Raw genomic sequence first — 72,089 nt, forward strand, 5'->3', positions numbered from 1 at the left:
TGGGACGAGGCCAATCAATTACCGCAGATAGTTTATCAGGGTCCATTTGAAGACCTTGACCGGACACAATGTATCCCAGGAAGGGAAGACTGCTGCATTCGAATAGACATTTCTCAATTTTGTCGTAAAGTTGATTTTGGCATAGTCACTGGAGCACTTGACGGACATGAAGGCGATGTTCCTCAAGGTTGGAGGAAAAAATGAGGATGTCATCAAGATAGACTACCACACAGGAGTACAGCATGTCACGAAAAATCTCATTAGCAAAGTCCTGGAAGACTGCTGGGGAGTTGCATAGACCAAAGGGCATGACTAGGTATTCAAAGTGACCATCTCTGGTATTGAGGGCAGTTTTCCATTCATCACCTGCTCGAATATGGATGAGGTTATAGGCGCCCCTTAGATCAAGTTTGGTGAAAAGACCGCGGTAGTCAATACAGGGGCGTAGAGATCCATCTTTTTTAGCAACGAAGAAAAATCCAGCTCCAGCCGGGGAAGAAGATTTCCGGATAAAACCTCTTTTGAGGTTTTCCTGTATGTACTCTGACATAACTTGTGTTTCCGGGGCAGAAAGTGGGTAAATCCTACCATGGGGCGGTGTGGTACCAGGGAGCAGGTCGATAGGGCAGTCATAGTGTCTATGTGGAGGTAAGACCTCTGCTTTCTTTTTACAAAAGACGTCTGAAAAGTCCTGATAGGCCTTAGGAAGACCTGGCAATGAAGGAGCCATGGAGACCTGGCAGGAAGAAACTTGGTGGAGACATCGCTTGTGGCAAGAAGTTCCCCAACTCTTAATGTCCCCGGTGATCCAGTCGAGGCTAGGCGAATGACGTTGGAGCCAGGGCAAGCCCAGAAGAATTTCAGAAGTGCAGTTCGGTAGCACAAAAAATTCATGATGGTGAACTCCAACACTCATGAGTAGCAGTTGAGTGCGGTAACGCACGGTGCAGACCAGTCTCTCTCCATTGACGGAAGAAATGAAGAGAGGTTTGACAAGACGGGTAACTGGAATATTGAATCTGTTTATTAGGATGGCTTCAATGAAACTTCCTGCTGAACCAGAGTCCAAGAAGGCCACAGCGGAGAAGGATGTAGTATTAGCGGGTATAGCAATCCGCACAGGTATAGTCAGTCGTGGAGAGGTAGAATTCACTCCTAGCAACGACTCTCCTACGTTAACTAGGTGCGAGCGTTTCCCTGACGCGGAGGACGAATGGGACAGTCCTTTAGGAAATGTTCAGTACTAGCACAGTACAGGCACAGGTTTTTGTTCCTACGGCGAGTCCTCTCTCGTTGGGTCAGGCGAGACCGATCCACTTGCATAGCCTCCTCGGCGGAAGGCACAGGAACATATTGCAAAGGACGCTGGAAGAGAGGTGCCAGGGGAGGAAACCGCTTGGTGCGAACAAGATCCTTTTCCTGACGAAGCTCTTGGCGTCTTTCAGTGAAACGCATGTCGATGCAGGTGGCCAAATGGATGAGTTCAGACAGGGTAGCAGGAATTTCTCGTGCGGCCAGAACATCTTTGATGTGACTGGATAAGCCTTTTTTGAAGGTCGTGCAGAGGGCCTCATTATTCCAGGATAGCTCAGAGGCAAGGGTGCGGAACTGAATGGCGTATTCGCCCACTGAAGAACTCCCTTGGACTAGAATCAATAGGGCTGTCTCGGCTGAGGAAGCCCAGGCTGGCTCCTCAAAGACACTGCGTACATCTGAGAAGAAGGACTGGACAGTAGCAGTGGCAGGAGCGTTGCGGTCCCAAAGCGGTGTGGCCCAGGACAAGGCCTTTCCAGACAGCAGGCTGACCATGAACGCCACCTTAGACCGTTCTGTAGGAAATTGGTCTGACATCATCTCCAGGTGTAGGGAACACTGGGACAGGAATCCATGGCACAGTTTAGAGTCCCCATCAAACTTGTCTGGTAGGGACAGGCGGAATCTGGGAGCGGCCACTCGCTGCAGAGGAGATGCAGGAGCTGGCGGAGGAGATGGTTGCTGTTGTTGAGGCAAAAGCTGTTGCAGCATAGCGGTCAACTGAGTCAGCTGTTGTCCTTGTAGCGCGATCTGCTGTGATTGCTGGGCGACCACGGAGGTTAGGTCAGCGATACTGGGCAGCGGGACCTCAGTGGGATCCATGGCCGGATCTACTGTCAGGATCCGGAGTGGTATGCAGGATAGACACAGGTAGTGGATCCTCTATGTCAGTGAGGTGATGACGTGGGCCGTACCAGGGGAACGGAGTCTAAGGGGCTACTGGTTTTCCCCAGAGCCCGCCGCAAAGCGGGATGGACTTGCTGCGGCAGGTAACCCCCAGGTCGTTCCACCCAATAGCGACTCAACCTCACTGACTGCTGAGTCAGGCGCGGTACAGAAGGACTAGGCAAAAGGCAAGGTCAGACAGCAGAAGGTCAGGGCAGACCGCAACAGTTCGCAGTCAAGGGCAACGGCAAGGGTCTGGATACACAGGCAAAGGACACACGGGAACGCTTTCACTTGCACAAGGCAACAAGATCCGGCAGGGACAGGAAGGGGAAGTGGGTTAATATAGTGTAGGGAGGTGATTGCACTGATTGGGCCAGGCACCAATTAGTGAATTTCAGAGAGCCGGCGCGCGTGCCCTAGAGAGCGGGGCCGCGCGCGCTGGGACGGGACAGAAGGAGGACGGGGCAGGTGAGTGACATGAGACGCGATCTGAGAGCGGGCATGTCCCGTGCCTCGGAACGCGTCCCCTCCGGTGACACGGGAGCAGCGCTCGCGGTCAGCGGTGCTGACCGGAGCGCTGCATGCGGAGGCACGCTGCGAGCACTCCGGGGAGGCAGCGGGACCCGGAGCGCTCGGCGTGACAGGAGGCTTTACTGAGTATAAGACAGATGGAATTATCTTCACAGCTAAGGCCAGATTTCCCAGAGAGGTGGCCAGGACCCAGAAGGACCTCGCAGCTTGCTGAACCAATATACTTGTAATTAACTTGACTTGAGATTGGACTTGATTATATGCAGGACTTCACTAATTTCACTGACAGCAGACATAGACTTGAGACTTACTGGAATGACTGTAGCTTTTGGGGTCTTCCAGATGCTGATCACTTGCACTGAGATCTCTGGTGGTTGCTGTCCCAGTAAAGGCTGATGGTACAAGAGAGTGAATTTTAATGGCCGCCCCTTTATATATTGAGGGCGCTGGATTAAAGCCCATTGGTCAAGCTGCGGGTCATAGGTAAAGCTGGTGCTCTCTGGGAGAACATGTGACAACAAATCATGTGACTGCATAACATAACATGTGACAGACTTACACAGGTCCTTTAGACCTCCCATGGGTCCTTTGTACTACCCTTACATAAGGATACTGTCTAGGCATTAAAGTGATATATACAATATTATAAAACAACAGGGGGAGACCTTGCAGGGGTGCCCCCAGGTCACTGAGGGACTCAACCTGACAGGGCCTAAGGGTAGTCCTGTCCTGTACTGGGACATCACAATGGAAATACCCCATATGTTGTACTAAACTGTTGCCTTGAAATATGACAGGGCTCTGGAGTGAGAGAGTGCCATGCGCATTGGAGGCCTAAATTAGGGATTTGCATAGGGGCGAACCCGAATGCAAGTGTTACAACTGCCTCCGCCAACCGAAAATACCCTACGGCAGTGTTTTCAAAACGGGGTGCCTCCAGCTGTTGCAAAACTCCCAGCATGCCTGGACAGTCAATGGCTGTCCAGCAATACTGGGAGTTGTTGTTTTGCAACAGCTGGAGGCTCCATTTTGAAATCAGTGCCGTACGAGCCTTTTTTTTATTTTTATTGGGGGGAGGGGGTACTGTGTAGGGGTATGTAGCGTTTTACTTTTTATTTTGTGTAGTGTAGTGTTACATAGTTACATAGTTACATATAGTTACATAGTTAGTATGGTTGAAAAAAGACATACGTCCATCAAGTCCAACCAGGGGATTGAAGGGAAGGATGTAAGGGGATAAGGGAAAGGGATGTAGTTTTATAATTCTGCATAAGCATTAATGTTATTTTGTTCCAGCAATGTATCTAATCCTGTTTTAAAGCTGTTAATTGTTCCTGCTGTGACCAGTTCCTGAGGTAGACCGTTCCATAAATTCACAGTCCTCACGGTAAAGAAGGCGTGTTGCCCCTTTAGACTAAACTTTTTCTTCTCCAGACGGAGGGAGTGCCCCCTCGTCCTTTGGGGGGGTTTAACCTGGAACAGTTTTTCTCCATATTTTTTGTATGGGCCATTAATATACTTATATACGTTTATCATATCCCCCCTTAAACGTCTCTTCTCAAGACTAAACAATTGTAACTCCTTTAATCGCTCCTCATAGCTAAGATGTTCCATGCCCCATATTAGTTTAGTCACGCGTCTCTGCACCTTCTCCAGCTCCGCAGTGTCCCTTTTATGGACAGGTGCCCAAAACTGAACAGCATATTCCAGGTGAGGCCGTACCAATGCTTTATAAAGGGGGAGTATTATACACTATAGACTGTACCAATACTTTATAAAGGGGGAGTATTATACACTATAGACTGTACCAATGCTTTATAAAGGGGGAGTATTATGTCCCTGTCCCTTGAGTCCAGGCCTCTTTTGATACATGACAATATCCTGCCGGCTTTGGAAGCAGCAGCCTGACATTGTGCTATTCTGTAGTCTGTGATCTACAAGTCACCCAGATCCTTCTCTACCAGTGACTCTGACAGTTTAATCCCCCCTAATGTATAACCAAAATACCTCCTAAAGGGTCTACGGGCACTTTAATCAGAGACAAAAAACCTTGGGGTGCAACTCCCCTCAGGGTAAACCCTGAATAGAGACCCTCTCTGGTCTAAAACGTAACTTTTAATTTTACAAATAATAACTATATTAACGTGCTCAAAATTGCCCACTAGGTGGCAGTGTGTGATTAAAATTACAATCCCGTATTCATTTGTGTTAGTTTTATGGCATATTTATGCTTGGATGTATCCGACCACGGGGCTCTGTATGCAGTGCTCTGCTCAAATGCCGTCTATGGACTTAGCATCTCAGAGCTCCGTGGTCCATCCATATATTACTGCCGGGATTGAGCTAAAATCTGTTCTCCTCTAAATTGACAAATGTTTCACGCCCCTTCTGGGCGTTTCTTCAGACTCTGTGAGTCTGAAGAAACGCCCAGAAGGGGCGTGAAACATTTGTCACTACCTGTCTGCACTGGTCTGGCGTCCCACGCCGATGATCGCACGCCGCACCTGAAATAAAGAAGCTTGCTGTCACCCCGACAAAACCGTGAGTGCCTCCTTATTTCTTTGCTCTTCCTGGATTCTACTTTGTATACTTATAGAGGATTGAGCACCGGGTTGGTACGGACGGCATTACCTCATTACTCCCTGCTTTCCCAGCATTTGGTCGAGTGAAAGCTCATAGAACAATAGGGTGTTGCCGCAGCTGTGCCGGTGCTGTCTCTACGCTGTGAACTATTATTTTTTCAGTATTTCCCTCCTTTGTAATTCTACCCACAGTGATTCCACCTCCTCAGAATCATCACACACTATGGCATCGTTCACACTGACTTTCATACCACTTCTTACATACAGACAGACTCCACCACCTTTTCTGTTCATTCTATCCTTGCGAAACAATGTAAACCCCTGCAGATTGACAGCCCAGTCATGTGAGGAGTCCAGCCATGTCTCAGTGACCCCAACTATATCACCAGCCATGTCTCAGTGACCCCAACTATATCACCAGCCATGTCTCAGTGACCCCAACTATATCACCAGCCATGTCTCAGTGACCCCAACTATATCACCAGCCATATCTCAGTGACCCCAACTATATCACCAGCCATGTCTCAGTGACCCCAACTATATCACCAGCCATGTCTCAGTGACCCCAACTATATCACCAGCCATGTCTCAGTGACCCCAACTATATCACCAGCCATGTCTCAGTGACCCCAACTATATCACCAGCCATGTCTCAGTGACCCCAACTATATCACCAGCCATATCTCAGTGACCCCAACTATATCACCAGCCATGTCTCAGTGACCCCAACTATATCACCAGCCATGTCTCAGTGACCCCAACTATATCACCAGACATGTCTCAGTGACCCCAACTATATCACCAGCCATGTCTCAGTGACCCCAACTATATCACCAGCCATGTCTCAGTGACCCCAACTATATCACCAGCCATGTCTCAGTGACCCCAACTATATCACCAGCCATGTCTCAGTGACCCCAACTATATCACCAGCCGTGTCTCAGTGACCCCAACTATATCAATATGTTTCTCCAGTATCAAGGCCTCCAGCTCCCCCATTTTATTTGCTCGGCTTCTGGCATTTGTGAACATACACTTTACATTTCCATTAAGTTTTACACATATAGTCTCACTAATGGGATTTTCAGAGTTATTGGGGTTAATGTTATTATTTGAGTTATAAGGGCTAATTGTACTATTTAAGTTATTGGGGCTAATGGGATTTTTTGCGTTATTGGGTCTAACGTTGTTATTTAAGTTATTGGGGCTAACGGTATTTTTTGAGTTAATGGGGCTTATTGTAGTTATTTAGTTATTGGGGCTAATGGAATTTTTTGAATTATTGGGATTACAATTTTTCGGGCTACATTTATTTTTACGGCTGGTTTGTAACCCATGGATCTCCTTATCCACTGCTCTTAACCTCCCCCCACAGGACTCCTCTCCACCCACCATTATGTCCTGACTCCTCTCTAACCTATCCATCCCACTGTCTGCTTTCTTTGCTTTATTATCCTCCCCCCACTCACCTAGTTTAAATACTCAGCCACCCCTTCCAGGATTCTCTCCCCCAGCACAGCGGACCCCCTTTCATTCAGGTGCAAATTATCCGTAGAATAGAGTTTGTACCCCAATGAAAAGTCAGCCCAGTGCTCTAAAAACCCAAACCCTTCCCCCTCACACCACGACTTAAGCCATGCATTTAACTCCCTAAGCTCCCGCTGTCTTTCCTGCGATGCGCATGGCACAGGAAGTATTCCAGAGAACACAACCTTAGAGGTCCTTCCCTTCAGCTTGGCACCTAGTTCCTTGTAATTATTCTTCAAGGACCTCCACCTACCATGTATTCTGTCGTTGGTTCCCACATGGACCACGACAGCTGGGTCATCCCCAGCCCCCCCTAGTAATTTGTCCACCCTTTCCACCACATGCCGAACCCTGGCACCAGGGAGACAGCAAACCATTCGGTTGAGGTGGTCTTGGCGACAAATTATTCTATCCGTCTTCCTGATTATAGAATCCCCTACCACAACTAACTGTCTTGGCCTACCTGCGTTACCATCCCCCACACTACTAGTTGAGCTGTTCCCCCGGCTGTTAGGGAGACCAGTATCCACTAGGGTTGCCATCTCTGATTCTGAGGCCCTCGCATCATCGCCCAACTTGGCAATTTTACTTGGGAGATCAGAAGCAGAAGTGACCTTCCTTTTCCTTGCCCCCTTTCCAGTCCCTCTAACTACATTAACCCTACTTGGGCCTCCTGGCTAGTTTCTCCAACCTCCATTTCTACCCCACTAACTGCTCTGTAAAATTGTCAATCGCCCTCAATGTTGCATTTTGCTCCTCTAGATCTCTAATACAAGCTTCCAGGTGGGCGACATGCTGACATTTGTCACAGCGGTATTCACCCTGAAGCTCCAGAGATGTATACATGTGGCACAATGTGCACTGAAGAAAACATCCAATCCTGCTGTCCATATCCTTGGTGACAAACAGCTGATATTAACTATTAAGAAAAACTACTTGTATGAAGGGAGTGTAATACTTACAGTTACAGTGGGTCCTCCTTACAACTCCTGCTTTTTAAACTTCTGCTTATAAAACTTCTCAGATGTAACACTTAATAATACAACACTTTCGAATACAGACCCAGCTTCAGTGAGACTCAGTCAGAGCAGGGCTCACAGAGTTTCCCAGTTAGTTTTATACACCTGAGAGCAGTTAATCAATTAACCCCTCCCCCAGGTGTGCTACAGACAGGAGGGGAAAAAAATAAAAAATGCAAGGGCTATGCAACCGCTGGAGACACCCTGTTTGGAAAACAATGATCCACAGTATACTCAGCACATGAACTTCTGCTTATAAAACTTCTCAGATGTAACACTTAAGAATACAACACTTTAGAATACAGACCCAGCTTCAGTGAGACTTAGTCAGAGCAGTTTTACGGGTACATTCACACGGGCAGGGGTTTACATCGAGTTTTCCGCTGGAAGTTTGAGCTGCGGCAGAAAATTTGCCTCATCTCAAACTTGCAGTGGGAAACTCACTGTAAACCCGACCGTGTGAATGTACCCTGTACATTCACATGGGGGTGGGGGGTGCAAAACTGACCATGCATGCTGGGAGTTATTGTTTTGCAACAGCTGAAGGCACACTGGGTGGGGAACCACTGAGTTACAGACCATAGCTATGTGTTTTCCCACTAGCATGCCTCCATCTGTTGCAAAAAATATAACTCCCAGCATGCACTGACATCCAAAGGGAATGCTGGGAGTTATAGTTATGCAACAGCTGGAGGGCCACAGTTTGGAGATCACGGAATAGTTGTCTCCAAACTGTGGCCCTCCATATATTGCAAAACTACAACTCCCAGCATGCCCAGACTGTCCAGGCATGCTGGGAGTGGTAATTCTGCAACATCTGATGGGCCAGATGTTACAGAACTACAACCCCCAGCATGCTTGGACAGTCTGGGCATGCTGGGAGTTGTAGTTTTGCAACATCTGGGGGCCACACATTCAAGACCACTATACAGTGGTCTCCAAACTGTGGACCTCCAGCTGTTGCATAACTACAACTCCCAGCATGCCCAGAAAGCCCACAGCTGCCTGGAAATGCTGGTAGTTGTACTTTTGTAACATCTTGAAGGCCACAGTTTGCTCTGATCGCCGCCTGCTGTCTGACCTTATTGCCGCCCACCACTGATCGCCGCCGTTCATCACTGCCTCCTCTCCGCTCCATGCCGCCAATCAATCCAGCAGCTGCCGCCAGACCTGAGATGGTTTCCCTCCTCCCCACACACTCTGCCTGGAGCATGGGTGGGCATTACCTTTGTACCCCCACCCCCATCTGCTTTTGGTCGGTCGCTTGTGACCCTGCCACCTCACTCCTATCCTTCAGGATGATCGGTGCTGTCTCTTCAGAAATACGGAGGGTGTACAGGTCTGCCCTCCGTCCTTAAGTATCGGGATGTGAGGGCTCTGCCCTAGATATCTTATCTCCTATCCTAAGGATAGGGGATAAGATGTCTGATCACGGGGGGTCCGCCCATGGGATCCTCGCGGGCCGGCACCTCAGCGTTCTGAACATTCCCATTCAGAATGCCGACTTCAGGCAGCGGTGGTCGGGACATCTCGCCCCATTTCCTCCATTCATGTCTATGGGAGGGGGTATGATGGCTGTCGTCACTCAAGCAGTAAGAGCAGAAATAAGATAATTTTTTTTCTTCAGTTTTCAAGTTACTTTTGAGGTAATTTGTTTTGTTTTTATTTATTTTTTGTATAAAGCTCCTGAGACTGGTGATGGACAGGTCAATGGAACAGACTAAAAACAGAATGTGAGAGCAGGAAAAAGTTCTTCCCCCCCTTAAAAAAGAAAAAAAAAAAGCTGACTGGGAAAGCACAACCCATGGGGGGTCCTACACGATGTACAACAGGGAAAGGCCAACAACTGGGTGAAGATATAAAACCTGAAATAAGAAGAAAACCTATAACGGGTAAATAACTATGTAGAGCTTTGGTTTATATTAAACAATATGAAGTGGATGAGACTAAGTATTATGGGGGACAAAAAACATGACATTTTATCCCATTCCTCTTCTGCTGGACAATCACAGCCGCCAACAGTATAGAGAATGAGGATATTTGTGGCGCATGTGCCTAAAACTATGGAGAAGCCATCTGTGAAAGCTAAAATCTCCGGTGGAGCCGCTGACTACAAACGAGGGATGGAGGAGCTAAGTGTAGAAGATGTGAAACCGAAAAGATTAGAAAACAAGACAAAAAAAAGACAGTGGGTTCTGTGAAGAGAAAAGGCGGCCATACACAGATGTTGGTCACACCAGCTGATTCCAGTGGAACTGCCCAACCAGCTAATGTGGAAGGGACCTCCCATCTCTTGAAAGAAAAGTTGGGCATGTTATATTATAATGGTCCGTCAAGAAAAAAGGGGTACTCCGCTGCCCCAGCGCTCGGAACATTTTGTGCCGAACGCTTGGAGCTGTCAGTGGTGGTCATGACGTTACAGCAACGCCCCCTCATGACATCACAGCCACGCCCCCTCCATGCAAGTCTATGGGGGGACGTGGCAGTCACCACACCCCCTTCCATAAAATTGCATTGAGGGGCCGTGGCCATGACATCACGACCCCCACCACCCGCACCCAGTGTTTTAAATGAACATCAGGTGCTACATAGAAGGCGGGGGAGGTCCCCAGCGGCAGGACCCCCGCAATTAGGCATCTTATCCTCTATCCTTTGGGTAGGAGATAAGATGTCTAGGGGCGGAGTACCCCTTTAACAAACATCTAACCAATAACTTTGTTAAATTCTTGACCAGCTTAAATGTCCTCAATGTACCCAGGAATGCCCCTTTAATGCCCAATATGGCATAGCTGTTATGTGGTTAAAAAGACAGTACAAGGGTACGTTCACATATGCAGATTTGATGCGCAGGATTTTCTGCTGCAGATTTCAATGTAAACTAAATGACGGATTCTAATCGACAGTTACAAATCCTGCGCATCAAATCTGCGCAGCATCCTGTATGTGTGAACACACCCTAGATCTTGTTATACCGGATTTACAGGCTCCCGGTGCTGAATCTGAAGGAGCGTGGGAAAAAAAAGGCGCAAAAGTGACGGATGTCCTGAATCTCCTGCGCTGTCTAGAGAAATACTCGCCTCCACTGACTCACAGTGACAAAGGGTTGATCATCCAGTCATCCTAAAAGTTACTTCTTGTGGACTGCAGGTAACTTCTACGACATTACATTACTACACTATTACTATCTGTGGTGTTTCATACTGCATAGAACTGTTTTGTGTTACAACACGTCAGCTTATAAGCCATAATATCTCTGCCAGCTACCAGTGTAGTTGGGGTCACTCTGCTGGTTATAAAGTTCCTATTAATGGGATATTGTGATGGTGATTTGTACAGTATGGCGGCATTATTTATCTGCACTGGGGCAGTAATGATAAGTCTGGCAGGTGCCTGTGCATCCATTTGTAGTGTGTACATAGCTGCGGCTGTCAGCTCATCACACAGAGGATGGGTAGACATGACATCAGGTCCATAAAATAATACCACATAGAACCATATAGTGTACAAATCAATCTGTGTGTAGCTGGAAATAACGTGATTTTTGTATCGCCACATGAAGATGCCCTGTGGCAGGTCTATAGTGAAATAGAGAATATACACAATGGAGTGAAAATAAGAAGTCAGTAAAATGGATTAAAAACATGATACAGATGCATACACATATGTATACTATATACATGGGGGATAGGCCATAGCAGGGTAAGAAGACCAGCAGGGTGCACGTATCTCAGTTGATATCCATGGGTTTTTTTGTATATGGATTTCTCCTGTGGATTCAGATGTATTCCAATGAGACAATAGATGAGAGAGACGGCACTCACCCAAAGGGTCTTCTTTATTCAAATTCTGCGGTGCATACGGACAAGGGCAGGTAGAACCAAGAGGGCAGGGGTGTCTGGACGGACACCCCTGCCCTCTTGGTTCTACCTGCCCTTGTCCGTATGCACCGCAGAATTTGAATAAAGAAGACCCTTTGGGTGAGTGCCGTCTCTCACATCTATTGTCTCATTGGATTGCACACCGACGTCAGACTGAGCACCACAAGGGTTTGGGCTGCCGGTGCGGTTCAAGAGGCAGCTGTCTACCTGTGCATAGTGTGAACAGTGTGATACACAATACATATATATGATACACTATAAATTATACAGATATGATACGCTATAAATATACATATATGTGATACGCTATAAATTATACAGATATGATACGCTATAAATATACATATATGTGATACGCTATAAATTACACAGATATGTGATGCGCTATAAATTATACATATATGTGATATGCTATAAATTATACATACATGTGATACGCTATAAATTATACAGATATGATACGCTATAAATATACATATATGTGATACGCTATAAATTATACAGATATGTGATGCGCTATAAATTACACAGATATGTGATGCGCTATAAATTACACAGATATGTGATACGCTATAAATTATACAAATATGTGATACGCTATAAATATACATATATGTGATACGCTATAAATTATACAGATATGTGATGCGCTATAAATTACACAGATATATGATGCGCTATAAATTATACATATATGTGATATGCTATAAATTATACATATATGTGATACGCTATAAATTATACAGATATGATACGCTATAAATATACATATATGTGATACGCTATAAATTATACGGATATGTGATGCGCTATAAATTACACAGATATGTGATGCGCTATAAATTATACATATATGTGATACGCTATAAATTATACAGATATGATACGCTTTAAATATACATATATGTGATACGCTATAAATTATACACATATATGATACGCTATAAATTATACAGATATGATACGCTATAAATATACATATATGTGATACGCTATAAATTATACACATATGATACGCTATAAATTATACAGATATGTGATACGCTATAAATTATACAGATATGTGATACGCTATAAATTATACAGATATATGATATGCTATAAATTGTACAGATATATGATACACTATAAATTATATATATAATACACTATTAATTATATATATATATATATATGATACACTATAAATTATACCGATATATGATACACTATAAATTATACATATATGTGATACACTATAAATTATACAGATATATGATACACTATAAATTATATATATCTAATACACTATTAATTATATATATATCATACACTATAAATTATACATATATATAATACACTATAAATTATATATATAATACACTATAAATTATACAGATATGATACACTATAAATTATACAGATATATGATACGCTATAAATTATACAGATATATGATACACTATAAATTATATATATCTAATACACTATTAATTATATATATATCATACACTATAAATTATACATATATATAATACACTATAAATTATATATATAATACACTATTAATTATATATATATCATACACTATAAATTATACATATATATCATACACTATAAATTATATATATGATACACTATTAATTATATATATATCATACACTATAAATTATACATATATATCATACACTATAAATTATACATATATATCATACACTATAAATTATACATATATATCATACACTATAAATTATATATATAATACACTATTAATTATATATATATCATACACTATAAATTATACATATATATCATACACTATAAATTATACATATATATCATACACTATAAATTATACATATATATCATACACTATAAATTATATATATATATGATACACTATAAATTATACATATATATCATACACTATAAATTATATATATATATGATACACTATACATTATACAGATATATGATACGCTATAAATTATACAGATGTACAATGGTTTTTATTTGCACACAAAAGATTTAGTCAAGAAACGAATGGGTGTTTCCTCCCTTTACCTCACTTCTCTTTAAAATGTGGTTAACCTCATTTTATTCATGTAATATACGGCCCGGAAAGTCTCTTACACAGAATTGTGGGCTCAGCCGAGGTCCTCGCTGCCCCTATTCACATGTATTGTTATCTCCTGCACCGGCCTCCACTATTGCAGACTAGGATGACTGGAGGTTCAGGCCGCCGGCTGTAATTTATTGTGTTATTTTTATTGTACCAGGTAACATGGCGAAAACTAATAATAAAGCTACAAAGAATGCCAGGGCTGGTGAGTGTAATCCCACTAATATGGTTTTAGTTTTTTTTTAAGAATGTTTGTGTGAATTCTTCTTTACTTCTTTAGTCGGCTTTACTGATGATGAAGCTTTTACTATGACAAAATAAAGATATTATTTTTTAATTAGGGCTGAAAATCTTTTTCCATATTCTTATTAAGTGTAATATTAGGTTGATGAAACTGATAACAGATGTCACTTTATTAAAGGGGTTTTCTGGTTATTAAAAAGATACTGCCTACCGGCTGGGACCAGGTTCGAGTATAAAACATCCTGTACTCACCCCCCAGTTTGCTTCCTCTTCAGTGCCACCATTACAGTAAATGTGGTAATCACCAGGGAGATGATGAGGATTGTGCCTAATATATTTGTCACTGATGCTTATGTCACATAGCAAAGTAACACTAACCTGATGTTCCTCTGTAGTACTAACCTGTCAGTAATGTCAGGAAAGAGATCTGACACTAGGTTTACGTGAAACAACTTGTAAACTTTACTGAACTCCTTATGCAATTTTAGAGAAATACATTTACCTGTAAAAAACGTTAAATAGTACAGCATAGGATCCAGGAGAATGTAAATTTGGTCACTGTCCCATGAAATAGTGCTTTGATAGCATTTTAGCTGAATATTAGAGAACTTGAAGTGCTCATAGCATCTGTACATGAAAATGTTCTCTGTGAATGTATGTGCAGGGATTTAAAGGGGTACTCGGCCAACGGACATCTTATCCAAAGGATAGGGGATAAGCTGTCTGATTATGGGGGTCCCACCAATCTCTGGGCAGTCCCTGTGCCGCACTCGGCATTCTAAAGATGTCAGACCACGCCCCCCTCGTCCCCTGACAAAATCTGCTGCTTGGGTCCCTTTAACGGTAAGTGCCGGCTGCTGTTACTCACCATCTATAAAGCGAGTTCAGCTCCTGATCTCACTTCATAGTCCGGCCGTGGGAACGTACCCGAAGGGTCCTTTAATACCTTTGCCTAATACAAGAGCTGACTGACTATATACATGTTTCTCAGGGCTCATTAAAAGGACAATTTCCTCAGAGAACAGTAACAAATAATTGTTCTAAAATAGTCTTTCACTGACGTCTTTCAAACATGTCGGCTCGGCCGAGGCCCTCAGTACTCTTGTTGAGATGTTTTTGTAACTCTGACACAGCCACCACTTTTCTATTGCAGACTAGGATGACTGGAGGTCCCAGCGCGGCTGTTATATAATGTGTTGTTTTTATCTTAATAGGTAACAACAAGATAAAAACAGTAAAAAAAAACTACAAAGAAAGCCAAGGCCGGTAAGTGATAGATTAGGTTGTTGGAACTGATAACAGATGTTTATTCTTTATTTAAGGGGTTTTCCAGGATTTTTACAAAACTACCTACTGGCTGGGACCAGGGTCAAAGATAAAAAAAAAGTTGTACTCACCCTCCACCCACCGGTTCACCACCTCTCCTCTGTCACCCACTCCCCTGTCCTCACGCAGAAATGCTGCAGGGTTACGACCCACTGAGGTGGTCGCACATGCTCAGTCTTCATTGTGCATGTAACTAAGGGGGAATGTGGGAAAGTGGGAGCATTGTTGCCTGGCAACTACAAGGTCACAGTTCAGAGAGAAAACCAGGAAGTGATGAGATCGATGGGGGAGAAGAACTCTACAGAGATATAAGTTACTTTATGTAAAATCAGCTCATATTTATTCCTTTACATACGGTTGTAGCCAAAACTTTTGAGACTGACACAAAATATGGCTGACACAATTTTCTGCTTCAGTGTTTTTAGATCTTTTAGATGTTTCTATGGTTACTGAAGTACAATTATAAGGGTTTTAAAAGTTCCTAAACTTTACTGACAAATATATAAAGTTTGTAGGGAGACTCCATATTTTAAGTGTTGACCCTTTTTCTTTTTCTTCATCAGCAGTTGCCCTTGTCATGCTGGATATCAGGCTTCTGGGCCCAATCCTGACCTCTGATATCCCGTTCTTACCTCATTACTGAGCGGAGTTTATCACAATTTTGGGGTTTTTGTTTGTCCTATTGCTTTTTAAGGATTGACCACAGGTTCTCTATGGGAATAAGACCTGAGGGGTTTCCAGGTCATGGACTCAAAATGTCAATGTTTTGTCCAGCGAGTTATCTCTTTTACATTATCACATGGTCTCCATCATGCTGGGAAAAGCCTTACTCATCACCAAATGGCCCCTGGAGGAAACCGAGAACAAACTCCTTGCAGATGGTGTCCTTGGTTGGATCCTAGTCCCAATCCCACCAATCCCTAGTACCTCAATGCAGCAAGACAACAATGCTAACTACTGAGCCACCATGCTGCCCATACAATTCTGCACACAACGATACCAAATATGTATATTTTTCATTCTGTTATTTGGTAAAACATTTTTTTACTTGGTTTTTACTTTTTAAGATTTGTGGGGGATGTCAAACATTCGATCAACCCCGGCAGGCGGGTGTCATCTACACACAGGGAGGAGAATCTTCTTTAGGCGCCTGGTGTCATAATGGCAGAAAAGAAGACACTTCTCTCAAAAAACTAATCCAGGACAGATGATATTCTGCAGAAAGTAGAGGGATTGGACTGCAGAAAGGTTATCTTCTCTGATGAAGCCTTCACACTTATGGACATCTAGAAGAACCATTGTCTGGAGAAGAGAAGATGGCGCCACCATGTGTCCTGTGTCATCCATCTGTGAAGCCTCCTGAGACTATCATGTGTGGGGCGGCTTCTCCTCCAGGTTACTAACCATATCTAACCATCCTCCAAGAGCAACTTCTCCAACCAACCATGATAATATGGTGATGGACAAGGCTTTCTTCAGCATGATGATCTTCATGTCACAGGGCAAAAGGGATAACTAAGGGGATCGGTAAACAGGAAACTTCCCAGAATTATACCCTTGGTATGGGGCAATTTGACTTCCTCTGGATCAACACAGTAGGGTTATTGGATAAACTTGATGGTGCCTTGTTTTTTTTCAATCCTCTATACCATGATACTGTTTCATTCTTCATGTTATTACGATGTGACTTTTAATGGTCAGGTTGTTTTTAATTTTCTATCTCATGTACACAGCTCCTCAAATGGGTGGTGGTAAGGTCAGGGCTGCAAAGCCGAAGAAGAAGAAGGTCGGAGCAGGAAAAATTAGGCAACCCACCGGGGGTCCTACAGGACGTATGGCAGGGAAAGGACAACATCCAGGTAAAGATCTAAAACCTCAAATAGGAAGAAAGACGACAACTAGTAAACAGCTATGTAGAGCATCGGGTGGTATTAAACAGTATGAAAAAAATGATGCAGCCAGATAGAAATGTCGGATCACTGTAAAACTTGGCAGTTAATTATGTCTCAGACAGATATGTAAATAATTACAGGTGCATCCTGATTAGCAATTGGATACTACCACTAGAGGGCATACGAGAACTGCTGTGGACTGGAACCATATCGTCTTTAGTGTTGAATCCAATATGGCGCAGGTTGCCATACAGAGCCTGTATCCTCCATGTATCCCAGCCGTATCTGTCACGATGCCGGCTGGCAGGTAGTGGATCCTCTGTGCCAGAGAGGGATTGGCGTGGACCGTGCTAGTGGATCGGTTCTAAGTCACTACTGGTTTTCACCAGAGCCCGCCGCAAAGCGGGATGGTCTTGCTGCGGCGGTAGTGACCAGGTCGTATCCACTAGCAACGGCTCAACCTCTCTGACTGCTGAAGATAGGCGCGGTACAAGGGAGTAGACAGAAGCAAGGTCGGACGTAGCAGAAGGTCGGGGCAGGCAGCAAGGATCGTAGTCGGGGGCAACGGCAGGAGGTCTGGAACACAGGCTAGGAACACACAAGGAAACGCTTTCACTGGCACAATGGCAACAAGATCCGGCGAGGGAGTGAAGGGGAAGTGAGGTATAAATAGGGAGTGCACAGGTGAACACACTAATTGGAACCACTGCGCCAATCAGCGGCGCAGTGGCCCTTTAAATCGCAGAGACCCGGCGCGCGCGCGCCCTAGGGAGCGGGGCCGCGCGCGCCGGGACAGGACAGACGGAGAGCGAGTCAGGTACGGGAGCCGGGATGCGCATCGCGAGCGGGCGCTACCCGCATCGCGAATCGCATCCCGGCTGGAGACGGTATCGCAGCGCACCGGGTCAGTGGAGCTGCCCGGAGCGCTGCGGTAGCGAGAGAGAAGCGAGCGCTCCGGGGAGGAGCGGGGACCCGGAGCGCTCGGCGTAACAGTACCCCCCCCTTGGGTCTCCCCCTCTTCTTAGAGCCTGAGAACCTGAGGAGCAGACTTTTGTCTAGGATGTTGTCCTCAGGTTCCCAGGATCTCTCTTCAGGTCCACAGCCCTCCCAATCCACCAAAAAGAACCTTTTTCCTCTGACCGTCTTGGAGGCCAGTATCTCTTTCACTGAGAAGACGTCAGAAGAACCGGAGACAGGAGTGGGAGAAACTAATTTGGGAGAGAAACGGTTGATGATGAGTGGTTTAAGAAGAGAGACATGAAAGGCATTAGGAATACGGAGAGAAGGAGGAAGAAGAAGTTTGTAAGAGACGGGATTAATTTGGCACAAGACTTTGAAAGGACCAAGATAGCGTGGACCCAGTTTGTAACTGGGGACACGAAAGCGGACATATTTAGCGGAGAGCCATACCTTGTCTCCGGGAGCAAAAATGGGGGGAGCTCTTCTTTTCTTATCGGCAAACTTTTTCATGCGAGATGAAGCCTGTAAAAGAGAATCTTGGGTCTCTTTCCATATGGTGGAAAGATCACGAGTCACTTCATCTACAGCGGGCAAACCAGAGGGCAAGGGAGTAGGGAGGGGGGGAAGAGGGTGACGGCCGTACACCACGAAAAATGGGGATTTGGAGGAAGATTCAGAGACTCTAAAGTTATACGAGAATTCGGCCCATGGTAGAAGATCTGCCCAATCATCCTGGCGGGAGGAAACAAAATGTCGTAAATAATCACCCAAGACCTGGTTAATTCTTTCTACTTGTCCATTGGATTGAGGATGATATGCAGAAGAAAAGTTTAATTTAATCTTGAGTTGTTTACAGAGAGCCCTCCAGAATTTTGACACGAATTGGACGCCTCTATCCGAGACTATCTGTGTGGGCAACCCGTGAAGACGAAAAATGTGTACAAAAAATTGTTTAGCCAACTGAGGCGCTAAAGGAAGACCAGGAAGAGGGATGAAATGTGCCATCTTGGAGAATCGATCAACGACCACCCAAACAACAGTGTTGCCACGGGATGGGGGTAGGTCTGTAATAAAATCCATACCAATCAGAGACCAAGGCTGTTCAGGGACAGGCAGAGGATGAAGAAAACCAGCGGGCTTCTGGCGAGGAGTCTTATCCCGGGCACAGACAGTGCAGGCTCGCACAAAGTCCACGACATCCGTCTCCAGAGTCGGCCACCAATAGAAGCGAGAGATGAGTTGCACAGATTTCTTGATGCCTGCATGACCTGCGAGATGGGAGGAGTGACCCCATTTGAGGATTCCGAGGCGTTGGCGTGGAGAGACGAAGGTCTTTCCTGGAGGAGTTTGCCTGATGGAGGCTGGAGAAGTGGAAATCAGGCAGTCAGGAGGAATGATGTGTTGCGGAGAGAGTTCAACTTCCGAGGCATCCGAGGAACGAGAGAGAGCATCGGCCCTAATGTTCTTATCGGCAGGCCGAAAGTGAATTTCAAAATTAAATCGGGCAAAGAACAGAGACCACCTGGCCTGGCGAGGATTCAGCCGTTGGGCAGACTGGAGATAGGAGAGGTTCTTGTGATCGGTGTAAATAATAACTGGAAATCTTGATCCCTCCAGCAGATGCCTCCATTCCTCAAGTGCTAATTTAATGGCTAGAAGCTCTCGATCCCCGATGGAGTAGTTCCTCTCCGCCGGAGAGAAGGTCCTAGAAAAAAAAACCACAAGTAACAGCATGCCCGGAAGAATTTTTTTGTAGAAGGACCGCTCCAGCTCCTACAGAGGAGGCATCAACTTCCAATAGGAAGGGTTTAGATGGGTCAGGTCTGGAGAGCACGGGAGCCGAAGAAAAGGCAGACTTGAGCCGTTTAAAGGCGTCTTCCGCTTGAGGAGACCAGGACTTAGGATCGGCATTTGTTTTGGTTAAAGCCACGATAGGGGCCACAACGGTAGAAAAATGTGGAATAAATTGCCTGTAATAATTGGCGAACCCCAAAAAACGTTGGATAGCACGGAGTCCGGAGGGGCGTGGCCAATCTAAGACGGCAGAGAGTTTGTCTGGATCCATTTGTAGTCCCTGGCCAGAGACCAAGTATCCTAGGAAAGGAAGAGATTGGCATTCAAACAGACATTTCTCTATCTTGGCATAAAGTTGATTGTCACAAAGTCTCTGAAGAACCATACGGACATGCTGGCGGTGTTCTTCTAGATTGGCAGAAAAAATCAGGATATCGTCCAGATATACAACAACACAGGAGTATAAGAGATCACGAAAAATTTCATTAACAAAGTCTTGGAAGACGGCAGGGGCGTTGCACAGGCCAAAGGGCATGACCAGATACTCAAAGTGTCCATCTCTAGTGTTAAATGCCGTTTTCCATTCATCCCCCTCTCTGATGCGGATGAGATTATAAGCCCCTCTTAAGTCCAGTTTGGTAAAGATGTGGGCACCTTGGAGGCGATCAAAGAGTTCAGAGATGAGGGGTAGGGGGTAGCGGTTCTTTACCGTGATTTTATTAAGACCGCGGTAGTCAATGCAAGGACGTAGAGAGCCATCTTTTTTGGACACAAAGAAAAATCCGGCTCCGGCAGGAGAGGAGGATTTACGGATAAAGCCTTTTTTTAAATTTTCCTGGATGTACTCCGACATAGCAAGAGTCTCTGGGGCGGACAGAGGATAGATTCTGCCCCGGGGTGGAGTAGTGCCCGGGAGGAGGTCAATAGGACAATCATAAGGCCTGTGAGGAGGTAGAGTTTCAGCTTGTTTTTTGCAAAAAACATCCGCAAAGTCCATATAGGCCTTAGGGAGACCGGTTACAGGGGGAACCACAGAGTCACGGCAAGGGGTACTGGGAACCGGTTTTAGGCAGTCCTTGAAACAAGAGGGCCCCCAACTCTTGATCTCCCCAGTGGACCAATCCAGGGTTGGGGAATGGAGTTGAAGCCAGGGTAGTCCAAGGAGGATTTCGGAAGTGCAATTGGGGAGGACCAAAAATTCAATCTTCTCGTGATGAGGTCCGATGCACATTAGAAGGGGCTCCGTGCGGAAACGTATGGTACAGTCCAATCTTTCATTGTTTACACAATTGATGTAGAGGGGTCTGGCGAGACTGGTCACTGGGATGTTGAACCTGTTGACGAGAGAGGCCAAAATAAAATTTCCTGCAGATCCGGAATCCAAGAAGGCCATAGTAGAGAAGGAGAAGGCAGAGGCAGATATCCGCACAGGCACAGTAAGACGTGGAGAAGCAGAGTAGACATCAAGGACTGTCTCCTCTTTGTGCGGAGTCAGCGTACGTCTTTCCAGGCGGGGAGGACGGATAGGACAATCCTTCAGGAAGTGTTCGGTACTGGCACAGTACAGGCAGAGATTCTCCATGCGGCGTCGTGTCCTCTCTTGAGGTGTCAGGCGAGACCGGTCGACCTGCATAGCCTCCACGGCGGGAGGCACAGGAACGGATTGCAGGGGACCAGAGGAGAGAGGAGCCGGGGAGAAAAAACGCCTTGTGCGAACAAAGTCCATATCCTGGCGGAGCTCCTGACGCCTTTCGGAAAAACGCATGTCAATGCGAGTGGCAAGATGGATGAGTTCATGTAGGTTAGCAGGGATTTCTCGTGCGGCCAGAACATCTTTAATGTTGCTGGATAGGCCTTTTTTAAAGGTCGCGCAGAGGGCCTCATTATTCCAGGATAATTCTGAAGCAAGAGTACGGAATTGTACGGCGTACTCGCCAACGGAAGAATTACCCTGGACCAGGTTCAACAGGGCAGTCTCAGCAGAAGAGGCTCGGGCAGGTTCCTCAAAGACACTTCGAATTTCCGAGAAGAAGGAGTGTATAGAGGCAGTGACGGGGTCATTGCGGTCCCAGAGCGGTGTGGCCCATGACAGAGCTTTTCCAGACAGAAGGCTGACTACGAAAGCCACCTTAGACCTTTCAGTAGGGAACTGGTCCGACATCATCTCCAAGTGCAGGGAACATTGGGAAAGAAAGCCTCGGCAGAATTTAGAGTCCCCATCAAATTTATCCGGCAAGGATAGTCGTAGGCCTGAAGCGGCCACTCGCTGCGGAGGAGGTGCAGGAGCTGGCGGAGGAGATGATTGCTGAAGCTGTGGTAGTAGCTGCTGAAGCATCAAGGTCAGTTGAGACAGCTGGTGGCCTTGTTGCGCTATCTGTTGTGACTGCTGGGCGACCACCGTGGTGAGGTCGGCGACAACTGGCAGAGGAACTTCAGCGGGATCCATGGCCGGATCTACTGTCACGATGCCGGCTGGCAGGTAGTGGATCCTCTGTGCCAGAGAGGGATTGGCGTGGACCGTGCTAGTGGATCGGTTCTAAGTCACTACTGGTTTTCACCAGAGCCCGCCGCAAAGCGGGATGGTCTTGCTGCGGCGGTAGTGACCAGGTCGTATCCACTAGCAACGGCTCAACCTCTCTGACTGCTGAAGATAGGCGCGGTACAAGGGAGTAGACAGAAGCAAGGTCGGACGTAGCAGAAGGTCGGGGCAGGCAGCAAGGATCGTAGTCGGGGGCAACGGCAGGAGGTCTGGAACACAGGCTAGGAACACACAAGGAAACGCTTTCACTGGCACAATGGCAACAAGATCCGGCGAGGGAGTGAAGGGGAAGTGAGGTATAAATAGGGAGTGCACAGGTGAACACACTAATTGGAACCACTGCGCCAATCAGCGGCGCAGTGGCCCTTTAAATCGCAGAGACCCGGCGCGCGCGCGCCCTAGGGAGCGGGGCCGCGCGCGCCGGGACAGGACAGACGGAGAGCGAGTCAGGTACGGGAGCCGGGATGCGCATCGCGAGCGGGCGCTACCCGCATCGCGAATCGCATCCCGGCTGGAGACGGTATCGCAGCGCACCGGGTCAGTGGAGCTGCCCGGAGCGCTGCGGTAGCGAGAGAGAAGCGAGCGCTCCGGGGAGGAGCGGGGACCCGGAGCGCTCGGCGTAACAGTATCTTATCTTGTATCTGGGCTACTAAGAGCTACTTTTTATTGTACAGCACTGAGCACTGGGACCCTGACCAATTTTAAAGGGGTTATCCAGTATTAGAAAAACAGAACTAATTTCTTCCAAAAAGACCACCACGCCTGACCGCAGGTTATGTGTGGTATTACAACTTGGCTCAATTCGCTTCAATAGAACTGAGCAGCATGAGGAGACCATATAGTGGCTGAATGGCACAGCGTGGAGGTGTTGGCAGCGTGAGGACACCATATAGTGGCTGAATGACACAGAATGGAGGTGTTGGCAGCATGAGGAGACCATATAGTGGCTGAATGACACAGAATGGAGGTGTTGGCAGCATGAGGAGACCATATAGTGGCTGAATGGCACAGTGTGGAGGTGTTGGCAGCATGAGGAGACCATATAGTGGCTTAATGGCACAGCTTGGATGAAGCTGATGTCACGATTCGGCTGGCAGGAGGTGGATCCTCTGTGCCAGAGAGGGATTGGCGTGGACCGTGTTGGTGGACCGGTTCTAAGTTGCTACTGGTATTCACCAGAGCCCGCCACAAAGCGGGATGGTCTTGCAGCGGCGGTAGCAACCAGGTCGTATCCACCGGCAACGGCTCAACCTCTCTGACTCCTGAGATAAGCGCGGTACAAGGGAGTAGACAAGAGCAAGGTCGGACGTAGCAGAAGGTCAGGGCAGGCAGCAAGGATCATAGTCAGGGGCAACGGCAGGAGGTCTGGAACACAGGCTAGGAACACACAAGGAAACGCTTTCACTGGCACAATGGCAACAAGATCCGGCGAGGGAGTGCAGGGGAAGTGAGGTATAAGTAGGGAGTGCACAGGTGAGGATACTGATTAGGCCTGCTGCGCCAATCAGTGGCGCAGTGGTCCTTTAAATCGTAGAGACCCGGCAAGCGCGCGCCCTAAGGAGCGGGGCCGCGCGCGCCAGGACAACACAGACGGGGAACGGGTCAGGTACGGGAGCCGGGATGCGCATTGCGAGCGGGCGCGTCCCGTGTCGCGAATCGCATCCCGGCTGGGAGTAATATCGCAGCGCGCCCGGTCAGCAGGTCCGACCGGGGCGATGCGAATGAGAGGACGCTGCGAGCGCTCCGGGGAGGAGCGGGGACCCGGAGCGCTAGGCGTAACAGCTGAAGCATGAGGACACCATAAAGTGGCTGAATGACACAACGTGGAGGTGTTGGCAGCATGAGGAGACCATTTAGTGGCTGAATGACACAGCGTGGAGGTGTTGGCAGCATGAGGAGACCATATAGTGGCTGAAATGCACAGCATGGAGGTGTTGGCAGCATGAGGAGACCATTTAGTGGCTGAATGACACAGCATGGAGGTGTTGGCAGCATGAGGAGACCATTTAGTGGCTGAATAACACAGTGTGGAGGTGTTGGCAGCATGAGGAGACCATATAGTGGCTGAATGGCACAGTGTGGAGGTGTTGGCAGTATGAGGAGACCATATAGTGGCTGAATGGCACAGTGTGGAGGTGTTGGCAGCATGAGGAGACCATATAGTGGCTGAATGACACAGTGTGGAGGTGTTGGCAGCATGAGGAGACCATTTAGTGGCTGAATGACACAGCGTGGAGGTGTTGGCAGCATGAGGAGACCATATAGTGGCTGAATGACACAGCTTGGATGAGGCTGAAGCATGAGGACACCATATAGTGGCTGAATGACACAGCATGGAGGTGTTGGCAGCATGAGGAGACCATTTAGTGGCTGAATGACACAGCGTGGAGGTGTTGGCAGCATGAGGAGACCATATAGTGGATGAATGACACAGCCTGGAGTTGCCAGCAGCATGAGTAGGCACTAGGCCTTCACAATCCCTAAGATTAAAAGATGAATTAAGAAATTTAAACCAAAGATTTTGGATAGCGGGTGCTACCTATGAGAAAATTTGAAATTACCAGACCCAGGCCCCACAGCGGCATCAGTAACCCATATATTGCCTGAATGACACAGCCTGGAGTTGGCTGATGCAAGAGTTCACACCAGGGTTTCACAATTCCCCCCAAAAAACACCACAATTTTAGAAATTTTTGAAAAAGATTTTGGATAGCGGGTGCTACCCATGAGAAAATGTGAAATTCCCAGACCCAGGCTCAGCAGCGCCATCATTTTTTGATTTGAAATTTAAAACAACCTTTGCGTGTCCCGGACCCCAGCGTGTGGGTACGAAGGACCAAATCCAACAAGCCCCCACAGGGCTCATGTGGCCGTGAGATTTAGGCGAAACGTCTCCATTGCCCTGACCGGCCATTGTTTCCAACACTTCTCGCCAAGGCAAACCATGTGAAGAACAGCGTGACACCGCCGTGACCTGCACACATGGTATGCTGAAGGGCCACTGAGACTTGTCCGGGCAGTGGAGGCTTAAGACACAGTGGAGGATGTGAAGGCGGAGTAGCACACTGTCACAGGACCAACGGGCTAACAGAGTGGAGCAGGAAGCAGCATTGAGTACACACCAGGGCTTCACAATCCCAAAGAAAAAACAACCATTTTTAAAATAATTTTAAGAATATTTAGGACAGCGGGTGGTACCTATACATTGCCTGAATGACACAGCCTGGAGTTGGCTGATGCATGAGTACACACTAGGGCTTCACAATCCCTCCAAAAAAACACAACAATTGTAGAAATTTATGAAGAAGACTTATGGATAGCGGGTGCTACCTAGGAGAAAATTTGACATTCCCAGACCCAGGCCCAGCAGCGCCATCCGTAAACCATATATTGCCTGAATGGCACAGGCTGGAGTTGGCTGATGCATGAGTACAACTGAGGTTCAACTGCACAAGGGCCCAGCAAGTAAGGGGGCCCACCGCCTGTGGCATAGCTATAGAGGTATCTGTACGCTGGGCCCGGGCCTTGGGAGGGAGGCCCCCCCGTTAGTGTAACTGTCGCTTTAAGAGCAGAGGGGCTGGTGGGAGTAGACGTGCCCCGCACAGGCAGGGAGTCCGCTCCAAGCCCTCTGACCTGTCCCTGCATCAGGCCGGGCTTCATCCCCCGATAACTTCATGAGGAACAACTGCCTCAGCTCCTCTTCATCCCCGCCATCATGTGGCCCCTGTCTCGGATTACACTGCACCCCCGGTGAGTTGGGGGCCGTGGGCTGTGGAAACAGTAGGTAACTTTATAAAGATGAGCGGGTTAGGGCTTTGCAAGTTTGCAGTGTTTCTCAACAAAAGTGCCTACATGTTGCAAGACTACAACTCCCAGCATGCCAGGACAGCCTTTGACTGTCCAGGCATGCTGGGAGTTGTAGTTTTGCAACAGCTGGAGACACACTGGTTGGTAAACACTGTGATATATAGACAGATGGATAGACTGGGCATAGATCAGTGTTTCCCTACCATGGTGCCTCCAGCTGTTATAATTTATAATTTATTTATTTATTTATATAGCGCCTACAGATTCCACAGCTGTTGCAAAACTACAGTCCAGACATGCTGGGAGTTGTAGTTTTGCAACAGCTGGAGACACCCTGGTTGGAAAACACTGATCTATGTCCTATCTATCTATCTATTTATCTATCCCATATCTATCTATCTCATATCTATCTATCTATCTATCTATCTATCTATCTATCTATCTCATATCTATCTCATATCTATCTATCTCATATCTATCTATCTATCTATCTCATATCTATCTATCTCATATCTATCTCATATCTATCTATCTCATATCTATCTATCTCATATCTATCTATCTATTTATCTATCCCATATCTATCTATCTATCTATCTATCTCATATCTATCTATCTATCTATCTATCTATCTCATATCTATCTCATATCTATCTCATATCTATCCCATATCTATCTATCTCATATCTACCTATCTATCTATCTATCTCATATGTATCTATCTCATATCTATCTATCTATTTATCTATCCCATATCTATCTATCTATCTCATATCTATCTCATATCTATCTATCTATCTATCTATCTCATATCTATCTCATATCTATCTATCTATCTATCTATCTATCTCATATGTATCTATCTATTTATCTATCCCATATCTATCTATCTATCTATCTATCTATCTCATATCTATCTCATATCTATCTATCTCATATGTATCTATCTATCTCATATCTATCTATCTATTTATCTATCCCATATCTATCTATCTATCTATCTCATATCTATCTCATATCTATCTATCTCATATGTATCTATCTATCTCATATCTATCTATCTATTTATCTATCTATCCCATATCTATCTATCTATCTCATATCTATCTATCTATCTATCTATCTATCTATCTCATATCTTTCTCATATCCATCTATCTATCTCATATCCATCTATCTATCTCATATCTATCTATCTCATATCTATCTATCTATCTCATATCTATCTATCTATCTATCTATCTATCTATCTCTCTCATATCTATCTATCTCATATCTATCTATCTCATATCTATCTCATATCTATCTATCTATCTCATATCTATCTATCTATCTATCTACCTAAATTATAGGAGCAGGGGGTTAATGGAAGCAGGGGGGGGGGGTTAATGGAAATGGATGTGTGTGTGTGTAATGGAAGCGCAGGGGGAGAGAATGGAAAGAGGGGCAGGATGGGGTGAATGGAACGAGAGGGGGGGGGGGGGGGTTAATGGAAGCAGGGGGTTAAGGGAAGTGGGGGGTGTATGTGTAATGGAAGCATGGGGAGGGGGTTAATAAAAGCAGGGGGAGGGGGTTACTGGAAGCAGGGAGGGTAATGGAATGAGGGCAAGATGGGGTGAATGAAAGAAGCAGGGGGGGTTAATGGAAGCGCAGGGGGGGGGAAGAGGGGCAGGATGGGGTGAATGGAAGGAGCAGGAGGGGTTAATGGGTGCAGGGGGTAGTGGAAGCATGGTGGTGAATGGAAGGAGGGGCAGGATGGGGAGAATGGAAGGAGCAGGAGGTAATGGAAATAATGGAAGTGGGGGGTGAATGGAAGGAGGGGCAGGAGGGGTGAATGGAAGAAAGAGCAGGGAGGTCAATGGAAGCAGTGAGGGGGGAAATGAGAGCGGGGGGGGGGGGGGGGGGGGGTCCTGAACAATAGACATATGGGGGGTGGGGCAGGCACATTCTTTGCACAGGGGCCCTCTGCTGTCTGTGTCCACCCCTGAGGCAATTGCAGTACCAAAGAGGGTTTCATAACCAACCATAATTGGGAAATGTTGGTGTGGCACCATGGTCAATCTACTCTGAGGCATCAGGCATTGGTGCTGGAAATCCTGGCTGATCCATCCCTGATTCATCTTGACAAACGTCAGTCTCTCCACATTTTTGGTGGACGGACAAGTTTGCCTTGGGGTGACTATGGCCCCGGCCGCACTAAACACCCGCTCTGATGGCACACTACTGGCCGGGCCGGACAGCTTTTCCAGGGCAAACTCTGCTAGTTGTGGCCATAAATCAAGTTTGGCTGCCCAGAAGTCCAGCGGATCTTCAATGGTTGTTGGCATGGCCATGTCAAGGTATGCCACCACCTGTACACCAGTATGCCACACCAGTATGCGCCGTTGGATGAGTGGGCGGATACTGTTGTCTCTTGGACATGGCTTTGCCGATGGATTGTTGGCGGAATGGCTGACTAAAAGCGGGAGAAGCAGGAGCGACAGAAGGAGGGTTTGACACAATGCTCCCTTTGGCTGAGGTGGTGGAGCCTTGGCTGGATGAAGGAGGGAGCGGATGGCCACTGGGTGATGCGGCAGGCTGGACCACTACATCGGAGCCACGGTTCTCCCAGGCCGCTTTATGGTGGCGAAGCATGTGTTGACGCAGGGCTGTGGTGCCGACATTGGGACCCTGGCCACGCTTCACCTTCTGCCGACAGATCTTGCATGTGGCTACGTGAACCTCCTCCGGATGCCTTATGAAAAACGTCCACACCGCCGAGTAGCTGATTTTCCCACCCGCAGTCCGCACTAATTGACTGCTACTGGTGCCGTCTCCAGGAACCCCTGTTCCACTACCTCCTGGAAAGGTAGGCTGCCACGAAGCAGGTGGTCTCCCCTGGGCACTTTGGCTCCTGAATTTCCACTCCTGCCACCACGCTGACTGCCAACCGTGCTACCGCCTTGCTGCCTCAAGGGCAACCTGCAACTCTCTTCTCCTGATGATGATGAAGCCCCTTCTGCACCCGGCTCCCAATTGCAATCGGCTTCATCATCATCAACAGTTGTGTGCACGTCACTGATGTCCTCCTCAGGTTTCCCAGCAGTGTCTGCTTCAGGACCCTCAACACTTGCAACACCGACTCCCACGTCACTCTCCTCATCACTACTTGGCCGCCTAGCGGAGCAAACGGTGCATGTCTCCTCTCCTTCTTGGCTGTCCAGTAGCCGCTGACTGTCCTCTATTAGATCGTCCTCAGTAAATAGTGGAGCTGAACCCACAGCATAAGATACTTCTCTAGGAGAGGGAACAGCATAGGACAAAGGCAATGGGAGGACAGGGACTACTCCCGGGCCATGCCAACTGAGGGTTGTGTCTGAGGAACCCACCGACTGTTGGCTGGGGGTGTCAGATGTCACTTGTGATGATGTGGTTGAGCATGATAACCTATCGATGGCGGCAGATGGGTTGCTGGTGGAGACACGACCGCTGGCTGATAACGGAAGCACAGGCCTCTCGCTGCGACTCCTGCTGCCACTCGCCCCTAGTCTGCTGCCAACTCTGCCTGAAGTATTTAGGCCTCTGCCACTCCTCTGTGCACGTCCTGGCACTTCTCTGCCTGACATACTTAGTGTGTTTATGAGGGTATTACAATACGCTTCACTACTCTTATACAGTATTTGTCTAGAGCAGCAGCAGGTGATTACTTACGGCTGTCCTTTCACAGTATGTAGGCCCTGGACAGATTAACAGGTACAAGATGGTACAATACTTGGATGTACATATGCGGTATGTACTGATGAGGGCAGTAAGATGCCTAACTATACGCAGAAAAAACTCTGTATTTTTGTAAAACACCAGCCGGTGGATACTATTGTTTGGACTCTGACGGTATGGAGCACCTTGACAGCTTAACAGGTACTAAATGGTACAATACTTGGATGTACCTATGCGGTATGCACTGATGAGGGCAGTTATATATGCATAACTATATGCAGAAAAAACTCTTTATTTTTTTATTTTTAACAGCCGGTGAATAGTATTATTTGGACTTGCACAGTATGTAGCCCCTTGTAAGATTAACAGGTACAAAATGGTACAAATGCACTACAGTCCACTGAAGAATCACGTATTTCTGAACAGCAGCAGGACCCAACAGTGCAGCACCACAATAAACAAATCCAGGGATTAACCCCTAAATTGCACTCTGTCACACAATTCTGAGCAGCAGAAGATTTGTGGAGAAAAAAAAACCTCAATTGTGCTGAAGAATGAGGAGATAAGATGGATGATAAAGTTGAGGCAGCTTGGAGATCTGTATGAGGCAGCTGACAGCTATCTGCCCCTCTCTGCTGCAATGCTCAATAACGTGAATAGGAGGTTTAGCAATCAATGATCCTTCTCAGAGTAACAGCACAGCACTCTGCACTCCTGCCTTTCCCTAATGCTGATGTGATTAGCAGTTGCAGTGTAACGCTGTGGTATGAGCTATTCACACACACACAGTCCCGTCCTCTCCATCTGAGTGCATACATGAAATGAAGAGAGACAAGATGGCCGCCGATTATATAGGGGCTGTGACATCACAGGGGTCAGTGAACACTGATAGGCTGCATCTCACATGTGGTTCAGGGTCATCCCGCCTACCTTCATTCCCGCCCTCCCATAATCCCCTGCCCCATGTACTCACATGTGGATCCGCCATCTTAGGTGCCCAATAGCCTGGAACACTGTAAAATGGAGTTTAATGAAGCGATTCGCGCAATAGAATCGCAGCGATATTCGTATTCGTTGCGAATCGAATTTTTCATGAAATTCGTAACGAATTCGGGTTCGTCAACTTCGATTCGCTCATCTCTAGTGATGAGCACAATCCATGGTCTATAAAGGTCTAAGATCATCTCTGGTTCCTTCTAATTAACATTAACAAGAATACCTAGCACCTTGTGATGCAGGTTATGGGTCACTGGTTAGAAGTCCAAAGTTATCTATGTGTGCACAGTCCTTACAGGTGAATGGATGAGGTCAGGCTGGAGTTGCTCAGAAGTAAGTGTTTGGCTATAAATTCACACTATGTATTTTGTTGCAATTTTTGGGATGTAAAACAAAACTCCCCAAATTCTGTTGAATTCAGTGGGAAAATGTCCCTTAGTTCACACTCAGTTTGGAAACGTTGCATGTAAGGGACATATTTTTGGCACTTGCCAAAATACATCTAAATTTCAGCACTTATTTTTGGACATAATGGTCTCAAAAAGTTCCAGTTACAAAGTTACTTTTTTTTGGGCTACTTTTACTCCAACCCAAAAATGGCTCAAAATAAATAAATAAAAGCCAAAAACGACTTGCAAAATGCAAAAAAACTGCAAAAGATAAGTGGGTACTTAGCCTTTGAGTAGAAGACTGAACTTTGGTTACAAGAAACTAAGGCGACCATCGATAAAGTGGACAAGTTAGTTGGTATAAATTGTTGGTTTCTACATGTTATTGTGATATGATGTTTAATGGGAAAAATTTTAAATTTTTTTTTTGTTATTGTTTTTTATGTCTTTATTATTTCATGTACACAGCTCCTCATGCAGGTTTTGGACAGACCAGTGTTGCACCCCAGAAGGAGAATGTTGGAGCAGGAAAAAGTTCTAAACCCACAAAAAGCCAACAGCCTGGTAAAGATGTCAAACCAAAAAAAGGTAGAAAACCTACGTAGAGTACGACTGGTATTGATCATTATGAAGTAGCATTGAATAGGACTGATTATAGTGACTGAGAGGTTAATGGTTGCAGTAAAAATTATTTTCAGTGAATAAGGCACTGCTCTCTGTCCACCAGAACGCTGATGTGACTAGGAGGTGAAACGCTGCTGGTCAAAGTTTTTCTGTGTAACACACAGCGCTGTCCTATCTCTCTGCAGTGAAAAGATGAAGTGATTAGCTGAAATATGAATGCCGAATATAAAGGGCTGTGACATCACAAGGGTGACTGGCTGCTGATAGGCTGCATCCTGCATATGATTCAGGGTCATCCCGCCTACCCTTGTTCCTGCCTTCCCAGGATTCCTTGCCCCATGACCTCACATGTGGATCCACCATTTTAGATGCCCTGAAGCCTGGACCGCACTAAATGGAGCTTAATGAAGCGATTCACAAGATAGATTCGCGGCTATATTCACATTCATTGCGAATCAAATTTTTCATGAAATTCGTAACAAATTTTGATTCGTCAGATTTGATTTGCTCATCTCTATCGGTAACCATGACAAGTGGGCATTCTCTACGTCTAGAGGAAAGAAGGTTTCACCATCATCAATGACAGAGATTCTTTACTGTAAGAGCAGTGAGACTATGGAACTCTCTGCCGCATCATGTTGTGATGTCTGACTCGATACAAGTTCAAGGGGGGCCTGGTTGTGTTTTTGGAAAAAAAACATATTACAAGTTATGGATACAGATTTATGCAAACAGAACATCGATCCAGGGATTTATTCTGATCGCCATATTGGGGTCGGGAAGGAATTTTTCCTGTCATGTGGTTTTGCCTTCCTCTGGATCAACACAGTAGGGTTTTAGGTTGAACTTGATGGTGTCTTTGCTTCTTGTCTTTTTTTTTCTTGTCTTTGTGTCTTGTCTTTTTCTAATCTTATATACTATGTAACTATTTTTTTCTTCATGTAACTATTTTGTTCTTCATGTTATTACGATGTGACTTTTAATGGTCAAGTTGTTTTTTATGTTTTTTATCTCATGTACAAAGCTCCTCGAACGTGTGGTGGTAAAGTCAGGGCTGCAAAGCCGAAGAAGAAGGATAAAGCAGGAAAAAGTCCAAAGCCCTTAAAAAAGCCGACTGTGAATGCGCAACCCACCGGGGGTCCTACAGGATGTACAGCAGGGAAAGGACAACATCCAGGTAAAGATATAAAACCTCAAATAGAAAGAAAGCCGACAACTAGTAAATGGCTATGTAGAGCATTGGGTGGTATTAAACAGTATGAAGTACACTCAATGACAAAATAAAATGTATCCAGGCTAAAGGTGACCAACAGGGTCCTAGAACCTCCATGTATCCAAACTGTATCTCATCTTGTATCTCTGGTTAGAAGTCCAAAGTTATCTATGTGTGCACAGTCCTTACAGGTGAATGGATGAGGTCAGGCTGGAGTTGGTCAGAAGAAAGTGTTTGGCTATATATTCACACTATGTATTTTGTTGCAATTTTTCAGATGCAAAGCAGCCCATGAACGGCCTTTCACGTCTTTAAAACAAACTCCACAAATTCTGTTGAATTCAGTGAGAAAATGTCCCTTAGTCCACACTCAATTTGGAGACATTGCATGTAAGAGACCTATTTTTGGCACTTGCCAAAATACATCTAAATTTCAGCACTTATTTTGGGACATAATGGTCCCAAAAAGTTACAGTTACAAAGTGACGTTTTTTTTTTTGGCTACTTTTACTCCAACCCAAAAATGGTTGAAAAATCATCAGACTGGCAAAAATGACTTGCAAAATGCAAAAAAAAGCTAAGATAAATGGGTACTTAGCCTTTAGGTAGAAGACTGAACTTTGGTTACAAGAAACTAAGGCAACAGTTGATAAAGTGGACACGTTAGAGTTGGTATAAATTGTTGGTTTCTTCATGTTATTGTGATATGACGTTTAATGGGCAAATTTGTTTCATTTTTTTTTGTTATTGTTTTTTGTCTTTATTATTTCATGTACACAGCTCCTCATGCAGGTTTTGGACAGACCAGTGTTGCACCCCTTAAGGAGAACGTTGGAGCAGGAAAAAGTCCTAAACCCACAAAAAGCCAACAGCCTGGTAAAGATGTCAAACCAAAAAAAGGTAGAAAACCCAAAAACTGGTGAACACCTACGTAGAGTGTGTCTGGTATTGATCATTATGAAGTAGCATTGAATAGGACTCATTATAATTGGGTAACATTCACATTATGGACATTTTGATTTTGTTCCTAATCTAAATAAGTGTCCATAAGATTTAACCTCTTCTGGTGGATCACGTCACGTTCACCCAACTGTACTGAGAATAACAATGTTATCATAGAACACATGAACTAGGTTACACCGACTGTATGTCTCTACAGTGTCTCAACCTACGAAGAAGTCAACTGTGAAAGAGCAAACCGGTGAAACTGCGGCCCGCAAACGAAAGAGAGAGGAGCAAAATGGCGGAAGTGTAAAACCAAAAAGAACAAAACAGCAACCAACAGGTAAATGAACGTCAGGCTTTTGAGAGATTTTTTATCCCTCTGTGCATTTTTGCACCTGTCCTTATATCGAAAGAGTTTCATGCCAGGTTAATATTTGAGATTTGTGTGTTTTTTAGCCACATAATGGGACAATCAAAAAGACACATAAATACGACACAGTCCGAAGTGTTCTTAGACTCTGTTCACACCACTGTATGACTTCCATTAACCCCTATAGGACACAAGGTGTAAATGTATGAAGTCTACAAAGCACTCTTAGAACATGAGCATGCTTCATACCCGATGGGTCCCAGCTACTATCAGCAGCCAGGACCCATGACTAAGGCTGGACATTGCCCATGTCTTGCATAAACCCTTTAGATGCCACAATCAAAGTTTATTGCAGCATGTAAAAGTGCTAAAAATAGTTGATGGTTAGCTCAGAGAGCTGAGTAGGACCACCTCAACTAAATCGCAGGGTCCCAATCAGCTTAACGCACAGATAGAGGTCTATTACCTGCTTTCCATCTGTATTATCGGCGCACCAACAGTGCAGGAATCCACAGCAGCCTGTACTAATGGAGCGCTGATAACACTGATCAATGCTGTTCTATGGCAGGTTCCTATGGCACAGCATTGTTCAGTGTATACAGTCTAAAGAATGCAGGTAATAGTCTCCTATGGGGACTACAAAATAGTAAATAGAGAGTAAAAAAAAATGGTGAATAAGCCCCTTCCCTAATAAAAGTTTAAATCACCCCCCTTTTCCAATGTCCAAAATATTAAAGATATAATGTTAATTAAACCACACGTAAATGTGGTAAATATTAAAAAACAACAATGTCCAGAAATGCAGATTTTTGGTCATTTTATATAACATAAAAAAGCTAATAAAAGTGATAAAAAAATCACATCAAAATAAATAATAATAAAATAATAATAATAATAATAATAATAATAAAAAATACAGATTACAGTGGAAAAAATTAACCCATACACATTCCCGGATATGGAAAAATAAAAAAGTGAAAGGAGTCAGAAGAGGACAATTTTAAGCATAGATTTTTTTGAAAGTAGTAAAATAAAATAAAACCTACATAAATTGGGTATCCTTGTAATCGTATGGAGCTACAGAATAAATATAATGTCAAATTTTTACAGAAAAGTGCACTGCGTGGACGCAAAAGCCCCAAAAAGTTACAAAATGGGTGGGCTTTTGTTTGCCCCACAAATATTTTTTTTGTTTTTCTGTAAGTTGATGTCATTACAAAGTACAATTGGTGATGCAAAAAACAACAAACCTCATATGGGTCTGTAGGCAGAAAAATTACAAGTGTTATGGCTCTTAGAATGTGAGTGAAAGTGAAAAAATGAAAAATCGCTATGTCCTTAAGGGGTTAAAGTGGAAACCATGACGATACTGCTGGGCCCACTGATTAACAAACAACTTTGCCTGATGGACACCTCTGACTTATTTAGGGGTCTGTCAGATTCCATCATGGCGCCATTCATTTTGAGTATACCTCCGCTTGCTGCGCTTTTTCTTTCCATCAGTTCTGACAAAACAACCAGTGGGGGCTCCGAACGAAGCCGCTGATGGTGATTGCCCAATTGTGGTTTGTATTCAGTGAACCGTGAAATCTGACAGAATATGTTCTTGGAGATCTCACTGGGGCCTCCTATGCAAATGTGAACAGAGGCTTAGCCAGGTATTTTCTGGACAGAATTTTTGGTACTATGTGAGAACTTGATGGGTCTACTGGAAAAGTATTATTGAAATAGTATTGATGACTCCTGTAACCCTATGACCTAGCCCAGCAAGCAGTGAACAATGCACTCCAACACAGTACACTGCAACTCCATACTCTGCAACACAGTAAACTGCAACTCCATACTCTGCAACACAGTACACTGCAACTCCATACTCTGCAACACAGTACACTGCAACTCCATACTCTGCAACACAGTACACTGCAACTCCATATTCTGCAACACAGTACACTGCAACTCCATACTCTGCAACACAGTACACTGCAACTCCATATTCTGCAAAACAGTACACTGCAACTCCATACTCTGCAACACAGTACACTGCAACTCCATACTCTGCAACACAGTACACTGCAACTCCATACTCTGCAACACAGTACACTGCAACTCCATACTCTGCAACACAGTACACTGCAACTCCATACTCTGCAACACAGTACACTGCAACTCCATACTCTGCAACACAGTACACTGCAACTCCATACTCTGCAAAACAGTACACTGCAACTCCATACTCTGCAACACAGTACACTGCAACTCCATACTCTGCAAAACAGTACACGGCAACTCCATACTCTGCAACACAGTACACTGCAACTCCATACTCTGCAACACAGTACACTGCAACTCCATACTCTGCAACACAGTACACTGCAACTTCATACTCTGCAAAACAGTACACTGCAACTCCATACTCTGCAACACAGTACACTGCAAAACAGTACACTGCAACACAGTACACTGCAACTCAATACACTGCAACTCAATACACTGCAACTCAATACACTCCAACACAGTACACTGCAACTCCATACTCTGCAACACAGTACACTGCAACTCCATACTCTGCAACACAGTACACTGCAACTTCATACTCTGCAAAACAGTACACTGCAACTCCATACTCTGCAACACAGTACACTGCAAAACAGTACACTGCAACACAGTACACTGCAACTCAACACTGCAACTCAATACACTGCAACTCAATACACTCCAACACAGTACACTGCAACTCCATGCTCTGCAACACAGTACACTGCAACTCCATACTCTGCAACACAGTACACTGCAACTTCATACTCTGCAAAACAGTACACTGCAACTCCATACTCTGCAACACAGTACACTGCAACTCCATACTCTGCAAAACAGTACACTGCAACTCCATACTCTGCAACACAGTACACTGCAACTCCATACTCTGCAACACAGTACACTGCAAAACAGTACACTGCAACACAGTACACTGCAACTCAATACACTGCAACTCAATACACTCCAACACAGTACACTGCAACTCAATACACTCCAACACAGTACACTGCAACTCAATACTCTGCAAAACAGTACACTGCAACTCCATACTCTGCAACACAGTACACTGCAAAACAGTACACTGCAACACAGTACACTGCAACTCAATACACTGCAACTCAATACACTCCAACACAGTACACTGCAACTCAATACTCTGCAAAACAGTACACTGCAACTCAATACACTGCAACTCAATACACTCCAACACAGTACACTGCAACTCAATACACTCCAACACAGTACACTGCAACTCAATACTCTGCAAAACAGTACACTGCAACTCAATACTCTGCAAAACAGTACACTGCAACACAGTACACTGCAACACAGTACACTGCAACTCAATACACTGCAACTCAATACACTGCAACTCAATACACTACAACACAGTACACTGCTACACAGTACACTGCAACTCAATACACTGCAAAACAGTACACTGCAACACAGTACACTGCAACACAGTACACTGCAAACTCAATACACTGCAAAACCGTACACTGCAACTCAATACACTGCAACACAGTACACTGCAAACTCAATACACTGCAAAACCGTACACTGCAACTCAATACACTGCAAAACAGTACACTGCAACACAGTACACTGCAAACTCAATACACTGTAAAACCGTACACTGCAACTCAATACACTGCAAACTCAATACACTGCACCTCAATACACTGCAACACAGTACACTGCAACACAATACTCTGCAAAACAGTACACTGCAACACAATACTCTGCAAAACAGTACACTGCAACACAATACACTGCAAACTCAATACACTGCAAAACCGTACACTGCAACTCAATACACTGCAACAGAGTACACTGCAACTCAATACACTGCAACACAATACACTGCAAACTCAATACACTGCAAAACCGTACACTGCAACACAATACACAGCAAAACAATACACCAACTCAATACACTGCAACTCAATACACTGCAAAACAGTACACTGCAACTCAATGCACAGCAAAACAATACACCAACTCAATACACAGCAAAACAATAAGCCAACTCAATACACTGCAACTCAATACACTGCAAAACAGTACACTGCAACTCAATGCACAGCAAAACAATACACCAACTCAATACACAGCAAAACAACAAACCAACTCATTACACTGCAACACAGTACACTGCAACTCAATGCACAGCAAAACAATACACCAACTCAATACACTGCAACTCAATAAACTGCAACTCAATACACTGCAACTCAATGCACTGCAACCCAATACACTGCAACCCAATACACTGCAACCCAATACACAGCAACCCAATACACTGCAACTCAATACACTGCAACACAGTACACTGCAACACAGTACACTGCAACTCAATACATTGCAACACAGTACACTGTAAACTGCAATTCAATACACTGCAACACAATACACAGCAACACAATGCACTGCAACTTAATGCACTGCAAAACAATACACCAACTCAACACACTGCAACACAGTACACTGCAACTCAATACTCTGCAAAACAGTACACTGCAACACAGTACACTGCAACTCAATACACTGCAACTCAATACACTGCAACCCAATACACAGCAACCCAATATACTGCAACACTGTACACTGCAACTCAATACACTGCAACTCAATACACTGCAACTCAATACACTGCAACCCAATACACAGCAACCCAATACACAGCAACCCAATACACTGCAACTCAATACACTGCAACTCAATACACTGCAACACAGTACACTGCAACTCAATACTCTACAAAACAGTACACTGCAACACAGTACACTATAACTCAATACACTGCAACTCAATACACTACAACACAGTACACTACAACTCAATACACTGCAACTCAATACACTACAACACAGTACACTGCAACTCAATACACTGCAACTCAATACACTACAACACAGTACACTGCAACTCAATACACTGCAACACAATACTTTAACACAGTACACTGCAACTCAATACACTGCAACTCAATACACTGCAACTCAATACACTGCAACTCAATACACTGCAACCCAATACACTGCAACCCAATACACTGCAACTCAATACACTGCAAAACAGTACACTGCAACACAGTACACTGCAACACAGTACACTGCAACTCAATACACTGCAACTCAATACACTGCAACTCAATACACTACAACACAGTACACTGCAACACAATACACTGCAACTCAATACACTGCAACTCAATACACTACAACACAGTACACTGCAACTCAATACACTGCAACACAATACTTCAACACAGTACACTACAACTCAATACACTGCAACTCAATACACTGCAACTCAATACACTGCAACCCAATACACTGCAACCCAATACACAGCAACCCAATACACTGCAACTCAATACACTGCAACTCAATACACTGCAAAACAGTACACTGCAACACAGTACACTGCAACACTTACACTGCAACTCAATACACTGCAAAACAGTACACTGCAACTCAATACACTGCAAAACAGTACACTGCAACTCAATACACTGCAAAACAATGCACCAACTCAATACACTGAAACACAGTACACTGCAACACAATACACTGCAACACAGTACACTGTAACTCAATACACTTCAACACAGTACACTGCAACTCAATACACTGCAACACAATACACTGTAACGCAATACTCTGCAAAACAGTACATTGCAACTCAATACACTGCAACACAGTACACTGCAACTCAATACACTGCAACACAATACACTGCAACACAGTACACTGCAACTCAATACACTGCAACTCAATACACTACAACACAGTACTGCAACTCAATACACTGCAACACAATACACTGCAACTTAATACACTGCAACACAATACACTGCAACTTAATACACTGCAACTCAATACACTGCAACTCAATACACTGCAAAACAGTACACTGCAACTCAATGCACAGCAAAACAATACACCAACTCAATACACAGCAAAACAATAAACCAACTCAATACACTGCAACACAGTACACTGCAACTCAATACACTGCAAAACAGTACACTGCAACTCAATGCACAGCAAAACAATACACCAACTCAATACACAGCAAAACAATAAACCAACTCATTACACTGCAACACAGTAAACTGCAACTCAATGCACAGCAAAACAATACACCAACTCAATACACTGCAACTCAATAAACTGCAACTCAATACACTGCAACTCAATACACTGCAACTCAATACACTGCAACCCAATACACTGCAACCCAATACACTGCAACCCAATACACTGCAACCCAATACACAGCAACCCAATACACTGCAACTCAATACACTGCAACACAGTACACTGCAACACAGTACACTGAAACTCAATACATTGCAACACAGTACACTGTAAACTGCAATTCAATACACTGCAACACAATACACAGCAACACAATGCACAGCAACTTAATGCACTGCAAAACAATACACCAACTCAACACACTGCAACACAGTACACTGCAACTCAATACTCTGCAAAACAATACACTGCAACACAGTACACTGCAACTCAATACACTGTAACTCAATACACTGCAACCCAATACACAGCAACCCAATACACTGCAACACTGTACACTGCAACTCAATACACTGCAACTCAATACACTGCAACTCAATACACTGCAACCCAATACACAGCAACCCAATACACAGCAACCCAATACACTGCAACTCAATACACTGCAACACAGTACACTGCAACTCAATACTCTACAAAACAGTACACTGCAACACAGTACACTACAACTCAATACACTGCAACTCAATACACTACAACACAGTACACTACAACTCAATACACTGCAACTCAATACACTACAACACAGTACACTGCAACTCAATACACTGCAACTCAATACACTACAACACAGTACACTGCAACTCAATACACTGCAACACAATACTTTAACACAGTACACTGCAACTCAATACATTGCAACTCAATACACTGCAACTCAATACACTGCAACTCAATACACTACAACACAGTACACTGCAACACAATACACTGCAACTCAATACACTGCAACTCAATACACTACAACACAGTACACTGCAACTCAATACACTGCAACACAATACTTCAACACAGTACACTACAACTCAATACACTGCAACTCAATACACTGCAACCCAATACACTGCAACCCAATACACAGCAACCCAATACACTGCAACTCAATACACTGCAACTCAATACACTGCAAAACAGTACACTGCAACACAGTACACTGCAACACTTACACTGCAACTCAATACACTGCAAAACAGTACACTGCAACTCAATACACTGCAAAACAGTACACTGCAACTCAATACACTGCAAAACAATGCACCAACTCAATACACTGAAACACAGTACACTGCAACACAATACACTGCAACACAGTACACTGTAACTCAATACACTTCAACACAGTACACTGCAACTCAATACACTGCAACACAATACACTGTAACGCAATACTCTGCAAAACAGTACATTGCAACTCAATACACTGCAACACAGTACACTGCAACTCAATACACTGCAACACAATACACTGCAACACAGTACACTGCAACTCAATACACTGCAACTCAATACACTACAACACAGTACTGCAACTCAATACACTGCAACACAATACACTGCAACTTAATACACTGCAACACAATACACTGCAACTTAATACACTGCAACTCAATACACTGCAACTCAATACACTGCAAAACAGTACACTGCAACTCAATGCACAGCAAAACAATACACCAACTCAATACACAGCAAAACAATAAACCAACTCAATACACTGCAACACAGTACACTGCAACTCAATACACTGCAAAACAGTACACTGCAACTCAATGCACAGCAAAACAATACACCAACTCAATACACAGCAAAACAATAAACCAACTCATTACACTGCAACACAGTAAACTGCAACTCAATGCACAGCAAAACAATACACCAACTCAATACACTGCAACTCAATAAACTGCAACTCAATACACTGCAACTCAATACACTGCAACCCAATACACTGCAACCCAATACACTGCAACCCAATACACTGCAACCCAATACACAGCAACCCAATACACTGCAACTCAATACACTGCAACACAGTACACTGCAACACAGTACACTGAAACTCAATACATTGCAACACAGTACACTGTAAACTGCAATTCAATACACTGCAACACAATACACAGCAACACAATGCACAGCAACTTAATGCACTGCAAAACAATACACCAACTCAACACACTGCAACACAGTACACTGCAACTCAATACTCTGCAAAACAGTACACTGCAACACAGTACACTGCAACTCAATACACTGTAACTCAATACACTGCAACCCAATACACAGCAACCCAATACACTGCAACACTGTACACTGCAACTCAATACACTGCAACTCAATACACTGCAACCCAATACACAGCAACCCAATACACAGCAACCCAATACACTGCAACTCAATACACTGCAACACAGTACACTGCAACTCAATACTCTACAAAACAGTACACTGCAACACAGTACACTACAACTCAATACACTGCAACTCAATACACTACAACACAGTACACTACAACTCAATACACTGCAACTCAATACACTACAACACAGTACACTGCAACTCAATACACTGCAACTCAATACACTACAACACAGTACACTGCAACTCAATACACTGCAACACAATACTTTAACACAATACACTGCAACTCAATACACTGCAACTCAATACACTGCAACTCAATACACTGCAACCCAATACACTGCAACCCAATACACTGCAACTCAATACACTGCAAAACAGTACACTGCAACACAGAACACTGCAACACAGTACACTGCAACTCAATACACTGCAACTCAATACACTGCAACTCAATACACTACAACACAGTACACTGCAACACAATACACTGCAACTCAATACACTGCAACTCAATACACTACAACACAGTACACTGCAACTCAATACACTGCAACACAATACTTCAACACAGTACACTACAACTCAATACACTGCAACTCAATACACTGCAACTCAATACACTGCAACCCAATACACTGCAACCCAATACACAGCAACCCAATACACTGCAACTCAATACACTGCAACTCAATACACTGCAAAACAGTACACTGCAACACAGTACACTGCAACACTTACACTGCAACTAATACACTGCAAAACAGTACACTGCAACTCAATACACTGCAAAACAGTACACTGCAACTCAATACACTGCAAAACAATGCACCAACTCAATACACTGAAACACAGTACACTGCAACACAATACACTGCAACACAGTACACTGTAACTCAATACACTTCAACACAGTACACTGCAACTCAATACACTGCAACACAATACACTGTAACGCAATACTCTGCAACACAGTACATTGCAACTCAATACACTGCAACACAGTACACTGCAACTCAATACACTGCAACACAATACACTGTAACGCAATACTCTGCAAAACAGTACATTGCAACTCAATACACTGCAACACAGTACACTGCAACTCAATACACTGCAACACAATACACTGCAACACAGTACACTGCAACTCAATACACTGCAACTCAATACACTACAACACAGTACTGCAACTCAATACACTGCAACACAATACACTGCAACTTAATACACTGCAACACAATACACTGCAACCTAATACACTGCAACTCAATACACTGCAACTCAATACACTGCAAAACAGTACACTGCAACTCAATGCACAGCAAAACAATACACCAACTCAATACACAGCAAAACAATAAAACAACTCAATACACTGCAACACAGTACACTGCAACTCAATACACTGCAAAACAGTACACTGCAACTCAATGCACAGCAAAACAATACACCAACTCAATACACAGCAAAACAATAAACCAACTCATTACACTGCAACACAGTACACTGCAACTCAATGCACAGCAAAACAATACACCAACTCAATACACTGCAACTCAATAAACTGCAACTCAATACACTGCAACTCAATACACTGCAACCCAATACACAGCAACCCAATACACTGCAACTCAATACACTGCAACACAGTACACTGCAACTCAATACTCTGCAAAACAGTACACTGCAACACAGTACACTGCAACTCAATACACTGCAACTCAATACACTGCAACCCAATACACAGCAACCCAATACACTGCAACACTGTACACTGCAACTCAATACACTGCAACTCAATACACTGCAACTCAATACACTGCAACCCAATACACAGCAATCCAATACACAGCAACCCAATACACTGCAACTCAATACACTTCAACTCAATACACTGCAACACAGTACACTGCAACTCAATACTCTACAAAACAGTACACTGCAACACAGTACACTACAACTCAATACACTGCAACTCAATACACTACAACACAGTACACTGCAACTCAATACACTGCAACTCAATACACCACAACACAGTACACTGCAACTCAATACACTGCAACACAATACTTTAACACAGTACACTGTAACTCAATACACTGCAACTCAATACACTGCAACTCAATACACTGCAACTCAATACACTGCAACCCAATACACTGCAACCCAATACACAGCAACCCAATACACTGCAACACTGTACACTGCAACACAGTACACTGCAACTCAATACACTGCAACTCAATACACTGCAACTCAATACACTACAACACAGTACACTGCAACACAATACACTGCAACTCAATACACTGCAACTCAATACACTACAACACAGTACACTGCAACTCAATACACTGCAACACAATACTTCAACACAGTACACTACAACTCAATACACTGCAACTCAATACACTGCAACTCAATACACTGCAACCCAATACACTGCAACCCAATACACAGCAACCCAATACACTGCAACTCAATACACTGCAACTCAATACACTGCAAAACAGTACACTGCAACACAGTACACTGCAACACTTACACTGCAACTAATACACTGCAAAACAGTACACTGCAACTCAATACACTGCAAAACAGTACACTGCAACTCAATACACTGCAAAACAATGCACCAACTCAATACACTGAAACACAGTACACTGCAACACAATACACTGCAACACAGTACACTGTAACTCAATACACTTCAACACAGTACACTGCAACTCAATACACTGCAACACAATACACTGTAACGCAATACTCTGCAAAACAGTACATTGCAACTCAATACACTGCAACACAGTACACTGCAACTCAATACACTGCAACACAATACACTGCAACACAGTACACTGCAACTCAATACACTACAACACAGTACTGCAACTCAATACACTGCAACACAATACACTGCAACTTAATACACTGCAACTCAATACACTACAACACAGTACACTGCAACTCAATACACTGCAAAACAGTACACTGCAACACAGTACACTGCAACACTTACACTGCAACTCAATACACTGCAAAACAGTACACTGCAAAACAGTACACTGCAACTCAATACACTGCAAAACAATGCACCAACTCAATACACTGAAACACAGTACACTGCAACACAATACACTGCAACACAGTACACTGTAACTCAATACACTTCAACACAGTACACTGCAACTCAATACACTGCAACACAATACACTGTAACGCAATACTTTGCAAAACAGTACATTGCAACTCAATACACTGCAACACAGTACACTGCAACTCAATACACTGCAACACAATACATTGCAACACAGTACACTGCAACTCAATACACTGCAACTCAATACACTGCAACTTAATACACTGCAACACAATACACTGCAACTTAATACACTGCAACTCAATACACTGCAACTCAATACACTACAACACAGTACACTGCAACTCAATACACTGCAAAATGGTACACTGCAACACAATACACTGCAACACAATACACTGCAACTCAATACACTGCAACACAATACTTCAACACAGTACACTGCAACTCAATACACTGCTCACTATGTTCAGACTTCCTGCTGAGCTTGTGCTCATAGTCTAGATCAGTGTTTCCCAACCCAGTCCTCAAGGCAAACCAACAGTCCAGGATTTAAATTTTTCCCTGTTCTATTCCAATGGAGTAACTGAAAAAACCCGGAATGTTGGTGTGCCTTGAGGACTGGGTTGGGAAACACTGGTCTAGATAAGCAGAGTTGCAGCCTAAGGCAGGGGGTTACAGGAGGACACCCACATTATTGTTTTTATAAAGAGTCTCCTGAGAGGTCATTGTCTATCAGTGTTGTGTAGTAGTTGAGATGATACGGAGAAAGTTGCTGTCATGTGGGAAAACAGATTGAATGACATCTGACTGCAAATATTTTCTTATTACAGGATATTTTCCAGAAGCGATACGACCGCCTGTGGTGGCTCCGATTGTTATTGTACATAGTAGGCAGTCAATACCTGGACCATCTCCTATGACTGTGAATCGCGCAGCACCGACAGGACGGGTGATGATGCCTCCTCAGGAGCCTTTTGAGGATAGACATTGTGCAGCACTGTCAGGACAGGGGACGAAGCCCCGTCATTTTGTGGACATCCATGAAGCGGCACTGATACAGCGGGTGACTCTGGTGGATCCGATCCTAGATGATCTGAAGCAGTGGAGGCTGCTGACACAGGAACCATATGACAGAGTGCGCAACTTGAGGCCCTCCCAGGAGCAGATGCGAGAACTCTTCTGTTATGTGAAATCCTGGGGAAAAGAAGGCAAGGATAAGCTCCTGGAATCTCTGAGAAAGCATAACGCTCCGCTCATCGGCGATCTGGAGAAGAGTTAGCTCCTGGGATCAGTGTCTGATATATGGAATGTGTTGTGTATTACACTAAATCAGTTCTCTTTGGCTTATCAATAAAATATGGTTTAATATTCATTGTTCTCTTGATATCTGTATCGTGCACACTAAGGGGGACGTTTACCAGGACCGGCATCTCCTCCACCGGTCTGAATGAATGTTCCTCCAGTGCACAGCCTCGCAGGATTTATGTAGAGGCGTCTGCTGGTTCTGAGCTATAGAAAATAGGTTAATATACTGAATCCCCTGTATTTCTCACTTGGAGTTTACATATTCCAGTCAATTTTGGATTGTACCAGATGGGCGTCCAAGGGGTCCAAACATCTACTTTGCTTTAGACCATACTTTCAAGTTTAAACATAACGATGGACATACTTAGGGGGTAATAGTACAGGTGAGCCTTATTAAAAAGAGGTATAACTCCAGAGATCCAGGCTATATACAGGCACCATTGCTAATCTCCCTGCAACATGGAGGTGGAGCGAGTTGTGGCAGTGTGGCAAGGAAAGGGTGTATTTCCCTTGCTATCTCTGCAGAATGCTCCACCTGTGTCCTGATTAATGAGGTATCAGGAAGGGAAAGTGTGTTTAAAAGCAAAAGAAACAGAATAGTTGGGGCTCTCCCTGGGTAACAGCATGTCGCTGTAGGGGGAGACACACGGACCCTGTTATGTCGCTGTAGGGGGAGACACACAGACCCTGTTATGTCGCTGTAGGGGGAGACACACGGACCCTGTTATGTCGCTGTAGGGGGAGACATACTGACTCTGTTATGTTGCTGCAGGGGGAGACGGGAGACACATGGAACCTGTTATGTCGCTGTAGGGGGAGACACACAGACCCTGTTATGTCGCTGTAGGGGGAGACACACGGACCCTGTTATGTCGCTGTAGGGGGAGACACACAGACCCTGTTATGTCGCTGTAGGGGGAGACACTCGGACCCTGTTATGTCGCTGTAGGGGGAGACACACAGACCCTGTTATGTCGCTGTAGGGGGAGACACACGGACCCTGTTATGTTGCTGTAGGGGGAGACACACGGACCCTGTTATGTGGCTGTAGGGGGAGACACACTGACCCTGTTATGTCGCTGTAGGGGGAGACGGGAGACACACGGAACCTGTTATGTCGCTGTAGGGGGAGACACACAGACCCTGTTATGTCGCTGTAGGGGGAGACACACGGACCCTGTTATGTCGCTGTAGGGGGAGACACATAGACCCTGTTATGTCGCTGTAGGGGGAGACACACGGACCCTGTTATGTCGCTGTAGGGGGAGACACACAGACCCTGTTATGTCGCTGTAGGGGGAGACACACGGACCCTGTTATGTCGCTGTAGGGGGAGACACACAGATCCTGTTATGTCGCTGTAGGGGGAGACACACGGACCCTGTTATGTCGCTGTAGGGGGAGACACACGGACCCTGTTATGTCGCTGTAGGGGGAGACACACGGACCCTGTTATGTTGCTGTAGGGGGAGACACACGGACCCTGTTATGTGGCTGTAGGGGGAGACACACGGACCCTGTTATGTCGCTGTAGGGGGAGACACACAGACCCTGTTATGTCGCTGTAGGGGGAGACACACGGACCCTGTTATGTCGCTGTAGGGCGAGACACACAGACCCTGTTATGTCGCTGTAGGGGGAGACACACGGACCCTGTTATGTTGCTGTAGGGGGAGACACACAGACCCTGTTATGTCGCTGTAGGGGGAGACACACGGACCCTGTTATGTCGCTGTAGGGGGAGACACACAGACCCTGTTATGTCGCTGTAGGGGGAGACACACAGATCCTGTTATGTCGCTGTAGGGGGAGACACACGGACCCTGTTATGTCGCTGTAGGGGGAGACACACGGACCCTGTTATGTCGCTGTAGGGGGAGACACACGGACCCTGTTATGTTGCTGTAGGGGGAGACACACGGACCCTGTTATGTGGCTGTAGGGGGAGACACACGGACCCTGTTATGTCACTGTAGGGGGAGACACACGGACCCTGTTATGTTGCTGTAGGGGGAGACACACGGACCCTGTTATGTCGCTGTAGGGGGAGACACACAGACCCTGTTATGTCGCTGTAGGGGGAGACACACGGACCCTGTTATGTCGCTGTAGGGGGAGACACACAGACCCTGTTATGTCGATGTAGGGGGAGACACACGGACCCTGTTATGTCGCTGTAGGGGGAGACACACGGACCCTGTTGAGGAAACACACAGTGAACTGTGAGTGGTCCAAGAAGTGAAGAGGTGGTGTGAACTGTGAGTAACAGGTTGCAGGGGCACATGTTTTATGCTGGCTGAGGGTAGCTAACCAGATAGTAGTCAGGGCATGCTGATATGTGTAGTCAGTGACCAGACGGTCTAGGACTTTGGTTTGTTCCTGAGTTATGTTTTGTTTTACCTGCAACCTGTCTAAATAAAGCTGGCAAGGTGCCAGGCGTGCATGAATAACCGTTGTCTGCGGGTTTATTGAGTGGAAACGTGTCCCGTGGCCGTGTCCAGGACGATCCCGGAGCTAATCCCCAAGGAGGAATACTTACAATTGGTGGAGGATGCGGGCAAATACGTTGGTAGGAGCAACCAGTGGTCGAGTTGCAGTGAAGTTGTTGCCAAGAGAAAACAATCGTGCATGGTGCAAGGGTGCACTCTTTCTCAGAGAGGAGACAGTGGGACGAGCCCAGCTGTGGCGTACAAGAGCAGGACTGCGTCTGTGGTGAAGTTGTTGCTAGGGGCAACAGATCGCATCAAGCGAGTGGGCACTCTTTCTCAAGTAAGGAGACAGGTGGACGGGCCACCTGCAGAGTGCAGATTACGTTTTGAGACTGTGTATAAAGGCGTTGCAAGGGGCAACGGAAAATTTTGTTGGCAAGCGGCTGACATTTCGGCAGAGGACTATGCTGTGTTTGCAAGGTTTGAAGTGTTGCAAGATGGATGTCCTGATAAGTGCTTTGTTGCAGACGGCTGCAGCGCAAGAGGAAGCAAGCTTTGCAGAGTTGAGATGATTGCTACACATGAGGCGCGGCCCAAGACACGGGGGGAACTTGGTGTTTGGATTCATTGGAGGAGATGCCCAAAAAGTTCATTGTGAACTGGATCCAAAGATCTTACGGGACTATGAGAAAGTCAAGACAGAGATCCTGACTAAAGTGGGAGTAATCCGCGCTGCAAGACTACAATGTGCACTGCAGCCTAACAGTGATGCTGGGTTTAAAGTTGCAGAGCTACTTAAAGAGCAAGTGGAGCGATGTTCTGCAGCAGAGAAGCTGGTGAGAGGAGTCCAGCGCCAGCCCTTAACCGATTGGACGGCAAGAGATTCTGGTAAGACTGTTCCAGGGGTTATGGGGGCCATGTTTAATGACTATGAGACTGTACATAAGAATGATGGGACTGTGCATAAAAAAGCTGAGTCGGAGGGTGGTGTTTCCCTAGTTGACTGTGTGAACAGTGTTCAAGGTGGTACCAACCTATGTCCAGTTGCAAAATCATGTGAGGGTGGGGAACCCCTCATGAAGACTGATGGGACTGTTCACACTGTGCAGATCGGATTGAAAAAATCTGGTGAACAGAAAATGTTAAATGCAGAACTGGGAGAAAATGTAACAAAACACTTTGCCTGAGTTAGGTCCTAGTGCTATGAACTGTCCTGTACATTCTGAACATGTGCAATCTGATAAGGTTTTTGTTGAAAAACTTATGTTGTGTTCAGATGTAAAGAGAACTGATCCCACCTGACAGGACAAAAGAAAAGCTGTGTGAGCTGGAAATAGAAGGTAAAAAGATGACGGTTTTGTTAGACCCAAAATGTGTAATAAGTCTGGTAAAGTCCAGCAGGAGAAAGCCGGACCCCACTATAGTGTCTATACAGGCCGGACCCCGCTATAATGTCTATACAGGCCGGACCCCGCTATAGTGTCTATACAGGCCGGACCCCACTATAATGTCTATACAGGCCGGACCCCGCTATAATGTCTATACAGGCCGGACCCCGCTATAGTGTCTATACAGGCCGGACCCCACTATAATGTCTATACAGGCCGGACCCCGCTATAATGTCTATACAGGCCGGACCCCGCTATAGTGTCTATACAGGCCGGACCCCACTATAGTGTCTATACAGGCCGGACCCCGCTATAGTGTCTATACAGGCCGGACCCCGCTATAGTGTCTATACAGGCCGGACCCCGCTATAGTGTCTATACAGGCCGGACCCCACTATAATGTCTATACAGGCCGGACCCCACTATAATGTCTATACAGGCCGGACCCCACTATAATGTCTATACAGGCCGGACCCCGCTATAATGTCTATACTGGCCGGACCCCGCTATAATGTCTATACAGGCCGGACCCCGCTATAGTGTCTATACAGGCCGGACCCGCTATAATGTCTATACAGGCCGGACCCCACTATAATGTCTATACAGGCCGGACCCCACTATAATGTCTATACAGGCCGGACCCCGCTATAATGTCTATGCAGGCCGGACCCCACTATAATGTCTATACAGGCCGGACCCCGCTATAATGTCTATACTGGCCGGACCCCGCTATAATGTCTATACAGGCCGGACCCCGCTATAGTGTCTATACAGGCCAGACCCCACTATAATGTCTATGCAGGCCGGACCCCACTATAATGTCTATACAGGCCGGACCCCGCTATAATGTCTATACTGGCCGGACCCCGCTATAATGTCTATGCAGGCCGGACCCCACTATAATGTCTATGCAGGCCGGACCCCGCTATAATGTCTATACAGGCCGGACCCCACTATAATGTCTATACAGGCCGGACCCCGCTATAATGTCTATACTGGCCGGACCCCGCTATAATGTCTATACAGGCCGGACCCCGCTATAGTGTCTATACAGGCCAGACCCCACTATAATGTCTATGCAGGCCGGACCCCACTATAATGTCTATACAGGCCGGACCCCGCTATAGTGTCTATACAGGCCGGACCCCGCTATAGTGTCTATACAGGCCGGACCCCGCTATAATGTCTATACAGGCCGGACCCCACTATAATGTCTATACAGGCCGGACCCCGCTATAGTGTCTATACAGGCCGGACCCCACTATAATGTCTATACAGGCCGGACCCCGCTATAGTGTCTATACTGGCCGGACCCCGCTATAATGTCTATACAGGCCGGACCCCGCTATAATGTCTATACTGGCCGGACCCCGCTATAATGTCTATACAGGCCGGACCCCGCTATAGTGTCTATACAGGCCGGACCCGCTATAATGTCTATACAGGCCGGACCCCACTATAATGTCTATACAGGCCGGACCCCACTATAATGTCTATACAGGCCGGACCCCGCTATAATGTCTATGCAGGCCGGACCCCACTATAATGTCTATACAGGCCGGACCCCGCTATAATGTCTATACTGGCCGGACCCCGCTATAATGTCTATACAGGCCGGACCCCGCTATAGTGTCTATACAGGCCAGACCCCACTATAATGTCTATGCAGGCCGGACCCCACTATAATGTCTATACAGGCCGGACCCCGCTATAATGTCTATACTGGCCGGACCCCGCTATAATGTCTATGCAGGCCGGACCCCACTATAATGTCTATGCAGGCCGGACCCCACTATAATGTCTATACAGGCCGGACCCCGCTATAATGTCTATACTGGCCGGACCCCGCTATAATGTCTATACAGGCCGGACCCCGCTATAGTGTCTATACAGGCCAGACCCCACTATAATGTCTATGCAGGCCGGACCCCACTATAATGTCTATACAGGCCGGACCCCGCTATAATGTCTATACTGGCCGGACCCCGCTATAATGTCTATACAGGCCGGACCCCACTATAGTGTCTATACAGGCCGGACCCCGCTATAGTGTCTATACAGGCCGGACCCCGCTATAGTGTCTATACAGGCCGGACCCCACTATAATGTCTATACAGGCCGGACCCCACTATAATGTCTATACTGGCCGGACCCCGCTATGATGTCTATACAGGCCGGACCCCTCTATAGTGTCTATACAGGCCGGACCCCGCTATAATGTCTATACTGGCCGGACCCCACTATAATGTCTATACAGGCCGGACCCCACTATAATGTCTATACAGGCCGGACCCCGCTATAATGTCTATGCAGGCCGGACCCCACTATAATGTCTATACAGGCCGGACCCCGCTATAATGTCTATACTGGCCGGACCCCGCTATAATGTCTATACAGGCCGGACCCCGCTATAGTGTCTATACAGGCCAGACCCCACTATAATGTTTAAGCAGGCCGGACCCCGCTATAGTGTCTATACAGGCCAGACCCCACTATAGTGTCTATACAGGCCGGACCCCACTATAATGTCTATACAGGCCGGACCCCGCTATAATGTCTATACTGGCCGGACCCCGCTATAATGTCTATGCAGGCCGGACCCCACTATAATGTCTATACAGGCCGGACCCCGCTATAGTGTCTATGCAGGCCGGACCCCACTATAATGTCTATACTGGCCGGACCCCGCTATAATGTCTATACTGGCCGGACCCCGCTATAATGTCTATACAGGCCGGACCCCACTATAATGTCTATACAGGCCGGACCCCGCTATAGTGTCTATACAGGCCGGACCCCGCTATAGTGTCTATACAGGCCGGACCCCACTATAATGTCTATACAGGCCGGACCCCGCTATAGTGTCTATACAGGCCGGACCCCACTATAATGTCTATACAGGCCGGACCCCGCTATAGTGTCTATACAGGCCGGACCCCACTATAATGTCTATACAGGCCGGACCCCGCTATAATGTCTATACTGGCCGGACCCCGCTATAATGTCTATACAGGCCGGACCCCACTATAATGTCTATACAGGCCGGACCCCGCTATAGTGTCTATACAGGCCGGACCCCGCTATAGTGTCTATACAGGCCGGACCCCGCTATAGTGTCTATACAGGCCAGACCCCGCTATAGTGTCTATACAGGCCGGACCCCGCTATAATGTCTATACAGGCCGGACCCCGCTATAGTGTCTATACAGGCCGGACCCCACTATAATGTCTATACAGGCCGGACCCCGCTATAATGTCTATGCAGGCCGGACCCCGCTATAGTGTCTATACAGGCCGGACCCCGCTATAGTGTCTATACAGGCCGGACCCCACTATAATGTCTATACAGGCCGGACCCCGCTATAGTGTCTATACAGGCCGGACCCCACTATAATGTCTATACAGGCCGGACCCCGCTATAGTGTCTATACAGGCCGGACCCCACTATAATGTCTATACAGGCCGGACCCCGCTATAATGTCTATACTGGCCGGACCCCGCTATAATGTCTATACAGGCCGGACCCCACTATAATGTCTATACAGGCCGGACCCCGCTATAGTGTCTATACAGGCCGGACCCCGCTATAGTGTCTATACAGGCCGGACCCCGCTATAGTGTCTATACAGGCCGGACCCCGCTATAGTGTCTATACAGGCCGGACCCCGCTATAATGTCTATACAGGCCGGACCCCGCTATAGTGTCTATACAGGCCGGACCCCACTATAATGTCTATACAGGCCGGACCCCGCTATAGTGTCTATACAGGCCGGACCCCACTATAATGTCTATACAGGCCGGACCCCGCTATAATGTCTATGCAGGCCGGACCCCACTATAATGTCTATACAGGCCGGACCCCGCTATAGTGTCTATACAGGCCGGACCCCGCTATAATGTCTATACAGGCCGGACCCTGCTATAGTGTCTATACAGGCCGGACCCCACTATAATGTCTATACAGGCCGGACCCCGCTAAAGTGTCTATACAGGCCGGACCCCACTATAATGTCTATACAGGCCGGACCCCACTATAATGTCTATACAGGCCGGACCCCGCTAAAGTGTCTATACAGGCCGGACCCCACTATAATGTCTATACAGGCCGGACCCCGCTATAATGTCTATGCAGGCCGGACCCCACTATAATGTCTATACTGGCCGGACCCCGCTATAATGTCTATACAGGCCGGACCCCGCTAAAGTGTCTATACAGGCCGGACCCCACTATAATGTCTATACAGGCCGGACCCCGCTATAGTGTCTATACAGGCCGGACCCCGCTATAATGTCTACACAGGCCGGACCCCGCTATAATGTCTATGCAGGCCGGACCCCACTATAATGTCTATACTGGCCGGACCCCGCTATAATGTCTATACAGGCCGGACCCCGCTAAAGTGTCTATACAGGCCGGACCCCACTGTAATGTCTATACAGGCCGGACCCCGCTATAGTGTCTATACAGGCCGGACCCCGCTATAATGTCTATACAGGCCGGACCCCACTATAATGTCTATACAGGCCGGACCCCGCTATAGTGTCTATACAGGCCGGACCCCGCTATAATGTCTATACAGGCCGGACCCCACTATAATGTCTATACAGGCCGGACCCCGCTATAGTGTCTATACAGGCCGGACCCCACTATAATGTCTATACTGGCCGGACCCCGCTATAATGTCTATACAGGCCGGACCCCGCTAAAGTGTCTATACAGGCCGGACCCCACTATAATGTCTATACAGGCCGGACCCCGCTAAAGTGTCTATACAGGCCGGACCCCGCTATAGTGTCTATACAGGCCGGACCCCACTATAATGTCTATACAGGCCGGACCCCACTATAATGTCTATACAGGCCAGACCCCGCTATAGTGTCTATACAGGCCGGACCCCGCTATAGTGTCTATACAGGCCGGACCCCGCTATAGTGTCTATACAGGCCGGACCCCGCTATAGTGTCTATACAGGCCGGACCCGCTATAATGTCTATACAGGCCGGACCCCGCTATAGTGTCTATACAGGCCGGACCCCGCTATAATGTCTATACAGGCCGGACCCCGCTATAGTGTCTATACAGGCCGGACCCGCTATAATGTCTATACAGGCCGGACCCCACTATAATGTCTATGCAGGCCGGACCCCGCTATAGTGTCTATACAAGCCGGACCCCGCTATAATGTCTATGCAGGCCGGACCCCGCTATAGTGTCTATACAAGCCAGACCCCACTATAGTGTCTATACAGGCCGGACCCCACTATAATGTCTATACAGGCCGGACCCCACTATAATGTCTATACAGGCCGGACCCCGCTATAATGTCTATGCAGGCCGGACCCCACTATAATGTCTATACAGGCCGGACCCCACTATAATGTCTATACAGGCCGGACCCCACTATAATGTCTATGCAGGCCGGACCCCGCTATAATGTCTATGCAGGCCGGACCCCGCTAAAGTGTCTATACAGGCCGGACCCCGCTATAATGTCTATGCAGGCCGGACCCCACTATAATGTCTATACAGGCCGGACCCCACTATAATGTCTATACAGGCCGGACCCCACTATAATGTCTATGCAGGCCGGACCCCGCTATAATGTCTATGCAGGCCGGACCCCGCTAAAGTGTCTATACAGGCCGGACCCCACTATAATGTCTATACAGGCCGGACCCCGCTATAGTGTCTATACAAGCCGGACCCCGCTATAGTGTCTATACAGGCCGGACCCCGCTATAGTGTCTATACAGGCCGGACCCCACTATAATGTCTATACAGGCCGGACCCCGCTATAGTGTCTATACAGGCCGGACCCCACTATAATGTCTATACAGGCCGGACCCCGCTATAGTGTCTATACAGGCCGGACCCCACTATAATGTCTATACAGGCCGGACCCCGCTATAATGTCTATACTGGCCGGACCCCGCTATAATGTCTATACAGGCCGGACCCCACTATAATGTCTATACAGGCCGGACCCCGCTATAGTGTCTATACAGGCCGGACCCCGCTATAGTGTCTATACAGGCCGGACCCCGCTATAGTGTCTATACAGGCCGGACCCCGCTATAATGTCTATACAGGCCGGACCCCGCTATAGTGTCTATACAGGCCGGACCCCACTATAATGTCTATACAGGCCGGACCCCGCTATAATGTCTATGCAGGCCGGACCCCACTATAATGTCTATACAGGCCGGACCCCGCTATAGTGTCTATACAGGCCGGACCCCGCTATAATGTCTATACAGGCCGGACCCTGCTATAGTGTCTATACAGGCCGGACCCCACTATAATGTCTATACAGGCCGGACCCCGCTAAAGTGTCTATACAGGCCGGACCCCACTATAATGTCTATACAGGCCGGACCCCGCTAAAGTGTCTATACAGGCCGGACCCCACTATAATGTCTATACAGGCCGGACCCCGCTATAATGTCTATGCAGGCCGGACCCCACTATAATGTCTATACTGGCCGGACCCCGCTATAATGTCTATACAGGCCGGACCCCGCTAAAGTGTCTATACAGGCCGGACCCCACTATAATGTCTATACAGGCCGGACCCCGCTATAGTGTCTATACAGGCCGGACCCCGCTATAATGTCTACACAGGCCGGACCCCACTATAATGTCTATACAGGCCGGACCCCGCTATAGTGTCTATACAGGCCGGACCCCGCTATAGTGTCTATACAGGCCGGACCCCACTATAATGTCTATACAGGCCGGACCCCGCTAAAGTGTCTATACAGGCCGGACCCCACTATAATGTCTATACAGGCCGGACCCCGCTATAATGTCTATGCAGGCCGGACCCCACTATAATGTCTATACTGGCCGGACCCCGCTATAATGTCTATACAGGCCGGACCCCGCTAAAGTGTCTATACAGGCCGGACCCCACTATAATGTCTATACAGGCCGGACCCCGCTATAGTGTCTATACAGGCCGGACCCCGCTATAATGTCTATACAGGCCGGACCCCACTATAATGTCTATACAGGCCGGACCCCGCTATAGTGTCTATACAGGCCGGACCCCGCTATAATGTCTATACAGGCCGGACCCCACTATAATGTCTATACAGGCCGGACCCCGCTATAGTGTCTATACAGGCCGGACCCCACTATAATGTCTATACTGGCCGGACCCCGCTATAATGTCTATACAGGCCGGACCCCGCTAAAGTGTCTATACAGGCCGGACCCCACTATAATGTCTATACAGGCCGGACCCCGCTAAAGTGTCTATACAGGCCGGACCCCGCTATAGTGTCTATACAGGCCGGACCCCACTATAATGTCTATACAGGCCGGACCCCACTATAATGTCTATACAGGCCAGACCCCGCTATAGTGTCTATACAGGCCGGACCCCGCTATAGTGTCTATACAGGCCGGACCCCGCTATAGTGTCTATACAGGCCGGACCCCGCTATAGTGTCTATACAGGCCGGACCCGCTATAATGTCTATACAGGCCGGACCCCGCTATAGTGTCTATACAGGCCGGACCCCGCTATAATGTCTATACAGGCCGGACCCCGCTATAGTGTCTATACAGGCCGGACCCGCTATAATGTCTATACAGGCCGGACCCCACTATAATGTCTATGCAGGCCGGACCCCGCTATAGTGTCTATACAAGCCGGACCCCGCTATAATGTCTATGCAGGCCGGACCCCGCTATAGTGTCTATACAAGCCAGACCCCACTATAGTGTCTATACAGGCCGGACCCCACTATAATGTCTATACAGGCCGGACCCCACTATAATGTCTATACAGGCCGGACCCCGCTATAATGTCTATGCAGGCCGGACCCCACTATAATGTCTATACAGGCCGGACCCCACTATAATGTCTATACAGGCCGGACCCCACTATAATGTCTATGCAGGCCGGACCCCGCTATAATGTCTATGCAGGCCGGACCCCGCTAAAGTGTCTATACAGGCCGGACCCCGCTATAATGTCTATGCAGGCCGGACCCCACTATAATGTCTATACAGGCCGGACCCCACTATAATGTCTATACAGGCCGGACCCCACTATAATGTCTATGCAGGCCGGACCCCGCTATAATGTCTATGCAGGCCGGACCCCGCTAAAGTGTCTATACAGGCCGGACCCCACTATAATGTCTATACAGGCCGGACCCCGCTATAGTGTCTATACAAGCCGGACCCCACTATAGTGTCTATACAGGCCGGACCCCACTATAATGTCTATACAGGCCGGACCCCACTATAATGTCTATACAGGCCGGACCCCACTATAATGTCTATACAGGCCGGACCCCACTATAATGTCTATACAGGCCGGACCCCACTATAATGTCTATGCAGGCTGGACCCTGCTATAGTGTCTATACAGGCCGGACCCCGCTATAATGTCTATACAGGCCGGACCCCACTATAATGTCTATGCAGGCTGGACCTTGCTATAGTGTCTATACAGGCCGGACCCCACTATAATGTCTATGCAGGCTGGACCTTGCTATAGTGTCTATACAGGCCGGACCCCGCTATAGTGTCTATACAGGCCGGACCCCGCTATAGTGTCTATACAGGCCGGACCCCGCTATAATGTCTATACAGGCCGGACCCCACTATAATGTCTATGCAGGCTGGACCCTGCTATAGTGTCTATACAGGCCGGACCCCGCTATAGTGTCTATACAGGCCGGACCCCGCTATAGTGTCTATGCAGGCCGGACCCCGCTATAGTGTCTATGCAGGCCGGACCCCACTATAATGTCTATACAGGCCGGACCCCACTATAATGTCTATACAAGCCGGACCCCACTATAATGTCTATACAAGCCGGACCCTGCTATAGTGTCTATACAAGCCAGACCCCGCTATAGTGTCTATACAAGCCAGACCCCGCTATAGTGTCTATACAAGCCAGACCCCGCTATAGTGTCTATACAGGCCGGACCCCACTATAATGTCTATGCAGGCCGGACCCCACTATAGTGTCTATGCAGGCCGGTATTTGGGGTTATAAAACGGTTAATGTCTGTATTTCTACTCCCTATGGTACTATAGGTCACAAGGTTGCAATAGAGCCCTCCTTGGAGTATGATGCAGTACTGGGGACGGATTTTCAATTTTTTCAGCAATTATGGGAAGATAGCCAGGTAACTAGAGCAGGTACACCTGATAGGCCCACAACACTTGACTTGCACCACACACTAGTGGAGAGTTACTCAGCAGAAGCTGAGGACGGGGGGTGTCAGCAGAGGCTGAGGACGGGGGGTGTCAGCAGTCACTAGATATATGTCAGATAGGGGTCTGCCAGACTGCTGGGGGAGCTGAAGACCAGACCGTGAGTCAAGTCCAAGAGGATCCAGTGACTCAAGTGACAAGTGTGCCTCTGACTGAAAGAGAATCTTCAGTGAAACCAGAAACGGATCAGGTACAGGAACATGGGTTCCATCCGCCAGCTGAAGATGAGCCCAAGGTGGGGCTAGAGTTGCGCGGTCATCTGGAAGAGGTGACTGGAAAAGAAGCTACAGAGATGTCTGTGGATAATGCAGAAGTACTGAAGAGAGTACATGTGGAGCTGGGTGCTGCGCTTACTGTCACAGACAGAGTCCTGAGTGAAGGAGATGTGATGTCTGGACCAGAGATGGATCGTGACCAGGAAGGTCGAACCACTGGACCAGATGTTGTTGCAGACCCAGGAGTTCTAGACCTTTCTGCTGGGCAGCAGAGAGACAGTGTTGAAGTGAAAGAGAAGTCTGCCAGTGAGCAGAGAGACAGTCCAGAGAGACTGTCCAGGAACTACCCTGAAGCCCAAGTGGCCAAGACCCTTGAAAAGGGGGAGACTACTCCTAAAGGTGGAGAAGAGTCTGAACGAGTTGGCTTGAAGGAAGAGACCGGCCAAGGACAAGTGTCTGTCAGAAGACAAGAGAATGTCTCGAGATCCAGCAGCGAGAGTAAGGAGACCGCTGAAAATAAGAGATCTCAGAAAAAACGCGCTGGTCTTGGTAAAAAAAGGGAGCAGATGAGAGAACAACTGCTGTCTCTGGAGGATACTGTCAAAAACTTGACAGAATTGCTGGAAAGTGAGAAGAAGAACTCTGCTAAGCTCAAGAGTGAGCAGCAGAAATGTTTAAAGCTGGAAGGGGACATGAAGGTCCTAAAAGAAAGCAGTGACCAAGCTATAGTAGAACTGGCTAACGAGAGGTTAAAAGTGTCTCCGATGGAAACTGAGGCCAAAGCCACAGCCGTCCATGTAAAAAAAGAAAAACTGCTTGTGGGGCAAAAGCTTCTGGAGACAGGGATGCTTTCTCTAAAAAAGGCGGAGTCTGAACAATGGACGCAAGAAACAGTAGAGTCTGAAGACCATGAGAAGAAGCCATATGAAAGGTCCTCTGAAGCTGAGACTGAAGTGAAACCATATGGGAAGTCCTCTGAAGCTGAGACTGAAGTGAAACCATATGGGAAGTCCTCTGAAGCTGCAGAGATATTGACATTGGATGGTGAAAATTGTGAGGCAGAGAAGTTCTCTGAGGTAGAAGTTAAACCAGAGATAACTGCAGAAGCTGCAAGTAAAGTCCGTGACACATCTGAAGGTGCAGGTGAAAAACTGGCTAAAGGAGCCTAAAAATGAGCCTGTGAAAGTCGGTGTCCCTAAAGACAGGGCTAATAAGAAAGCAGAGTCCTTAAAAAGAGGTCACTGTGATAGAAGACTGGGTCGTGGTAGAATCCCTGAGAGGCGCTGGATTAGTTCCAGAAAACATCGGAAGAAAGTCTGCAGAAGTAGAATTTGGAGAAGAGTCCCTCTTAAGGAGAAGATGGACAGGTGCATTGAAGGGAAGCCTCCTGAAATTGGGGAGGATGTCTTAGAAGTCCTGCAAATGGGTGATACAGGCTCGGTTGGCCACCAGCAAAGTTTGGGCGATGGTCATACCAGTGACAGAAGAAGACAAAGGCCTGGAGCATCTGCCTTGTCCGCACCTAGTGTCCAGAGCGCTGCACAGACCAAGATGAAGAACCTGGTGTTGGAAAGGTGTGACATGAATGGAGCTTTTTACAAGGAATTTGTCTCCGGTGACCAAAAGTCTTGTGCTCGGTGGCTGATGAAAGTGCGAATGAAAGAAGGGTGCACCATTGAAGTGGTGCAGATAAAATCTACTGATGAAGGAAGCCAAGTGCCTCAAAACCTGTTGGACGTAGTTGTTCAAGGAAAAGGAAAGGCAGATGGACTCTGCCTTTTGAATACAAGTGCTCCTTCCCGGTGGTCTGAGCAGAGGGGGGGGGGGGGGGGGGGGGAATATGTGGCAGTGTGGCAAGGAAAGGGTGTATTTCCCTTGCTATCTCTGCAGAATGCTCCACCTGTGGCCTGATTAATGAGGTATCAGGAAGGGAAAGTGTGTTTAAAAGAAAAAGAAACAGAATAGTTGGGGCTCTCCCTGGGTAACAGCACATCGCTGTAGGGGGAGACACACGGACCCTGTTATGTCGCTGTAGGGGGAGACACATGGACCCTGTTATGTCACTGTAGGGGGAGACACACGGACCCTGTTATGTCGCTGTAGGGGGAGACACACGGACCCTGTTATGTCGCTGTAGGGGGAGACACACGGACCCTGTTATGTCGCTGTAGGGGGAGACACACGGACCCTGTTATGTTGCTGTAGGGGGAGACACACGGACCCTGTTATGTCGCTGTAGGGGGAGACACACGGACCCTGTTATGTCGCTGTAGGGGGAGACACACGGACCCTGTTATGTCGCTGTAGGGGGAGACACACGGACCCTGTTATGTCGCTGTAGGGGGAGACACACGGACCCTGTTATGTCGCTGTAGGGGGAGACACATGGACCCTGTTGAGGAAACACACAGTGAACTGTGAGCGGTCCAAGAAGTGAAGAGGTGGTGTGAACTGTGAGTAACAGGTTGCAGGGGCACATGTTTTATGCTGGCTGAGGGTAGCTAACCAGATAGTAGTCAGGGCATGCTGATATGTGTAGTCAGTGACCAGACGGTCTAGGACTTTGGTTTGTTCCTGAGTTATGTTTTGTTTTACCTGCAACCTGTCTAAATAAAGCTGGCAAGGTGCCAGGCGTGCATGAATAACCGTTGTCTGCGGGTTTATTGAGTGGAAACGTGTCCCGTGGCCGTGTCCAGGACGATCCCGGAGCTAATCCCCAAGGAGGAATCCTTACACAGTATACAGAGCTTTCCCTATCGTCTTCCATATACTCGCCCACCTTGGGCTCACATGATCGAAGGGTCTATGAATATATATGATGATGGCGGGTATATAAGAACAGAAGGGAACAAAGGCAGGGAAGCTCTGTATACCAGCACCACCTCCAAAGGATAGAGGATAAGATGTCTGTCTGTGCAGCACCCGGAGTTCGTTTAGAATGCTGGGTGCAGGCGGCGGGAGTCGTGATGTCAAGGCCACGCCCTTGTGACATGATGCCACGCCCCCTCAATGCAAGTCTATAGGAGGGGGCGTGGCAGTCACCACGCTCCCTCCCATAGACTTGCATTGAAGGGGCGTGGCATGATGCACAAGAGACAAACCAAATGGATGGCAACCAACTCAAGGAGTACTATACTAACCACACTGCTGCAGATTACCAGAAGTCCCAGGAGGCCACCACCCCAACACGTTTCGGTCAGAAGACCTTAGTCCGGGGGTGTAGGCATCCAGGGCAAATAGGGGTTATACACTGAGCAGGACCAATGGCTGGGCGAGCGTCATCTCATTAGTATTTGTCTCACCTCACTGCGGTGTGCGTGCATCCATCCATCTAGCCTAACTTCCCGGGCATCACATGAAAAGTCGCATTTTAAACCTGGGTTTAGTGTGGGGGAACAAGGTGTCAGAGTTGCTTTAAAGACTTCCCCCAACAATCTATGTAAAGGACCACCTGACATTTGTATTGTTCACTCTTTCATATATTGTAGCTAAGAGGCTATAAAATAAAGCCAAGTATTTGGTGCTGACACCTCATCCTTCCCTGGTCTCAGGTGGATATAAATTCCCAGAAAACCTGTCATTCCTGGCTTGTGTTTGAATCAGTCTGCACTAGCTCTTATGCTGCTCCTAGCTTGTTGTATCCTGTGTATTCTGACCTCGCCGGGTGACACGTTTAATTTCTGCTTAGTGATTTGGTACCTTTGCTGCTATCTAGGTTTGGACCCCACTGGTTTGATAATTCTCTACCTGTTTGTCTGTTTATGTTAATGGAGACAAGTTTAAAGGTATAAACTGACTAAGATCCTTTTGAACCCACAGACTCAAATATTAAGTTGTGGATACCACTACTACAACTACTAATGGTGTTTCGATCACCGTAGAGTCATCAGATAAATTATCTATTGGACTCAAATTTGATTTCCCCCTCGTTTATTTGGAGACCTAAAATAGAGGCAATCCTTATTATCACCTTAACCCCTTAACGACCAAGGACGTATATTTACGTCCTTTGCCGGCTCCCGCGATATAACGCGGGGTCACGCGGTGACCCCGCGTCATATCGGGTCGGTCCCGGCATGTATCTGATGCCAGGACCCGGAGCTAATAGCGCGCGGCAGCGGTCGCAGTGCCGCGCGCTATTAAGCCTTTAGACGCGGCGTTCAAAGTTGAACGCCGCGTCTAAACCGAAAGTAAAACCTTCCCGGCTGCTCAGCGGGGCTGATCGGGACCACCGCAGTGAAAATGCGGTGTTCCGATCAGCTGGGACACGAGCGGAGGTCCTCTTACCTGCCTCCGGCGTGTCCCCTCGGCGATTGATTGCTCCAAGCCTGAGATTCAGGCTTGAGTAATCGACCGCCGATAACCCTGATCACTGCAAAGCTATGGCTTTGCAGTGAACAGGGTATAAGATCAGTGTGTGCAGTGTTATAGGTCCCTATGGGATAACAATGATCAGTATAAGAGATCAGCGTGTGCAGTGCTATAGGTCCCTATGGGAGCTATAACACTGCAAAAAAAAAGTGTAAAAAAAAAAAGTTAATAAATGTGATTTAACCCTTTCCTTAATAAAAGTTCGAATCACCCCCCTTTTCCCATAAAAAAAACACCATGTAAATAAAAATAAATATAAACATATGTGGTATCGCCGCATGCGTAAATGTCCAAACTATAAAAATATATAATTAATTAAACCGCACGGTCAATGGCGTACGCGCAAAAAAATTCCAAAGTCCAAAATAACGTATTTTTGGTCGCTTTTTATATCATGAAAAAATGAATAAAAAGCGATCAAAAGGTCCGATCAATACAAAAATGGTACCGCTAAAAACTTCAGATCACGGCGCAAAAAATGAGCCCTCATACCGCCCCATATGTGGATAAATAAAAAATTATAGGGGTCAGAAGATGACAATTTTAAACATAAATTTTTCTGCATGTAGTTATGATTTTTTCCAGAAGTGCGACAAAATCAAACCTATATAAGTAGGGGATCATTTTAACCGTATGGACCTACAGAATAAAGGTGTCATTTTTACCGAAAAATTTACTGCGTAGAAACGGAAGCCCCCAAAATTTACAAAATAGGGTTTTTTCTTCTATTTCGTCGCACAATGATTTTTTTTCCCGTTTCGCCGTAGATTTTTGGGTAAAATGACTGATGTCACTGCAAAGTAGAAAATAAGCCATCATATGGATTTTTAGGTGCAAAATTGAAAGGGTTATGAGGTGAGGAGGAAAAAACGAAAGTGCAAAAACGGAAAAACCCGTGGTCCTTAAGGGGTTAAAATAGCAACAAATATTCCACATAAAGTGCGACTTTGCCCATCACCATATCTAATACCTCTCACTCTTCTAGATGTCTTTAGTAAAGACCACCAGTGGTTCTATTGCAATCGCGAACAACAGTGGTGACAATGGACACCCCAGTAGCGTTCCTCTTTCCAGAGTAAAACTTTCTTACAATATCCCATTGATCCCCAATCTGGTCCTTGGAGCTGTATACAACAACTGGATCCATCCTATAAAATATAAGCCAAATCACATAGTTACATAGTTAGTATGATTGAAAAAAGACATACGTCTATCAAGTTCAACCAAGGAATTGAAGGGAAAGGGGTATGGTTGGATGAAGGGGAAGGAATGTGATTTTATATTACTGCATAAGAATTAAAGGGGTATTCGGGGCAAAAACATCTTATCCCCTATCCAAAGGATAGGGGATAAGATGTCTGATTGTGGGGGGCCCGCTGCTGGGACCCCTTGCGATCTCCCTGCAGCACCCGCATTCTATGCGGGTGCTGAATCTACAATTTCGGAAACCTCTGGGTTTCCAGGACTGGGGAGGTGACGTCATGCCACGCCCCCTCCATTCATGTGTATGGGAGGGGGCGTGACAGCCTCCCATAGACATGAATGGAGGAGGCATGGCGTGATGTCACCTCCCAACCCGGAGGTTTCCTGGATACGCAGCCCCCCATAGAATGTGGGTGCTGCAGGGAGATCGCAGGGGGTCCCAGCAGTGGGCCCTCCACGATCAGACATCTTATCCCCTATTCTTTGGATAGGGGATAAGATGTTTTTGCCTGGAACACCCCTTTAATTATATTTTGTTCTAGGAATGTATCTAACTCCCTTAGCCTTATTCCTGTATTGCATTATTCTAATTGTTACACATCCGCACCGTCTATCTGGTGTAGGATTCTATTGTGGCACTTGTAGTCCGCTGCAGGCATCCTCCATTGTCTGCATTTTTATGCTGGGGATCGCCCCTAGCAATGGACCCTAAGAGCAGGATCTGCTCCCCCAGTATAAATGCACAACCGCATTTGGGGTTAAGCACCTCCAGCCATTTGAGACCATGTTTTTTGTTGTTTGTTTAAATTTTATACTTGGAGGTGTGTAAACTCCATGAGGTGCATTTACTAATCTTTTACTATGTAGTCTGGTTTTCACCCTGTTTTTTTCTACTTCATTTTTGACTATGTGCGACAAATTTACTAAATTGTTGCACGGCGTTAATAAATTTGGCACACGTAGGCAAAAGTGGGAAATTTACTTCATGTAGTAGAAAAAATAGTCTGTTCCTTCTTCCTGCTGTCTGAATAGGTTTGGCTGTTAGGTTTCCTTCTGGATCTTTTGTTTTTGAGTTTTTTTTAGCTTTTTCACCACATCTAAATAATTCAATAACTAAATTGCAGTCATGGCTCAGAATAGTGGTAAACGGCGTTTAGTGTGTGTGTGTGTGTGTTTATAAAAAAATTTTAACACTGTTTTTTCTCCCTAAATGTTCTTACTCTTTTTTTTTTTTACTTCTTCTACAGATCCGTGTATCCTGTGGACTCCTTCGGATTCGGTCGACTACTTTGACGACCAGAGTTTTTCTTTGCTTGATGTTAATAAAATGGTTAACGAGGGCTTGTGGGGGAGTGTTTTTTTGTAATAAAATTTTTTTAAACCTGTTGTGTTTTTTTTTGCTTTACTAGACAGGCTTAGTAGTGGAAGCTGTCTTACAGACGGAGTCCATTACTAAGCCGGGCTTAGCATTAACCACAAAAACAGCTAGCGCTAACCCCCAATTATTACCCCGCTACCCAACGCCACAGGGGTGCCGGGAAGAGCCGGTACCAACAGGCCCGGTGCGGCAAAAATTGCGCTCCTGGGCCTAGGCGGTAACAGGCTGGCGTTATTTAGGCTGGGGAGGGCCAGTAACAATGGTCCTCGCCCACCCTGGTAACGTCAGGCTGTTACTGTTTGGTTGGTATTTGGCTGAGAATAAAAGTTTATAAAAAAAAACGCATAGGGTCCCCCCTATTTTCATTCTCAGCCAAATACCAACCAAACAGTAACAGCCTGACGTTACCAGGGTGGGCGAGGTCCATTGTTACTGGCCCTCCCTAGCCAAACTAACGCCAGCCATTTTTGACGCTTCAGGCCTGTTGGTACCGGCCTGTTGGTACTGGGGTAATAATTGGGGGTTAGCGCTAGCTGTTTTTGTGGCTAACGCTAAGCCCAGCTTAGTAATGGACTCCGTCTATAAGTAAGCTTCCACTACTAAGCCTGTCTAGTAAAGTAAGGAAAAAACACAACAGGTTTTAAAAAATTTTTATTACAAAAAACACTCCCCCACAAGCCCTCGTTAACCATTTTATTAAAATCAAACAAAGAAAAACGCTGGTCATCGAAGTAGTCCACTAAATCCAAAGGAGTCCACAGGATACACGGATCTGAAATGAAGAAAAAAAAATGGGTTAGTACATTTATTATCACCTGCTCACACATCTCCCGCCCCGCACGTCTACAACTGCCAGCATGCCCTTACAGTAAGGACATCCTGGGAGTTGTAGTTGTGGGGTGCAGGAGATGTGTGGGCAAGTGACAAGCTTGTCCCCTGCCCCCAGCTGCAGGACTACAACTCCCAGCATGCCCTTACAGTAAGGTGGGGCGGAGGCCGGGCACAGTGTTTCCCAACCTGGGACTTGTAGTTTTGCAAGATCTGGAGGCACCCTGGTTGGGAAACACTGTTTTAGGCCAGTGTTTCCCAACAAGGGTGCCTCCAGATGTTGCAAAACTACAACTCCCAGCATGCCTGGACAGCCAAAGGCTGTCCAGGCATGCTGGGAGTTGTAGTCTTGCAACATCTGGAGGCACCCTGGTTGGGAAACACTGTTTTAGGGCTTGGGCAACCGGCTTCCGTAGGATCCAGCGCCGCACGACATTGCCGCAAGATACGGCCGCCCGATGATCTCCGTCACCGATCGTCGCTGGAGCCTCGGAAGGGTAAGTGAACGTCTTCGCCGGTTCCCTTTAGCTGTTTAGTTTTGCAACAGCTGGAGGACTACAGTTTACAGACCACTGGTCTGCAAACTGTGGCCCTCCAGCTGTTGCAAAACAACAACACCCAGCATGCCCTGACAGCCAAAGCCTTTGGCTCTCGGGGCAGGAGCCCGGGCTCCTCATACGGCCTCCCCGCTACCCTCACTTATGGGGACACTGATATCCCTCCCCCCTTTTCTCCCGCCCGCGCCGCTCAGCTCCCGCTGCTACAAGACTACAACTCCCAGCGTGTCCTCACTGTAAGGGCATGCTGGGACTTGTAGTCTTGCAACAGTCAGCAGACAGATAGGAGTTGTGTGGCGCTGGCAGGTGAGAGGGGGGGGGGGGGGATGTAAATCACTGCAGTGTCCCGGTAGCGCAGTGAGGGTAGCGGGGAGAAAGTATGTTGGGGCCCGGGCGGCAGTAGCTTTTCCTGCTCCATGTTGGAGCTGGAGTAAATTTAGTCAATTTTTACGGCCGCTGCGACAGTTTATTGCGCAACTGCGACTGTCTCAGTTAATAAATACCTGACCAATGCAAGTCAAAAATGAAAACTTGCGTAAATCAAGCGGGAATTTTTTTTTTTTCCTTTCTAGCTCTTGCTAGAGAAAGTCGCACAAAAAATAGGGTAGGTGCAATTGCGACAATTTTGCGCCAAAAATAGTCAGAAAAAAATTACTAAACCCCTTAGTAAATGCCCCTCCATATGTAATGCGCCATGAATATCTTCCAGGCAGCATTAGGGTAGCACATGTGAGGCCGGCACCTATATCAGCCAACTCAGGTGGGGCTTGTAGCCTGCCTCCCTCCTCCCATTGTATGTGCTCAGTCACGCTGGAGGGTACCTGGGAGGAGGCTGTGAGTCGACCGAATGCTGCCGTAATTGCCCACTGGCCCCTGTTTTGCTCATCACGCACAGGTAGGATTAGCATTAGGTCCCGCGCCATTTGAGAAACCTTGGCGTTGGTGTGCGGGCTCTGGTGTGTCCTTCATATAAGGATACACTGGCGAATGTCTCAATTTTAACATCAGTGTTGAGGGATTAGCCAATGTCATTGTATACATCTACCACAGTAGTGCACCCATATTCCTGTATTATTCTAATTGTTACACATCCACACCGTTTATCTGGTGTAGGATTCTATTGTGGCACTTGTAGTCCGCTGCAGGCATCCTCCATTGTATGCATTTTTATGCTGGGGATCGCCCCTTAGCAACGGACTACAAGGGCAGGATCTGCTCCCCCAGTATAAATGCACAACTGCATTTGGGGTTGAGCACCTCCAGCCATTTGAGACCACGTTTTTTGTTGTTTGTATCTAACTCTGTAGTGAATGTATCGAACCCTATAGTGAATGTATCTAACCCTGTTTTGAACCTTTCACCTGTTCCTACTGTCACCAGTTCCTGAGGTAGACTGTTCCATAAATTCACAGTTCTTATGATAAAGAAGTCTTGTCGCCCCTTGAGACTTCTCCAGACAGAGTGAGCGCCCCTTCGTCCTTTGAGGGGGTTTAACCTGGAACAGTTTTTCCCCATATTTTTTGTATTCACTCATACTGTGCTCAGACCAGTAGGGTGGCGTTCCCTTCAAATGGAAACAATAGGAAATGTCCAGCACCACGGCAGCAGGTAAAACATCCAGTTTATTGAGGAATTAGAATAATAACAGGTACAAAGGAGCGTAGTCGCATCATTTTTGTATGGGACGTTTATATACTTATATACGTTGATCAAACATTTATTCTCAAAACTAAACAAATATAATTCTTTTAATCTTTCCTCATAGCTCAGATGTTCCGGTCCCATATTAGTTCGGCCGCGCGTCTCTGCACCTTCTCCAGCTCCACAATGTCCCTTTTATGAACTGGTGACCAAAACTGAACAGCATATTCCAGGAGAGGCCGTACCAATGCTTTATAAAGGGGGAGTATTATAGACTATAGACTGTACCAATGCTTTATAAAGGGGGAGTATTATAGACTATAGACTGTACCAATGCTATATAAAGGGGGAGTATTATAGACTATATAGACTGTACCAATACTATATAAAGGGGGAGTATTATAGACTATAGACTGTACCAATGCTATATAAAGGGGGAGTATTATAGACTATAGACTGTGCCAATGCTATATAAAGGGGGAGTATTATAGACTGTACCAATGCTTTATAAAGGGGTAGTATTATAGACTATAGACTGTGCCAATGATTTATAAAGGGGTAGTATTATAGACTATAGACTGTACCAATGCTTTATAAAGGGGGAGTATTATAGACTATATAGACTGTACCAATGCTTTATAAAGGGGGAGTATTATAGACTATAGACTGTACCAATGCTTTATAAAGGGGGAGTATTATAGACTATATAGACTGTACCAATGCTTTATAAAGGGGGAGTATTATAGACTATAGACTGTACCAATGCTTTATAAAGGGGGAGTATTATAGACTATAGACTGTACCAATGCTTTATAAAGGGGGAGTATTATAGACTGTACCAATACTTTATAAAGGGGGAGTATTATAGATTATAGACTGTGCCAATGCTATATAAAGGGGGAGTATTATAGACTATAGACTGTACCAATGCTATATAAAGGGGGAGTATTATAGACTATAGACTGTGCCAATGCTATATAAAGGGGGAGTATTATAGACTGTACCAATGCTTTATAAAGGGGTAGTATTATAGACTATAGACTGTGCCAATGATTTATAAAGGGGTAGTATTATAGACTATAGACTGTACCAATACTATATAAAGGGGGAGTATTATAGACTGTACCAATGCTTTATAAAGGGGTAGTATTATAGACTATAGACTGTACCAATGCTTTATAAAGGGGTAGTATTATAGACTGTACCAATGCTTTATAAAGGGGGAGTATTATACACTATAGACTGTACCAATGCTTTATAAAGGGGTAGTATTATAGACTATA

The 72,089-nt window shown here is 46.2% G+C and overlaps 2 protein-coding genes across 3 annotated transcripts in view; both read left to right on the forward strand.

The window, feature by feature from the left end:
• The first annotated feature begins 5,202 nt into the window (after positions 1-5,202).
• LOC130285438 (uncharacterized) lies at positions 5,203-47,582 on the forward strand. The gene is made up of 11 exons (XM_056536834.1): positions 5,203-5,274; positions 9,545-9,753; positions 10,845-11,008; positions 13,998-14,045; positions 15,298-15,349; positions 17,143-17,268; positions 31,950-32,069; positions 33,130-33,282; positions 34,099-34,218; positions 34,478-34,603; positions 47,080-47,582. Exons 6-11 carry the CDS (start codon positions 17,151-17,153, stop codon positions 47,526-47,528), a joined length of 1,086 nt encoding a protein of 361 aa, XP_056392809.1. The 5' UTR covers positions 5,203-5,274; positions 9,545-9,753; positions 10,845-11,008; positions 13,998-14,045; positions 15,298-15,349; positions 17,143-17,150; the 3' UTR covers positions 47,529-47,582.
• A 3,097-nt stretch (positions 47,583-50,679) lies between these two features.
• The window catches only part of LOC130285440 (baculoviral IAP repeat-containing protein 2-like), a 36,952-nt gene continuing 15,542 nt past the window's right edge, over positions 50,680-72,089 (forward strand). Inside the window, exon 1 of one of the 2 annotated variants that reach the window (XM_056536836.1) lies at positions 50,680-50,871. The gene's annotated coding sequence lies outside the window, so the exon portion shown is untranslated. The remainder of the gene's footprint in view (positions 50,872-72,089) is intronic. The other variant, XM_056536835.1, reaches the window with a different exon arrangement.

The sequence above is a fragment of the Hyla sarda genome, chromosome 8, assembly GCF_029499605.1.
Source record: "Hyla sarda isolate aHylSar1 chromosome 8, aHylSar1.hap1, whole genome shotgun sequence".
Classification (NCBI taxonomy): domain Eukaryota; kingdom Metazoa; phylum Chordata; class Amphibia; order Anura; family Hylidae; genus Hyla; species Hyla sarda.

What these genes read in the sequence shown, in the direction of transcription:
- LOC130285438 (XM_056536834.1), top strand. Translation starts at nt 17,151, where the DNA reads ATGGGTGGTGGTAAGGTCAGGGCTGCAAAGCCGAAGAAGAAGAAGGTC. An exon ending in AGGGAAAGGACAACATCCAG is followed by an intron (nt 17,269 to 31,949) that starts GTAAAGATCTAA and finishes TCATGTACACAG; the next exon opens with CTCCTCATGCAGGTTTTGGA. An exon ending in AGATGTCAAACCAAAAAAAG is followed by an intron (nt 34,219 to 34,477) that starts GTAGAAAACCCA and finishes ATGTCTCTACAG; the next exon opens with TGTCTCAACCTACGAAGAAG.